Here is a 72,089-nt window from a genome sequence, read left to right on the forward strand (position 1 = left end):
AAGAATATTACTTTTTAATAGAACGAAGAGGCTAATCTAGCCTTTATACGACTAAAGAAGATATTTATAATAGTATCGATACTCGTATTATTCGACGCTAAAAGAGAAATAATAGTAGAAGTAGATATATTAAAGTAGTATATCGACGGTATACTATACTAAGTTAACGACGAAGGAGTCGTATAACTCTACGCCTTCTTCTTAAAGAAGAACTTATTCGCGGAATATAACTACGAGATCTATAATAAGGAAATACTAGTAATTATATAATATCTAGAAGAATAGAACGCTAAACTATAAAGCGTAAAGGAATTTAAAATTCGATCTAACTATAAGAATCTCGAATACTTTATAACTATATAGAAGCTAACGAAACGATAGATATAATAGTTACTTATTTTTTCTCGATATAACTTTAAGATTTCGTATATTAAAGATACGAATAATAAGCGAGTAGACGCCTTTTTTCGATATAAATAGAACTTACTAGAGGACGAGAACGACGGTCGACTCTAATATTATATAATTTAATTCTTAAAGCTAGAAATAGTAGAAGAAAGGAAGAAAGTACTATATATAGTATTAATATTTTCTAGTAAATATTTATTTAATAGAAAATTAATAATAGTAATAAATTAACTTTAGGTAGCGATAGAACTAGCGAACGATATCTACGAGAAAGTAGTAAAAGTTATACGAAAAAGAGCTTAAGTTTTTCCTTTAATATTAAAATTAAAAATTTCGATTTCTAAATATAACTTAAATAGTAATAGATAGTTCTTCTTTTAAGGAAGGTAATAGATATCGAATTCTAAGCTTCTTTATATAAGTATTATTTAATAAACTTATAACTTAATAATAAATAGATATTTAGAACGAAAAGAAATAATAGTAATTCTATCTCGAGACTTTTTCTAGTCGAATATATTATAAGATATTCGAAGATTTATATAGAATTATAAGATTTATAAACGAATAAAAGTATAGCGGAAGAAAAAGGTCGAGTTCTTTAAGCTACTTTTTATATTAAATTAAGTATAGCGTAGAATATTAATAAACTTTATTACTAGACTTCCTAAGAGCGAGGAGTATACGAACTTCCTAGTAATTACGGATTAACTAGGAAAGAAAGTAATTCTCGAAGGAATACGCTTAATCGAGGTAGAAAATATAGTAAGAGTATTCCTTCGTACGTTCTATCGATAATACGATCTACTAGCGATAATCGTTACGAATCGAGGCTCCTAGTTTATAGAAGTTCTTTAGATATAATTTTATAAACTATTAAGTATCGTACGACGATTATCGATAGCTTTTTACCTATAGATAGATAAATTAACGGAATATATAAACTAAATAGTCGAAATATATCTACGTATATATATTAGAAGAATATAGAATAATTAGGTAGAAGTATTCTTAATAGTCGAGTTAGTAATTAATAACCGCGACGCTTAGTTAACGAGAGTAAACCTCTTCTTCCTTAGTTACGAATATTATATTAAGACGATCTAGCTAACGAACGTTAGATAATTAATTACTACTTCTAGGAGTCCTATTAAGTAAGGAGAAGAAATCGTATAACGACTATAAAAGGCGAGAAAATAGGCCTAAATATTAATAGTAGTTACCTAGTAGGAGTAAGAAGAAACTATAAATCGTACGAAGTAATAAGCGCTATAGTTCTAAGTTAACGATAAAGTTTAGCTTAATTTCTAAAATATACGTATAACTCGATAGTTAAAGAAACTAAACTAGAAGAACGCTAAGTATATAGTATTAGAATCTATCGATACTTATAGCTATCGACTAGATACTCTATTAAGTATCTATAACGTCTTCTACGTCGACCTTCTATATACGACCGCGACGAATCCTCTAGAGTCGTAAATACGAGACGACGAATAATCGAAACTAATTCGCGTAAATAAAGAGGATAAGTTCGGCGTCGAAAGAATTCTAGACGAATATATAATACGTCGTAGTCGAGATATACGAGCTAAAGTACTAATTAAATAGTTAGGATATATATAGTTAATATAGGAACTATACTCGGCCCTTAAGGATATAACCGCTTTAGAATTATACGAAGTTTCTATACTAAACGAGAATAGCTTCGGACGTGTCCGAGGGACAAGTTTTAGGATCTATAGTGGAAGTAGCCGAAGACCGTAGAAAGAAGGAGTAGAATCTATAGTCGCTTTCTATCTTATTAAATAACTTAAGATCTATCTAAGTAAAGGAGTATAGGCCTATTTTATATAGGCGTAGACTCTATTATAATATCTCGTAAGTACGAGAGTAATTGCCGAGTATTCGTAAATACGAGTTAACTCCTAGGATGCTTAGAAATTAAGTTAAGTAATTTCTAATTCTATAGAATAGAATGGCGTTTTATAGAATCTTCCGTAAGGCTTAAGTATAGCCTTACTAAATAGATACCACGTGATCCTAGCTTATATAAGCCTAATTACGTGACTAGGCGTTAATAGGGTATCGCTTAGTCTTAATAGGACGAGGGGAGGAGAGTAATATTACGAATTAAACTCGTAGAATATCTTAGTAAGAATTAGCGACGTTTAGATTCGACCGTATAGTTATATAGTCGAACGATATTACGTAATATTAATAGATATCTTAGTAAGCGACGCTAAGACTAAACTAGAGATACCTAGATTCGACTATATAGTTATATAGCTAGACGATATTATATAATATTAATAGTTATCTAGAATACCGGGCGACCTACCCTAGGAGATTATATCTCCCTATAAATAGCGGTAGGACTTCTTTCTCTCTTTCCTTTAGCTTAACGTCCTTATTAAATAGGTTCTATAGTAGTTAAATAAGCTCCTATTAAAATCCTTATAAGTCTAGAGTCTATAATACTTAGTCTATAATCTATAATATCGAGTTCGTAGTCGATAATACTAGATTTATAGCTTATAATAATAGATCTAGAATCTAAAATACTAAATCTAGGGTCTATAATACTAGATCTAAAGTCTATAATACTAGATCTAGGGTTTATAATACTAGATCTAGAGTCTATAATACTAGATCTATATTCTATAAAGCTTAATTTACGCTTTCTAAAGCTTAAGATCTAGCCTAGGTATTATTCTATAACTAAAATAAGTAATAATTATTATAAGGATCTAGGAATATTTATATCTATAGTAGTAGATTTTAGTATTTCTAATAGGCTACTAAAGTTAAAACTTCCTTAGAAGATATAAGAATCTTTATAAAATAGAGTAGAATAACTAGAAGAAAGAGAGATTATAGAGTAAGGTAGTAAAATAAGAAATTAGTTAAAGACGAAAAGATTAAAATAGTAGTAAAAGGAGGAAGAATTAAGGTAGTAGTAAGAGAAGAAAAGGTTAAGATAAAGTAAGATAAGAATAAATCTAGGAGCTACTTAGTTACTCTTTACTAGTCTATTTTAAGACTAGTCTTTTTTCGTTTAATTCTTTACCTTTTAGTTTAACTTATATTAATCTTATCTTTAATACTATTTCTAATTCTTTACTAAACTTTCTTATAACTACTTAGCTTATAGTACTTATATTACTTTTAATACGAAATAATAAGTTTTTAACTCTATAATAGTAGTTAATATTCTATTAAGCTAAAATTTATTATATTAATTCTTATTCTATTAAGATATTTTAATACTACTATAGCTAAGTCTATTAGTCTAGATAAATAAGTAATCTATATCTATTTAAGGAAGATAAATACTAATATAAATAATAATAATCTAGCTAGGGAACTATAGTAAACTAAAAAGAAAAAACGACTTCGGAAGACGAGTTCTAAATAGAAGAGTAAGTATAGTTAATAAACTTATTATAGATTAAGTTAATATTTCTAGAAATAAATTAGCTAAACGCTAAAAGATAATTCTTAATACCGCTAGTCTAGAGGACTTCTAGTAAGAATACGATTAATCTTAAATATAAGAATTAATATAAGATTAGTAATACTTAATATAGGCGCTAATATAGACTAAAGCTAGAAATTAATCTTTACGTTCGGCGTAAGATAAATAAAATACTCTTATAATATCTAGTAGTAGTTAAGATAAGATTATATAAAGAGAATATATTTAAGCTCGAAAGAATCGGCGCTTCTAGAGTAAATAACGATAATATAGCGAAGTCTAGAGTTTATAAGAAACTTATAATCCTTTCGACTTTTATAAATATAGATACTAGTAGCTAAGTAAAGATAGAAGAAAATACTATTAACTAAGAAATAGAGAAAAGATAAACTAAGTTTTACTTTATAAGAATTAATATTAGAAACCGCTAATACTTTAATAAATTTAATTAAGAATAAAGTAAAGTATAGCTAGATATCTATATCTTCTTTACTAGAGTAGATAGATTTAATAACGTTATCTTCGTAAGCGAATTTCTTAAGAAGTAGAACTCTTAAGTTCTAAACGAAGCGATTAGACTTCTTATTAATACTATTAAGGTAAATTAGTAGGAGAATAGCTTTATATACGATAATATATAATTTAACTAACTTAAAAATATATAGAAGGAGATAAAGGTATAAACTAAAGTAAAGGATATTAATCTTAACGATTTTAATAATAATTTTACTAGTAAAGGCCTAGATCTTCCTAACGATATTATTTAAAGTAAGAATAATAAGATTAACGAGGAATAAAATAATTTTTCTACTATTTAAGATAAGAAAGAAATTAAGACTTATATAGCTAAAGATATAAAAGTATAAGTAAGGGAATAAGAATTTAATATTATTTCTTATATACTAATTTCTATTAGTATATAAACTTAATATATATTAACTAATTACTAAATATACTAAGATATCCTTATCTTAACTATTAATCGCTATAATAATATCGTTAAAGAACTAGAGGAAAGAAGCTTCCTTCTACTTACTAATCTATAAACTAGTAAAAAGAAACTTAATCTAACTTAGATAAGTACTATAGATAAAGTTACTAGTAGATTTCTTTTAAAGATTCTTTAAATTCTTATATTAATTCGTATATTAATATTTATATTAATTAGAAGACGCTCTAGATCTATACGTTATATTTCCCTATAACGTTCGTAAAGTAATAAGAATATAAATAGCGTTATATACTAATAATAATTAACTTAAGGAAGCTATACTTCTTAGTTTAGCCGAGTTCTAGTAAGATTATAATAAGGCGTAGTTCGAAGAATATAATTTCGGTTTAGTAAAGCTTAATTTCGTTATTATTACTACTTATAAACGTACTATCGAGGCGCTTAATATCCTTAACACTATTCCTAATAGAACTAATTAACTATTTTCACTATCTAGAGATATTACTATCTTTATCGTAGAAGAACTCTAGAAAGAATACGAAGAGTTTTAGAAAAATTTTTACCTTTCTACTAAGGCTAAGAAGTCTACTAAGACTATAATAGATATTAGAATATTAGTAAATTAGATTATATAGACTTCTAGAAAGAAGAATAGTTTAGTTTCTACTTATAGTACTATAACTATTTATAAGATTATAGAGTAGATATCTATAGACTAAGAGTTTAAGAAGGCTCTCTTAAATCGACTTTTTTAATTATCTTAAGTCTATAGAAATAAGAAACTTTACTTAAGATAGCTTAAAGTTATAAGATTTCCTAGCGCCTAGCTATTAGAACTTACTATAATTAGTAGTATATAGAAGATTATAATTTAATTTTATTCTTATTCCGAATTATTCTAGACTACTTTCTAGATTTTAGTTTAACTTTAAAGTAATTTCTATTAGTTTAGGGACTTAGAATAGTCTTATAGCCTAAGAATATAGAAAGTTACTATACTTAGATAGTTAGGTTACCTTATAATTTAATATATAAGAATCTTAGGCGTCTTATAATTATTCTTATAATTAAGTATTCTTATTAGCTTATTAATTCTAGAAGCTTAACTCTCTTCTATTAATACTTATAGATACTATACTACTCTTTCCTTATAAAGATACTTAGCTTCTTTCTAATATAGAAACTTCTAAAAGATAGAATAGAGCTATCTATCGAGAACTTATAAAGTATCCTACTAAGCTATAATAGAAGAACCTTCGAGATCTATTCTAAAGTAGTATAGATTACTTTATTCTATAGGAATAAGAGTATAGTAAAATATTTAAGAAGTAGTAGGAAACTACTACTTAGCTACGCGAATATTTAGACTAAGTAATATACTAGTCTTCTATAATAAGATAATTACGATTATAAGGTCGACGAGTATTAGGAAAACGCTTAGACTATTAGCTTTTCTATCGATAATACGCTCGCGAATTCGATAGTATACTATTCGTTAAGTATATTTACTATCGATATATTCTATAGTATTTTATATCGAATAATATTAAGATTAAGTACTTAACTTTTTATCTATAAAGTAAACGTTATAAGATATAGTAAAGTAAGAACGACTAGTTACTTAAGAAGATTTTCTCTAAGAAGAAGATATTTAAATATATTTTTCTTAAATATTTCTTACTAAGATACTTATATTTATATTTACTAGGGCGAGTTCTACTTTATATAGAAGATTACTATATTTAACTAGAAAGAGTTCTATAATTAGATACTCCGCGTTATTATAGCTTTATATTTATCCTTTCGCGCGCTAGATAATATAGAATTTTAACGATTAATTAAAATAGCTTCTCTATCGAATAGTTAACGCCTTAGGCTCCTTATATCGATAACTATAAGAAATAGGCTTAATAAAAGAATTATCTCTAGGTATAAGGATATACTAAGGTAACTACTTCTAAATATATAGATTTCTCTAACTTTAAATAGATAGATAAGTCTAAATAATATTTACTTTAAAGTAATTATAGAGTAAGAAAGCGCCTTCTAACTTTATTTTCTTATAATAGAAATACTAATTATTATTAGGTACTTTCTCGATACTCTCTAGAAATTATAGAAAATTCTTATCGACTTCGCTTCGATTAACGACGTTACTACTAGTATTACTCTCTATATCTACCTCCTCTAGTCTCTTAAATATATTAATATTTCTATCGACTAAGTTATAGTTATTACTATCGATAATATAAAGAATAATAGATAGATATTTATTCTTCTTAATAAGACTATAAAAGAACTCTATTAAAAGTAGTCTTATATTATTTATACTTCTTACTTTACCTACGTTATTTAGTTCGCTATCGAAGAACTACTCTCCTCCTTATATATAGCGATAAAAAATAAAAAGATTATTATAGTCTAGGATAAGTATAACGATATTAATTATCTTTATACTAATATTAAAGATATTTCTAGCTTAAGTAGATTAGTAACGATAATATTTTAGAAGGTCTATTATATAAGAACCTTTATATAGCTATACTAATAAGTCTTTAAATTTATAACCTTATAATCTATATTAATAGTAGTCTATAGCGACGTTAATAATTCTATAATTATTAAAAGTATCGTAAGCTACTCCTAAATATTATTTAAGATATTAAAACTCGCTAGAATTTAATCTATCGTATACTTATTCGCGTAAATAAGCTTATAAATAAGATTTATATCTTTATTAATATAGAGAAGTAACGAAAGGATCGTAGAAAGAATTTTAATAAGATAGTCCTTACGCCTTAGGATAATAAGCTTATTTAATATTTAATCGATATTCTCGCGCTATTTACGATTTTTACTAATACTATCGGCGCGATAGTTAGTAGTATAATAATATAGTATATATATTAAGTCTACAATAAGCTATTTAACTATATAGAAAAATTTATAGTAAAACTAGAGCGAAAGCGACTTTTCTAGAAGGTTACTCTACGAAAAGGTTTTATAAAAGCGTAGGAAAAGCTCTTAAAGTACTATAGTAGTACTTAGTACTAGATTAGTTATATATATACTATAGCTATATTATTATCGCCTAAATAGAAGATAACTATATTTAAAAAGGAGAGCTAACGAGAAGATAATAGAAGTTTTCGATAGATATTTCCCTTCTCTACTATTCCTTATATTAATTCTTACTAACTACTCTAGAAAAATTACTATATTAAGTATTTCTTAAAGCTACTTAGTAAAAGAAATTAAGATAGTTAACTTTAAGTATAGCTATAGTAATTAGCGCTTAACTTAAACTTAGCTTTTAGCTTAGACTCGATTTTTAGTTTATTACTAATATAACTAATTCTAACTTTATCTATAGAGTACTTCTTTAATTATAGCCTTTCGAGTCGGTATAGTAGAAATTAGCTAAATAAAAATATACTTTTCTATACTTTAAATAGTACTAAAAGCTAATATCTAGGTCCTAATTTAGGTACCTTTTTCTTAATAAAATATAGTCGTCCTAAGGGTCTAAAGAAGTCTAAGCTTATACGCTACTTAAAAGAACTAGTTAAGAAAGTTCTAGATACGCTCTCTTTAATCTTTATATAGATACTTACTTAACTTATACTTAGCTAGTAGTATATTTAATCTATTTTAATAGTAGAGATAGAATAAGGCGCGTTTTCCCTAGCTCGCTAGTATCGCTTACGATATTCTAGCTATTTCTACCGCGAGTATAGAAGTAGAGAGACTATTTAATTAAGTTCGAGACTTTATTTTATATCGACGTTATTATTTAAAGGAAGATATAATTCGTCTTCTCATAATACTCTTTATACTTAATCGCTATAACCTTCGTTAATCGTTATAGAAAAATAAGGTTTTAGAAAAATAGAAGGAAGTTAGAGCGTTATAAAACGATATTAATAAAACTAATTTAGCTATTAATACTAGCTATATTAGTAATATAAATAAGAATAATATATCTATTAATATAGATATCTTACCTCTATAAACTCGCTAGAAAATATATAAGGACGATAATACTTACGTTAATATTAATAATAATCTTAAGGAGGATATATTTCGAAGCGATAGTTAACTCCGAATCGATAGCTTTCTAAGCTATAATCCTTAGGCTAGTTCTATTATATATTACTAAATACTACTAGCTTCGTTAATTATACTATTACTAATATCGAGTTCGCTATAGAACTTAAGGACTTCTATACTTATTCCTAACGATAGTTAACTACTACTATTAGGGAATAAGAGTAGAAGTCCTCGAGAAATCTCTACTAGCTATATTACTAAGTATAGAGTTATAAAACGACGATAATTAGTAATATCGAAGCTATTAGTAAGTAGACCTAGTAGAACTTAGCCTTAATACCGTAAAATTCTAAGGCTAAGATCTTAAATACTAATACTATCTATACTATTACGAGGCCTAACTCTAGTTATTAAAATTTCTAGTAGTATAGTATAAGGGAAAAGAAGGACTTACTAGTCTTTTTAGTAAGGATATACTATTTAATAATTCTATATTTTTTTATTTAAACTTAATTTTAAGTACTTTTACTAATAAACTTATCTTATATTATTTCTTATATTTTAGAACTATATAGAACTCTAGGATAAAAATTAAGGACTCTAGTAGAGTCTAGATTATTATCTTAGCCTTAAGTAAAAAGATTAGTTTATAAATTATAAAATACTATATAGTATAGTATTTTAATATAGCTAGAGTAATATATAGATATTTTTAGTAATTTAGGCTACTAAGGCTAAATCTAATAGAAGTATAAATCCTATTAGGTTTTTAGTTAATCGAGTTTTAATAAGGACTAAAAACCCTATAGGGCGTTTTACTCGAGTTATAAAAGGTCTACGGGTTATCTAACCTAATTCGTTACGTAGCCTAGTATATATAAAGTATACGAAATAACTACTACTTAATAGCTATAGAGCTAAAGAATAATAAGAAGTTAGAATTTAACTTTAAAAATCTATAAAAGTAGAATATAAGATAAAAAGTATACTATTAGTATAGTAAAGTAGTAACTAAAGCTAGAAGTCTACTTAAAGGTTAAGATTAAAGCTAGAATAATAATTAGAATTCTTATTAAGACTATTAGTTCTAGAGCGCTTTAAAGATATAGTAGGAAATTTAGTTACGAATCGTTTACGAGTTACCTACTTTATAAGTTTATTTAGTAATAATTATTTTAAGTTAATAAAAGTATAGAAATTCTTATTAGTAGTATAAAGCCGCTTACTCTTATTACTATTAGTATCTATATAGAAGTATTATCGTACTCGTCTAGTAAACTAGTTATTAGTAGCCTTAATCTTAATATTCTTTATTATTATATTAGCTTTAAGTTTACTAATAGTTACATTATATAAATTTCTCTTAGGCTAAGGTAGTAGAGTAATTCGAGCCTAGAAAAAGAATTAATATAAGGAAAGTATAGGGATAGTAGAAGAACTTATAGCCTAAGCTTAAACTTTAGCTAAAGTTCTAATAGTATTAAGTATTAAAAGAAATATTATAAAGTTAAGATTCTTCTTATTTAGTTTAGTAATCGAGAAGATTACGAATATATTAAGAGATATAACGCTAGAAGTAATATAGCGGCCTATACGATTAATTACTTCTATAATAGAACGATCTAGTATAGAGTTAATAGGAGAATAGCTAGGGAGATAAAGAACTTACTAAAGTAGATAATTTAGCTAGTACTACTAGGCTTAATAGAATCTATAATAAACTTAACTAGAACTCTTATAGTATAGATTAAATATAAGGATACCTAGGAGGTTAGTATAGAAATAGTATAGAAAAGGAAAACTTACTACTTTATAAGTATAATCTTAGATTCTATACTAAGTATATTTTCTATTCTTAGTCTTATATTAAATCTCCCTATTTAAAATAGGATTAATATATACCTAGTATAGAAAGAGTAAGCTTACTCTTATTAAATAATACTTAGTTATTTCTTCCTAAGAATCTTATATATTTTATATAAATATACTTAGTAATTTTATTACTAATATTTCCTTAAATTAATAGAACGAAGGCTCTACTAAGTAGTATACTAGATAAGTATAATTAGTATACTAGGTTAACTTTAACTATCCTAGAAGAAAATAAAAACTTATATAGAAATTCTAGATAGAAATAAAAGAATAAGTAGCTAGTATAATATTAGTAGGGAAAAGGTAGAGGACTAACTATAGGACTTACTAGAGGAGGAGTCTTAAGGAATAAAAGACATTAAAAAAAAAGAAGAAAAAAAATAGAGTAGAAGGAGGTTAATATACTCCTTATCTAGAGACTAATCGTTAAGATCTTAACGAAGATTAAATAGCGAGGACTAAATAATTAAAAAGTTTAGCCTTATAAGTATAGCTTACTATATATACTAGAGCGCGAGAAGTACGCGAAGTTTCGCTAGAATTAGGTAAACTAAAGTAAATACGAGATAATCCCTAAGAGTAGGATAAGTTAGGATTAGGAGCGACTCTAAGATTAGGGAAACGTATTATATTTTCTTTAATATTAATATAGAACGTATTATTAAGTAATAGATTCTTAAGTCCTTAAGGATCGCTTAAAAAGACTAGAATCTCGTATAAAGTACGAAGTATTCTCGGACCTATTAGTTATATATTTACTAGGAAGCCGCCTAGAGTATTCCTAATACGTATATAGCGCTATACTAGAACGCTACTTTTTACCTACTACTCCTATACTCGAGGACGAGTATACTTCGGAAGAGGAGAGTAATTATTACGGAATAGGACTACTATAGACCCTAGAAGTACCTATTCTATACTAAGACTAGTACTAAAATACTAAGGAGTATAGTATAGAAGACCTTAGGAGCTATACGAATCGTATACGAAGTTCTTAGACTCCTTAAGTTCTTATAGTCGATGTTCTAAGGACTATATAGTAATTAATCGATTATCTTAGTATCTTCGTTAACTTACTTATACTCTTATACTTAAGATATTAATAAGTATAAATAATTTAGTCTTAGCGCTAAGTAATAAGGAAAAGTATATTAAGATAGTAAAGATATATTAAGAGGAATTATAGCTAAGTAGGAAGATATAGGGGAAGAAATATTTCTTAATACTAATAAGTATAAATAATCTAGTATTAGCGCTAAGTAATTAGGAAAAGTACGCCGAGGCGGCGGAGATATATAGAGAGATATTACGACTAAGGAAGAAGGTATAGGGGGAGGAATATCCTAAGACACTAATAAGTATAAATAACCTAGTATTAACGTACTAGAATTAAGGTCTATAGAAGGAGGTAGAAGAGCTAGAGGTATAAGTAATAGAGATAAGAAAGAGGGTGCTAGGGTAAAGTATCCTAATACGCTAGCTAGTATAGCTAACTTAGCTTAGACGCTAAGAGACTAAAATCATAACTACGAAGCTTCGTAGCTAATAATGTCCTACTTAGAGCTAAGGGTAGAGGTATTAGGTCCTTTACATCCTTAGACTTAGAGTACGCTTAAGATTTTAACGATATAGTTAAATATCTAGGATATTATAGGATATTAAGATAAATATAGTGCGATCTAGGTACCTAGAACCTAGGTAGATTAATGTGCCCTAAATAGGGGGAGAGTAGAATACGCTACTAAATAAAATAGCTTAATAGCGGAATTTATTATAAGGTTTATTATACGAACTTAGACTTAGACTTATATCCTTTACCCTAATCTTACGCTTAGTAGCTTAGTATCGGACTAATAGATAGAAGTATAATAATATTTAGACTACTATAATAGCTAATATTATATTAAGGTTAAATCGATATATATTCTCGCCTATCCTATAGGTTAGATAAAGGGATAGGGCTACGTTACTAGGAGTTCTCTCTCTTCTAGGACCGTAAGATAAGAACTAACCGATACTAAAACGAATACTATAGTAGCTACGACTAGAATAATACTCTTTACTTACCTATATTAGCGAGGGGACCGTAACGCTATAGATTTCTATAGTCTTAAGCCCGCTAAGAGACTATACTTTTAAGACTTCTCGTAATAGACGTATATAAAGCTATAGTAGCCTTATTCGTAAAGGTTACTACTACTAAAACTTAGGGTATATAGTTATATAGCCGAACTCGTAGAAGGAAAATATTCTTAATTCTATAAACTATACTCTTATAACTACTATTTTATACTTAACGTATACTCTTATACGTTGCCTTACTTGTCTCGCTTATCTCGCCTACTTATATTATTTTCTTTTTTTCCTTACTTACTTATTCTTCTATACTAAGGCCCCTTCTCTCTTCTTTTATAACTAAGCGCCTCGAGCCTTAATATAATATAATTATTATAATCCGAGCTATAAGTAGTTCTAACTAAGGTAGGGTTCCTTAATAGAATAGGTACTAGAGTATTAACTAGGATAATAAAGGGAATACTTTATTCGTCGGACTATATCTTAAAATATAGGTATAGAATTACTAACGAAGTTAACTACGAACTATACTATCTAGGTAAAGGAGCGTATATATATAATACTAGTAGCTCTCTTAAATCTCGTAGCTCCCCTAGATCTCTTAAGATCCTATAGGATCTAGGGAATCTAGGAGATTTAGCCTTCCCTAGTTATATAACTTAGCCTCGTTCTCTATCGGCTAACTTCCCCCCTAGGTAGGTACCTTAATTTCCTTAGCGACCTTTTAAGTAACCTAGTTCGTAATACTATTCTCTCCTCCTTTTAGTCGTTATTCTTAACGTACTTAAGGTAAGTCCTTTCTATATTTCTATTCGTCTCTTCCTCTATAGCTAACTATATCGCCTATAGGTATTATTAAACGTTCCGAGTCTTCTACTATTCGTCGTTAACGTACTACGCTTAAAATTAAAGCTCTTAGAAGAAAATACGAAGGTATAGGTCGTTATACTCCTTACTAGAACGCGAATATTATTTATTTTATATTAGATAGCTATACGCGTTATAATAATTATACGTATAATAACCGAAAAGATTATAATAGAGTATTTTCTAATACTAAGTTTAAGGCCCTTTTAGCTAAACGTAGTTACCTAGTCGAGGCCGCTCGTTAGAAGGGCGAAGAGATTCGTTAAAAGAGTAAGGAGATAAAGCGTCTACTCTCTTCTATTACTTAGGCTAACGCTAAGCGTAAGCGTTTCGAGAAGGAGGCCGAATAACTACTAGAGAAATAAAAGAAAATAGTTATCTAGAAGGCTTATACCTTAGACGCGCTAGATTATATTAACTCTCCGCCCTAGGCTTCCTCTACTATTTTAGTTAGTATAGATAACGCTTAGCTTAAAGATATCTTTAATCTATCGTCGGATTCCCTAGCCTACTTTCTAGGCCCTATCCCCTTAGATTATTCGGTAATTCGGTAGTAACGAGCTATAAGTTTCGAGTTAAGGTTTATCCTTAGTTCCTAGGTATTTTCTTCTTCCGGATATCCTAACTATTTAATTAGGTATTCTATTTAATAGCCTTTCTACCTATATTAGAGTATAGTTTCTATATTATAATAGGGTTCCTAGGTTTCTTTATCGATATATACTAGTCTTAGTCTAGCTCCGCCTAGTACTTTTTCTAATAGCGATTTATAAAATACTAAATATATATTTAATCCTCCTAGTAGTTATAACTTATACGAGACTAGTCCTAGTATTTTCTTAATTCGATATAGACTAATCTTCGTATAATCTAGTTTTTTACTTAGTCTTTATATTTTTATATTTTTTATATTAACGTAAACTATCTCCCCCTCCTAGAAGTCTAGTCCCTTAGATCTTTTCTTATTTACTATTTTTATAGTTATTCTTAATATTTTATCTAACTTTATCTTTAGTAGAAAGTATAACTTATATAAGTCTTCGACTTTTATTCTTATCCTTTCCGCTATAGGTCTATCGCTTAACGATTCTTTCTTAAAGTTTAGGTGTCTCCCGTAGTTCGTAAAGAACGGCGATATTTCGGTTATTAATATATTATTATTAAAAGCGAATTAAGCTATTAGTAATAGCTTAACTTAATTCTTTTATTAGTAGTCTATATAGTATCGTAGATATTATTCTATTATCTAATTCGTTCTTTCCGTTTATCCGTTCGTTTATAGATAGTATAATATAGATATCTTATATTTTATTCCTAGTAAGTCGGTTAACGATTACTAAAACTATAAATTAAATAGTTTATTCCTATTCGTAATAATAACTTCTAGTATTCTATATTATACGAATACTATTCTCGTAACTACGTATACTAGTTCCTCTACTATCGATACTTCTTTATATAGTAGTAGATAAATATATTTTATTAGTATATTATTTATTATAAGTATACTATCGTAAATCGTATTCGTTATAGATTCCTTCGATAGTAGTAGCTTAACTATAAAGTCTATTACTATTCTTAACTATACTTTATCTATATTTTCCGCTAATTATAATAAGCTATATAGTTTATATCTTAAGTATTTAGCTTTATAGTATATATCGTAATTCTTAACGTAATCCTTAACGTCTTTTCTTAGTCTCGTCTAGGTAAAATCTCGTATTATTAGTTCGATTATCTTATTAATACCTAGATATTCTACGCTTTTATCGTTATACCTTACTTATATAATTCTCTACTTTTATTCTAGTATTAATTCTATTTCTAATATCGTAAGTATTCTTATTTTTATTTTTCTATATATTAAGTAATTTTCCTTTTTCTCTAGAAGCGCTACCGACTCCGGCTCTAGTCCTTCTATATAGTTCGTTCTTCTACTAAGGGTATTAACTATAATATTTTCTATTTCTCGAATATATATAATTTTAAAATCGTAAGAAGCTAGAGTTTTAGCCTATTTAACTTATCTTCTATTAAGTTCTTTAGTTATCGTCTAGTATATTAGATTTTTATAGTTTAAGTATATTTATACTAGATATTTAGCTCCCTCTAGGTATACTCTCTATATTTTTAGATATTCTACTACTACGAGTAGTTCCTTATTATAGATATCGTAATTTACCTCGGATTCGCTTAGCTTTCTTAAATAATATACTACTAGATAAAGCTTTCCTTATTCGTTTTTTTTATTTAAGGTAGCCTCCTATTACTTTATCTAAGGCGTCTATTTCTATAGTCGCTTCCTTTTCTAGGTCGAAAATATATAAGATTAGTATAGACGTTATTTATCGCTTTAGCTCTTTAAAGGCGTTCTTATATTTTTCCCTAAAATCGAAGATTATTTCTTTCTTAGTTAAGTTAGTAATTAGTACTACGATTTTTAAGAAGTCCTTAATAAACTTTCGGTAATAGTTAATTAATTCGTAGAATATCTATACTTTCTTAACTATTATTAGTTCTAGCTATTCTTTAATAGCTTAAACTTTCTCTTAGTTCGGTACGAGTCCTTTCGAAGATATAATATAGCCTAGAAATTTAATACTATTCTTATAGAATTCGTATTTAGATAGCTTAAGTAGAATTTTATTTTCCTTTAGCTTTTCTATTACCTTCTTTATATACTCTACGTATTCCTCGTAAGTTTTTAAGAAGATTAGGATATCGTCGAGATAGATAAGGACGAATATATCTAAATATTCTCTTAGAGCGTTATTTATAAATTCTTAGAATATTAATAGTATATTAGTAAGTCTAAAAGGTATAACTAGAAATTCGTAGATCTTCTATCTTATTCGAAATATCGTTTTCTATTCTTTTCCGTTAACTATTCTAATTAGATAATAGGCGTTTCTAGTATTTAACGCTATAAACTATACGGCGCTTAAGAAGCGATTCTATAGCTTATTCTATCGGAAAATAGAATAATAGTCCTTAATAGTTTTATTATTAAGTAGTTTATAGTTAATATATAGTTATAGTAATCTATTCTTCTTTATTACGAAGAGTATACTATAGAATATAGATCTATACTTTCCTACCTTTAGTTAGCTTCTTCTTATTAAGCCCTTTACTTCTAGTTTCTCGATATAGTTCTTTAAGAAGTCTTCCTCTTTTTTCGAGAGTAACTTTAACTATTCCTTATAGTTAAGTACTTTTCCTTCTTTTATAGGTATTTAATAATCTTAAGGCTAGTATTCTAGAAGTACTACCTTACCTTCCTTTTCTATAAATAGTTCTTTATATTTTATATATTTTAAAGGTAGCTCTTTAATATTAGCTTAGGCTAATATTCTACTTCTCGATCGTATCTATATCGCCTTTACGAAGGAAACCTTTAAAGATAATTAATCTTCTATTTTTATTTCGTAACTATAATTCGAAAATTCGAGTTCTCTTATTTTCTAGTTTATCTAGGGATTATATTTTTCTAGCTACCTTATTTTTAATATAGCGTTATATTTTATCGCTATTATATCTAGGGTTATTCTTTCCTAATAAGTTTCTATTAGTAGTTCGACTTATCGTAGTTCTTTTCTTATCTATTCGTCCTTAAACTCTATTAGCGATTCGTTTACTATTATAAGTCGGTATAGTTCTATCTTTACTTTTATATAGTCTTTTAACCTTTACGCTACGTAGTATAAAATATAATTCTTATTTACTTCGAAGTCTATTATAAGTCGTATAGAGAGGTTCTATAGAACGATTATAAGGACTATATATTCCGCTTTTCCTCTATTTAGCTTATATAGAGTCTAAGGCTATTACCGTAAGTAACCTAGCCTTAATAGGTTATTTCCTTATCGTTTTTTAAATATACGTATAGTCTTAGCTCTACTATATAAGTACGTTCGTTATACTTATTTATTAATTAATATATTATCTTACTAATCGGAATCCGAAGTTAATTAAAACTTATATTCTATAGGTATTAATATAGCTTAAAGTACTATTAGTAGCTTCTTTCCGCGTAGCTAAAATAATCGAATAGATACGTCGAGTCTACTCGTCTATCGATATAAGATATATCTTCTTTCTTATCCTCCTATATTATATATAAGTTTCGTATCGTTAGTATTTCTATTCCCTAGATTTTCTTCGCGTCTTTCTAGTCGAGATTTACTATAATCTATTCGTAAGTTAGACCTTATATATATATATATACTATTAGCGCTTAATTATATTCGTAATCTTAGTAAAATAATATATTAATTTCGTTCTATTATTCTTATAGTTTTATTCTAGAATTATAATAAATATAAAGGTATCTTTCGGTCTCGCTAGTATATTCTATATATTTACTATATTTCTAGTACTTTATTATAATCTTAATCTAGTTTCTCGTAACCTTAGCTACGTAATATTTTTCTTCTTCTTCTAACGATACTTCGGAATCCTTATTTAATTCTTTAGCGTTTACTTCTTTCTATTCTTCTTCTTTATTATTTAGGTATATTAATTATACTTATACTCCTTCGATTATCTATACTAATAGGTTATATCGTACTACTTAGTCTTCTACTATATTATACGAATAGTAAGAAGCTACCGCTAGATATTCTAGATTATAGTATTCGTTTAGGCTAATCGGTCTTCGAGTTAATTACCTTAGTCCGCTAGAATAGAATATTAATTTCTTAATATCGTTTTTAATACTTACCTAGTAGTAGTTAGTAATAAATACTATAAGATAATATTTCGATACTATTATCTCGTTTTCTTTTTCTTTTAATACTACGTCGTTAGGGTAGATATACGTTATTCTCTATAGTCTTACTTTCTCGTATTTATTTAACTACTATTATAATTCTTCTAATTAGTTATTATTTTCTCCTTTTCTAAATAGGAAAGGGAATACGTAGTCTATATAATCGTATATATAGCTATTTTCTTTATCTTCGTATTTATTCTAGATATATTTATAGATTATTATATAGATTCTTTTTTTCTTCGATTATCCTAGAGAATTATACTATATTCCGGAGTTCTTCGCTAGTTCTACTACCTAGTAGTAGATTCGAATAATTATTAAGTCGAGCTTATTTAGTATAATCTTATTCGCGGGTCCTTTTTCTATTATAGATATATTATAGTAGGGCGGTAGTAGCGTTACCGTCCTATAACTAAATAGTTTCTACTTAAGCTAAACTAGCTATTCTTCTATATAGGTTACTTCTTTATCGAGTCCTTTAAAGGTTATAAAGTAAGCCTCTCCGTTATACGTATTATACGTATATTTAGCTTATAAGGAGTATTCCTAGTTATTATATTTCTAAATCTATATATATTTTTATTCTTTCCTAGGAGTAGCGCCTAGATTATATCGGTATAGAGTTTCTCCTTTCCTTCTATCCTAAAAATATATATAGAATTTCGTAGAGTTCTTATATTATCGTAATATCTTATCTATTAGTATTTATTCGTCTTCTTCTCGCTAGAGTCTTAGTTAGTATAGTTCTTCGTCTTCCGTATACGTATAGATATATCTATACTACTAATATCCTCGGGTTCGGTACTTATAGATTAACGTCGTTCTAAATATTTTCTACGTTATTCTTCTATCGGATACTATAACTTCGTTAACTATCTTCTAGAACCTTATTCTAATTATCGTATAGTTATCTATATTTATAAGTATCGTTTCTTTTTCGAAATTAGCTATTATTATAGCTAGGGTTTCCTAGACTCTCTATTTTTATTTCCGAGGTTTTATACTTCCTTCCTCTCTATATAGAAACTACTATTTTTCGATCTTTAAAGCTAAATAGAGCGAATAGTTATTCTCGTAATAGAAATACTATAATTCTTAAGCGTATCTTATAGTATTTCTTCTCGTATTATATATTACTTCGCTTAGCTACTCTTTCTTTAGAAGTTCGTCGAACTTTTCTTTCTTCTAAGTCTTATACTTAGATTCTTTAGGCTTTCTAGTCTAATACTTTAATTAGAATCCTTCTTTTAATAGCTTAGTATCTAACTTACTTAACCCTCGAGGATTATTCGATTCCTAGTAGTCCTTTTATACTAGTTTATTCTTACCTTCGATAGATCTTTAGGTTTCTTTAATAGTATCGGCCTTTTTCGCTATTAAGCCGTCTATACTACCGCTCTATATATTTATTATATATAGTTCTCGAGCGCCTTTCTTTTCTAGGTAATCGCGTATATAGTATTCGAGCTTACTATATTCGTAGTATAGGTTTTCCTTTCTTTATCTTTCTTTCTTCCGATCTCGTCCGTCTATAGCCTTTCGCCCTATATATCGGCCTCTATCTAGGCCTATTCGTCGGGTATTATAACGTTCTATAGCGTCTAGGTCTATAGAGTTTCTATAGTCTCGTAGGCGCCTCGTATTAGCTCGAGGAGAATATCGATACTCCCGATACTCTCGTCTTCCTAAGCTCCTCCTTTTATTATCTTCTATACGTAGTTCGTATAGTCGATTATTAAGTTTAATAGCTTTATCTACTATATCTTTATATATTTCCGGGCGCTCTATTATTTCCTTCCTAACTTCCTTCTTTAATCTATTATAGAATATATCCTTAAAGATATTATCGTTCGTATATTCTAGTTTCTTTACTAGCTTCTTAAACTCCAAATAATAATTAACTATAGATTCTATTTATTTAAGAGTATATATAGTACGAGAAGCTATCGTAGCTTTATTAACCATACTATAGATCTATTTAATTATTATTTCGAACTATATAAAGTTCCTAAAGTATACCTTAGTTTCGTCGTCGGGGTTAGAGGACTCGAGATAGTCGTCCTATACTAGTTTAAACTAATAGAACGCCGCCCCCTTAAGGTATATTACTATAAATATAACCTTATCTTCTACTTTAGTATACTTAGCTAGATTAAGCTTAAAGGTAGTCTTAAGTTATATAAGAAAATATTCTAGCTTCTCCCTATTCCTATAGAATAGTTCTACCTTAATACTATCCCGAGATATATTAGTAAATCTTAGTACGTTAACTATATCTACGTCGGAGTCTTCGTCGGAACTACTATCTTAAACGATATTAGTCTTTAAAGAATTATTTAAGGCTATAAGTAGACGTACGCTAGGTAGTAGGGATCTAAGTCGAGATAATCCTACATTAAATATCTAATACTAATTAAGTAGTAGTTAAAGTATTATAATCCGAGCTATAAGTAGTTCTAACTAAGGTAGGGTTCCTTAATAGAATAGGTACTAGAGTGTTAACTAGGATAATAAAGGGAATACTTTATTCGTCGGACTATATTCTAAAATATAGGTATAGGATTACTAACGAAGTTAACTACGAACTATACTATCTAGGTAAAGGAGCGTATATATATAATACTAGTAGCTCTCTTAGATCTCGTAGCTCCCCTAGATCTCTTGAGATCCTATGGGATCTAGGGGATCCAGGAGATCTAGCCTTCCCTAGTCACGTAACTTAGCCTCGTTCTCCATCGGCTAACTTCCCCCCTAGGTAGGTGCCTTAATTCCCTTAGCGACCTTTTAAGTGACCTAGTTCGTAATAATAATATTTATAGTTATAGTAGCTACCTCTATACTACTTCGTGCTAGTAGCTGCCTTAGTAATAGGTAATCTAGATCTAGCTAAAGGAAGGGCTAGGGTAGATGAACTAAGTTAAGTATATAAAGTAGGATAACCTACCCCGACTCTTCCGCTCGTGTATAGAGATCGCGAATTTAAGGAGTAAAATTAGGTAAAGCTAATATAATATGTTGCGGCCCTCGACGATATATATATAATTCCTCCTAGCCTGAAGATTAAGACTTTCAATCCTAAAATAGTAAAAACCTTTAGTAAGTGTCAGGCAATAGGTCCGTAAGCCCTTGAGGATCGCTCAAAAAGACTAGAATCTCGCACGAAGTGTGAAGTATTCTCGGACCTATTAGTTATATGCTTGCTAGGAAGCCGCCTAGGACATTCCTAACAGTAAGTAATATAGCCTTTCTAGAGGTAGAAGATCCTTTAGGTTTTTGTATAGTAGAGCCTCTAAGTTGGACTAACCACTACATCGAGGCAGGATTGATTGGTGAAGCAGGGTCGAGAGAGGTAGGCCGGAGTTGTGTCGACAACGTAGTGCTTAGAGAACATCGGGGCAGGATCAAGGATTTTAATACTAGATGCCCGTAGAATCTAGTTTTCATCGTACTTTTATATTCTATACTGGTTGAACAGCGTCGTAATCGAGAGTGTAGTAGCCCCTCAACCCACGAAGGCTACAGTCATAATATCTAAGGGACGCCTATCAGAACGGAATATTACTCGTAGAATAACGGTTGATGGTGCGAAGGACTCGCGTTTTCGACGACGTCGACCGCTGCTTTGCGAGTCTCCTGCACCTGTAGCTTAACTCGTCAGCCACAGGCCGACGGACCCCTCTGCCCGACCTCAGCACTCTCTAGCTCTTCTCCCCTCCCCTTCCCTGCATTCTAGTTTCTCGTCCTCGTCAGCAACCTCTACCTTCTCACTCTACCCTTCGGCCTCTACGTATCCTATACAGCAGAATCTTTACACTATAACCTAGAAGCCTAGAGTTAGTCACCTAGCATTCGCGAGCTATAATAGTTGTGCCCTCTATGAGGGTTCTTAAACCCTCCTCACCCCCTCGTAATTGCACCTGACACCCTCCCTTCTTCCTTCTCACCCCTCATACTATCGGAGTTGTATGTACCTCGACCAGTATCTCCCCAGGCTACCCTTGCCGCCACTAGACACCGCGACCGCCCTCTCTTCCTCTAGATAGCCCACGACGGAGTTTGGATCCGAGCACGTTGACGTATTGAGTGGTTCCGAGACATCTAGCTCCGTGAAGTCGGTTTGCGGCGATGCGGTCGCCACGGACTTAACTTCCGATCTCGACTCGCTCTCTTAGGGCGACGGTAAGTCTATAATCGAACAGGACGATCTACTCCAGCGGAGGGCGTTCCACAAATCTAAAGGGCGAGGGTAGGTCACGGTGGAAAGCCTAGTCCTAATCGCTAGTGGAGCGGGTAGTAGACTTCTAGCGGTAGTACGTCTCTCCTCCCTTAGCCCCTACTATATCACTACCGATCCTAACCTAATGGCCTCTTATAGCTTTTATGGTAGAATCCGCTAGGAGTACGTAGAGTTCCTCTAGGCCTGCGAGGTTCAGACGATGAAGACATACCTCGAATGGCGGGTGAAAAACTGGCGTGTTAAAAAGGAGAGCACAATCAAGAGTTATTGGAAGCGGCTAAGTTGTGCATGCATCGACTATGCAGGCCGCCGAATGGATAATGGCACGGAGTTGGACGTCCGCGATGTGTGGTGACCTGATCCGTGATCCGAGTTGGCAGTCCATCGGCTAACCAGCAGTCTCAAGCGGATTCCCACGTACTTGGCCCCGACGTCCCACTTGGAACATCCGGGAGTCAGTCATGTCGTCCCTTGCTTTTCCTCATTGCAACTTGACCATCATCGAGGGGGACTGACCCGATCTTGGTTGTCCCTGCACCCAAGTGCGTCTAACTGAGTAAAGCCTTGCCGCCATTCCTTCTCTAAGCTCGAAGACCCAACCACATCAATGACATGTTTTAAGGATCAGGCCAAGATCATGCTTTCCTATGGGCAGATTCCACATCTCGATTGTGGTTTCTATTCTATCCAACGACGAAGGTACACGTCGAAAACATGAAGTGCATACCATGTCCGTTGGTGGGCGAGAGCTTTAGCTAGCTAAAGATGGATCATCTTTAATCATGTCCATATGCAAGCAGCGACCACTCGGATCAGTTCGAACTCGGATTCATGATCACCGAGAGCCATATTCAACGGGCCAGAAGTACGACAGTTGGGTTAGTAACTCTGGTAGATCAAGCACCAAGTGCCCTCTTAGGGCTGACGCGTCGTTAAGCTTCAGCATTTCTCCAGATCCGGCGTACCCAGCCTAAGCCCTCAAGGCCAAGATCCGTTTCCATAGATCAAATCAGAAAGCCCATCAAGACGCCAATCTAAAATCCAACCTCTTGTTCCCCTTGTCAGTCGTAGTCGCCAGGTAATGAATCCTCTCCTTTCGAGACATGCTGCCCCAAACCCGATCGCGGTAATTATTCTTGCGAACATAGTAGACCGATGCAGATCTGAACTTGACTTGCAATGGAACATAAAGCCACAAGTGTGTCTGTTCGCACACTCATCGTGTAAGCATGACAAGCCTCCTTAGCCGTCCGATTGACACGCTCGAGAATTGAGCTTGATTCCTAACGGTCTGAAATCTAAGAAACTGCTTGATACAAGCCACGCTTTCTCTGATGAAGGGTGATTTGGTCTTGGGCTTCTTGCTGGAGAGACTGGCCGTATTTCTCACTGGAGAGGAAGAAGCACTGAAGATAAGTTAGTCAGCCATTACCTAAGCAAGGCTCGGAATACCTAGCTCGGAATGTCGCCATCTCCTATCACGGTACCGCGGGGAAGTGGTCTTTCGGTACCGAAGCAGCACTTCGGCTCGGGACTCTATTCTCTGTCAAAGCGTTATCTCTTCCCCATAGTCTGGGAGATCCAGATGGGCCTCTACACACTATCTTATCGGTGGTCAGCGATGCTTAACGTCTCAGGGTCGATATTCCTGTATCGCTCTACCCCGGACTGCTTGATAGAGAGAGCTGAAGGTGGGTCAGATTTTATATAACATTCAGATTGCACCCTCACCGTTCAATACAGCATCACCAACCGGACTCAGAGCTCTACACACTCACAAGTCACATTTCAAAATCTATGCTATCACATACAGAAGCGATGGCTGCTCCTGTCGTTGAAGAGAACGAATTATCAAGCAAGATCCCTGGGACCGTTCACCTCGTTGATCTGCATCACACTCTTCACACTCGACATGCTGAAGGAGGGGATATTGTTCTCGATCCCACACCTTCAAACGATCCAAACGATCCACTTAACTGGACGCCGAGAAGGAAGCTCCTCTCTAGTCTTTGTGCCAATCTGTGAGAATGGGCCAGTGCTCGACGAAAGGGACTCGACTGACACTTTGGTGCAGGTATACATGGTTCACGGGCGTTGCCGTTTCGACGGTATATTCGGTTCTCGTACCTATCTCGAAAGCTACTGGTGTCAACGTTACAACCTTGAATCAGGGTACAGGCTACATGTTTCTGTTTCTGGGGTTCGTCTACCTATATCACTCGGTTTTGTCTGAAACTAAGTACTGATGCACCCGACACAGCTGGAGTCTGCTTTTCTGGCAGCCGTTCGCGCTCAGGTACGGCAAGCGCCCAACTTTTCTCATCTCGGTCTTGGGAGCTATCGTAAGTTGGTTCAGTATCTCGTTCAGGGGTTTGGCTAATGGAACTGCAGGGGACTAGCTTGTGGAGGTAGGATCTTTATTCCTCGTTTAATGCATTACCTGGACATGTTTCCTAACATTTATCAAGCCCTTATGTCCGCAGTGACGGAGAGTGGATTGCACGATGCATCGTTATGGGCTTCTTTATTGCGCCCATCGAAGCACTACCAGAGATATCCGTCACGGATGTAGTAAGTACCGGCCTGTAAAACGTACCCGAGGGCCTTGGGAAACTAACTTGCCACCCTATAGTACTTCACTCATCAACGTGGTACCTGGATGGGCGTTTACGCCTTCAGCCTTGCTGGTAGTAATTACTTTACCCCTGTAATCTGTGGTTTCATCGCAGACAAGCAGGGTTGGGCGTGGGTATTCTACTGGGCAGCCACATTCAACGGCGCCACCTTCATCTTCCTGTTCCTCTTCCAAGAAGAGACGAATTACACACGCAAGACGGTCGGCATCGTTGAGGATGCCTCACCTTCGCCAGGCGACAGTGGCATCATCTCAACGGATCCAGAGAAGAGTCCGAACTTTGCACGCGCACAAGTAACTCGATCAAGGATCCAGGAAGGCGAAGTTCATAGCAACGAGAAGTCTTTTGTCCAAAAGCTTTCCGTGTGGACCCCGACTCCTGGTCCGAACATGTTTCAGCGCGCTTTGCAGAGTCTCAAATACCTCTCGTGGCCAGTCATTTTCTACGGCGGCTTCTCTTACGGGTCCGGCTTGATCTGGTTCAACATCACCAACGCTACCGCATCAGTCATTCTGTCCGGCCCGCCCTATAACTTCACGTCTTCAATGGTCGGCCTCAGCTACCTTTCATGCTGTATCGGCGTGATTGTCGGCAGCTTCATCTCAGGAAGACTGAGTGACTGGTTGACCATCAAGCTCGCAAGGCGAAACAATGGCTTCATGGAGGCCGAGCATCGCCTGTGGCCATTTGTTCTCTGCGTTATCCTGATCCCTTGTGCATCAATTCTCTGGGGCGTCGGGGCTTCCTATTCAATCCACTGGATTGGCCTTGTGGTTGCGATGGGTATATTGGCTTTAACCACGACCATGGGTGTGTCGTTGAGTGTCAATTATCTCATTGACAGCTATCACGACATCAGTACAGACGCTCTTGTGACGGTGATTCTGGTCCGCAACACGATGTCTTTTGCGGTTAGTTATGGGTGAGTCACTTTACCCCTACCCTCTCTTTACCTCCGATTGAGAGGAGACTCGGTTACTAATCTATCCTAGCATTACTCCGTGGGTGAATAATCTTGGGGTCCGGAACTGCTTCATCTCCACCGCCTTTATTAGAATGACTACCTCATCGATATTCTTCTTGATGATTTGGCGCGGAAAGAAACTCCGGGCTCGAAGCGCGACCGACTATTGGAAGCTCGTCGAGACTGCTCGTGAGAGCGCCTCAGCTTTGAAGTGAACATCATCACGTTCCTCCTCGGACAGGAAAGGATGGTTTGAACGGAGGGAGCAAGGGAGAATCTGGACATAGTTCGTCTTCAATGGTATTTCAGATAGTGCTTCAATTTCACAGGACCAAGTGTTGCTCGCCTCAGGCTTTCGCGACGTCGTGCACAAAACAATTACAATACAGAGTAACCCTTATCATTCCGTACCATCATAGGACGGGTCGGCGTTGGCCCACGAGAAGGCATGCAACCACTCTTCACCCTCAAGATCCGTCCCAAACCCAAGATTCGGTGTACGGTAGTTCGCCATGATTCCCTCCCAATCAATGTTGGTTTCAGGAGGTAGCTGAGAAACGGGCAACGTAGAATTCGGTTCCTGGGCTTCTTTGATGAGGACCTCGGCACGTGCACTCAGGCTTTTGCAGAGCCTGTGGACGGCCTTGACATGCGAAAAGTGTGGCGAAAGCGCTTCTGCGGGGCCCAGCAGTCTCTCCAGCTGCCCGTGCGCCGATATGGCCTTGAGGATCGACCCTGTCGCGGCTGCTGATCGGGCCTCGCGGGCGAACTCGATGGCAGCCGCTGTCAGGGCCGTGGTGGTGCTCAGATGACATTGGCGGATCGTGCTGTGCACCACCATGGCTTCGAAGGTGGTGAGAATGTTGGATGCTGCTTCGGAGCACAGCTTGGCCGCACTTTCATCGTGGCTGGTTCGGTGGAAGGCCAATACGACCCGATTGTAGATGAGACGGAGTTGGCAAGACCACGCGTCATGGGTGGGAAGTATGCGCATAGCCACAGCTGATAATTGACGTTCTGTGGCTGATGTGGTCAGGTGGGCGGGTCTGCCTCGCGGCGCCCGGAGACTGAGGATGTCCAAGGATACCATGGAGATGTCGCCCAGGATTGAACAGAAGTAACCATTTACCGTGTGATCGTCCGAGTCGTCCATGTTCTTGAAGTCGTCGTCCTCGAGAACGCCCACATCGAAATCATCGATGCGTATCAGACTGGGCCTACCGTACTCCAGCGCCAACATGACTTCACTGTACAACAAAGTCCACCATATCTTTTTGTATTTCCGGTCGAAACGACGCCGGTTGGGGGCACGTACCGGAGCGAGGCGGTGCGGTGCAGCCCCATTCCGAAGGCAATGCGCACAGCGCTGCCAACCCAGTAGTACGCGTTGGAGGCCACAGTATCCGAACTCTCCACGTACCATGACATCAAGAGCGCAGCCTGGATCAGATCGACGCGGTCGTGCTCATGTCTGAGATCGAACAAAGTCTTGGCCCTCTTGTAGAGGACGGCCGTCGTGGTCTCACGAGATGCAGCGACCTGAGGATGGTCCGTGATGCGAGCTGCTGCAAGAAGCATCGCCTGGAAGACTATGAGGGGAGGCGGATTGTCGGCGTCTTCGTATCTCCGTCGAAAATTGGCTTGGTCAATGATCGGGAAGCCTGGATGGATATCTGCAAAGTATGTCTCTACTAAGGCATCTAGGACATGGCGGACGGGAGAACTGCTGAGGTCGCTCAAGGCCTCGTCCGATAGGTAGTGATGGATCGAGGGCCCGGGAGCCGGTTTCCACGATAGTTCATCCCGAATCGCAGGACAGGGATAGAACAAACAACCGCTACCAGGAAGTTCATGATCTCGCACAAGATGATGAAGATTAGCAACCTCGGTACCAATGTATACATCTCGAAACGTCCCCTTCTCCTCGAACGCGTCCCATTTAGAGGAGAGAACCCCGGCCTCGAAGAAACGGGATAGATTTCCACTATCATAAGTCGGAGAGTCATCGAGAGAAGGAGCTGTGACGTCGGCTTTGACGTCTCGATCGTTATCGTTTCGCGGCACCAGATGCGCAGTAGCATTGGGAGTGCTGGCTGGCAGAACTTCTTGTCGTCGTCGAATCTTGGGAGACTTGACTTGGTTTGGATGCGGTCTGGAATGCTTTGCTCAGTCTTGACGCCCTCCATGTGAAAGAGATGAAGGCGATTTACCTGCATCTGATTCCCGCTCGCTTGCATGAAGTACAGCCTGTGCCCTCGGTGACGTCGCAGCGAACTTTACGCTTTCGACAATCCCAACAAGATGTGTTCAGTCGCCGCCGCAGAGTACCCCGTTCGCTATCTTGTCTACCGGGTCGCACGAGCGTGCCTTCTCCATGACTGCCCAGTAGCGAATTCATGGAGAGATATTCTTTGCGTTGGACGTACCAGTGGTGAGCAGGACTTCCCAGCACGTTTTTGACTCACTTCCTCGCCAAAGTGGTGGTCCGTAGCGAGGATCACTTGAGCGAAGCTTTGGGGCCTTGTGGTATGAATATACTCGACTTAAGTTTATCCCAAATAGCAAGTACACTTGGTTGTGTTCGCTCGGAGTGGAAAAAGGTGTAGGCACTTAGGTAAATAATGAAAGTAACTCTTGAAAGTCATGGTGGTAAAACCCGCCAAGGAATGCCCGGTCGACTGGCAAGCCCCCCTCCTGTTGCTAACGAGACCCTACACTCCGACGTATTTACACTATAGGATTACTAGTGCGCCGTACTAAGGAGATGCGTGGCTGGTAGTTCCACTCAAGTTACTACCTTGCAGAGATTTTCACAGGTTATTGATGTCAAGGACGCGTTATTTGTTTCATTTGATGCAGAATCGGGTGTTCTAGATCGACTTGCTAGCGATTATATATAGAGAAGAGAACAAGAGCCATAGAATAGAAAACAGAGACAACTTTGGCATCCATGAGCTGCGTCTTGTAGGGCATTTCCTCCCCCTACTACATAAACTGGCGCCAAGCCTTCAACACCTCCCAATACGACCCCCGGGCCTGTATCAGGAGGGTTGACTCCAACGACTACGACGGATACCATGGAATCCTCCTTACTCACCAAACAATGCATGAACAATACTGTCAAAATTGATAGATGGTGAATTGGCGATCTCGCTATTGCCAGTGTCCTATCAACTATCGATGTCCGAATTTGAGCTTAAAATCATCGAGGCGCCCTCTCTATGAGACTGCTAAACATCATCCGCGCAACGACTCACTTTGGAGAGTCGAAGACTGAGGTTGATTTCTCGTTTACTCTGGACGATATACTTTCCACTCTCGGAAGCGTTGATCAAAGCTCTGGCAAATGGCCTGGATTCAGCACTTGATCGATAACTTCAGAAACGCTGACTAGTTCTTCATCTCTACAATTCCTGCCGACGATCTGGATGGTCATCGGCTGAGTCTTCCAAAGCTCGGGATCATCTGGTCGAGTAACGTTAGCTTCAGAGACTTCCATCTAAAGTATGTCACTTACAGATCTCCCAGTTGGGTTTGTCGAACGGATTGTCACGCGGCTTGTAGCTCATATCTTTGGCATCTTTTGTCGGATCCACTCTGAACGACTTCAACGGTAAAATGATTGAGGGATAGTCTATGAGGTTCCAGATCGTCGTGTAACCCCACCATAGAGGAAAGTCATGGGGCGATCCAACCAATGGTGCCGAAGGAGCGATGATGCAGTCCATCGGCTGTCCTGTTTCGCTCTCTTCCAACGTGGCGTTCCAAGCATCGACAAAGGCCTGTTTGTGGGCGGCTTGGTTTCTGTGACATTCACTGATCTCCGAGATCGTGCGCTCGCGCACGTCGAAGACTTCAAGGTAGTGTCGGAATTGAGCAATCATGGGCTCGCCAGATGTCGCCAGAGCCGCCATGGTCTCATTAGCTCCATTTTGGAAATAGAGCTTCCATGTGATGAGCGCAGCCTCCCAAAGATCTATTGGGGGCTTGAACTCTATGACTTGATGTCCAGCTGCCCGCAAGTTGATCGCAACCTCTCTGAGAGCGCGGGCGACCGGTGGATGTGGGTCTACAATGCCGTCTGTTGAAAGTATACCAATCGTGAGTTTTGCTTTTGGAAGTGTCTCCTTCCAGAATCCTGAAATGCACGTTGGCTCGTACGGCAGGGTTGGGTGTGTCAAGATCAACTTGAGAAGAAGCTTCAGATCGCTCATGCTGTGACTGATTGGACCACACGATGCCTTGATCGAGACTTGACCCATTCTTTGTGATACCAGTCCCGTCCGAGGAACCCTTTCAGATGATGGCCGCATGCCATAGAGACCGTTGAAAGCCGCCGGGGCACGAATGCTACCTCCAATATCCGAGGCCAGCGGCGCACAAGGAGCTCCATGCATGGCGACTAGAGCGCCGTCGCCACCAGAAGAGCCACCGGGCCCGAATTTCGAGTTATATGGATTGAGTGTTCGGCCCCAGAGGGGACTAACCGTCTCCAGAGCCATGCCGGTTTGTGGCATTGTGGTTCTTGCAAAGATTATCGCTCCTGCATCCTTCATCACCTGGACAAGGGAGGCATCGTCCTCTGCGGGCTCGCTATCATACCATGCGGCACAGCCATTTGTCGTTCTTTTGCCTTTGACGGCATAAGTGTCTTTGATTGCGATTGGAAGCCCATGCAGAGGCCCCCGAGGTTTTTGGGTCTCGGAGTATTCAGCATCCAACAAGTTGGCCGACTCAATCGCCTCCTCTGGGAAAAAGTCTGTCAGGCAGTTGATGAGTTGCTGGGCAATAGCCGCCCGAGCACAGAATGCTTCCATCAACTCGGCTGCACTCAATGTCCCCGTGTGTAGCATGGGTAGCAACTCAGAAGCTGTCAAATGAGTCAAACTCACTTGCCTTGGGGTTAAGATGCCACAATCAAGGGCGGCACGCTGGTAGTCCGTGTCTGGTGGCTCAAACGTGGCGGGCAACTTCCATCTCGTGGGAATGCTGTCGGATAGAACTTGTCTCGCCCGTAGCGCTGTGTGTTTCCAAGATGGAACCTCACAGCCAGATTTTCTAGCGACATCGACAGAATAATCGACAGCTGACATGATGATAGATTTTGCTAAAAATCCTTCTTGATCTTAGATGAGCTCTAGTGGTGATGGATGGTTCCAATACTGGCTTTCTTCAATACCATGTGTTTCTTACGTCGGTCCAATGGAGGTACACCCAGGGCTACCATACGACACAGAGCTTCAACACTGATATAGTACTTTATCTTTATCATACCGTGACCTAAGTAGTCTCAGCGTCTGTGGTGGGGTGGTCTGGTATCTCAACTTTCAAGACGTGGGGCCTCGGTACCGAAGTTTTCGAGAGTGCCGAGATTACATTATTCATATTGACATCGGTACCGAAGGTCTCGCAGCTTGCAGTGCCGACGTTCTATGCTGACTTCCGAGACAAGTTTCGCACCAAAGATAGCATCGGTACTCAACCCCGTCTACCACGATCCATTGCTTGGTGGTGGTCGCCGTCATGAGGTTAGCTCCAGACTCCGTTATCGTATCATCGACCGCTGTAAGTGCTTACTCAATGCCGTCGGATCTGGACCGTTTGGCTGGAGCACGGTGCTGTCAGTAGAACCCTAGTATGGAGATCGCACAAGCCACACGTAGGCGAACGAGCTGTCAGGGGGTTTGCGCGTAAGTTATGCCTTGCAGTGTTCCTTTCTTCTACGCTTACCAATTGTCGGCATTTGATAATGTGAACTTCTTCACTTGCGAATGTATAAGTTGTCTTCAACGACGACTTGAGATTCTAGTCTTACTGCACACACTGATTTACAGAGGAGCTTATTTTTCCAAATCGAAGAACGATACTACTCACTCAGTAAGATGGGCTCCGAGCGCTATCCCGTCCAGCAGAGAGGAATTTACCGCAATTTGCCAGTCTTCGATCCAGCGGTCAAGGGGCTGACAGCCATTGTCACCGGTGCCAATGGGATATCCGGCTTTCATACGATGAGGGTACTCCTCCAGAGCCCCGAACGATGGTCAAAAGTCTACGCATTATCCCGCCGACCACCACCCAAAGCAATGATGGCTTTGCTTCCAGAGCCACAGCGGTCTCGAGTCGAGCATATAGCGGTAGACTTTCTGGACGAACCATCAAAAATCGCTCAGGCGTTGAAATCGGTCACGGCAGACTATATCTTCTTTTACTCGTACTTACAACCCACACCACCGCCGGGTGCTGCAGTGTGGTCGAATGCCGAGGAGCTGCTTAAAGTCAACACTGCCCTTCTTGACAATTTCCTCCAAGCTTTGTCACTGTCCAAGATCATTCCCAAGCGTTTTCTCCTACAAACAGGAGCGAAACATTACGGCGTTCATATTGGCCGTACTCGAAGTCCTGCTGTGGAATCCGACCCTGACTTGACCCATCTGGAGCCTAATTTCTACTATCCTCAGGAGAAATCGCTTTATGAATTCTGCAGGGCCAACAACACTTCGTGGAATGTTATAAGACCAGCTTGGGTCCTTGGCGCTGTCAACAACGCTCAAATGAATGCCCTACTACCGGTCGCATTTTATGCGGCCGTTCAGGCAGAGAAAAGAGAGCCTCTTCGTTTTCCTTCTGATTGGGATGTGTGGCAACACGAGGGCCATCATTCGTCCGCCATGCTCACAGGGTATCTCTCTGAGTGGGCGGCCCTTGAAGATAAATGTCGCAATCAAGCATTCAATTCTCAGGATACTGGTGCTCTCACATGGGATCGGCTCTATGAGGAGCTAGTTCGCTGGTTCGACGTCAAGAAAGGCGTTGCTCCACCGGAAGAGGACAACACAAGGTTGAGCGTTTTCGAAGGTAAAGCCGGCAAAGATACACCCATGGGGTACGTACATCTTCTCAATCTATCCATCTTGTTTACCATGGCTGATATATGACTAGATACGGTCCTCCACTGCTTTGGCGTAGTGGCTTCACACTGGTAGATTGGGCGTCTGAACCTGAGAATAAGGAGGCATGGCAACGGCTCATGGCCAAGTCGGGTGGTCAACTTACCAACAACCCACACGATGACCCGTTGGCAAACTTTGCTTTCGGAGACGCTGCATTCCGAAAAATCAGCAGCTTGTGCATGAACAAGGCAAGACTGTTTGGCTGGACGGGCTTCGCGGACACAAGAGAGGTCTTGTTTGAGATGTACTCTGAGATGGCTGAACTGGGTGTTCTCCCTCGGATGAAGGTCGACAAAGCCAGACCCTTGATCTGAAGATGATATAACAGCAAGCCAAGGGCTTTTCGGCGATGAAGCCGATGTGAATAGCATGAAGAATTAGATTGAAAAATGATGGCTCGAGCGGGTTTACATACGAATAGGGCTTAAGGGAATCCTGCTTATACTTTGAATCCATCATTCGGTATACCATATGTGCTGTCTCTGCCATAGAATTACGTGTTGTAAAGATATATTGCGTTCTATATTGCCGTACCAGAGTGTCTCAATTACTTCTGGCTTCGATAATGCCTCGCGAGAGAACAGTCCGAGACATGACTGATCTCTCACTTTTTCCCCTGAAAGCAATGAGACTAGGGCGGCATCACTATTTACCCCGACTAGACCGGATGAGTACAGGGCGGCATCTCCATTACCCTAGATAGAGTGTATCGCTTGGCGTTGCTGGCTGCGGCATGCGGACTTCAACTTCATTCGCCTTTGACAGTTGCGATTCTGTAATTCATCTCAGACTCACCGACCTCATCACCAGCACTCGACGGTGTAGAACATATCTCTACTACCCTTTTCGGACACAGGTACCGTTGTTCTGGCGGAAAGCATCCCTTCATGCCTCAAAGTGTTTGATTGTGCATGGCGACAGCGCAATGAATCGTTCTCGGGATCCTCCTCATGATCCTTCATCTCTGGTTGCCCGTGTTGGAGGTATTTGGGCTGGTGCAGATCTTCAGTTCAACTTCCAGAATGAAATCGCCTCTCTCCTTGGCCGCGGCAGTCGTTCCTTCCCTGGCGCCCAACCCGTCTCCTTTGCTAGAAAGCGTCTTCAAGAGTTGAAACACCAGGATTATTACGTTTGTGAAAAGACGGATGGCTTGCGCTATTTGATGTATCTCAATGAGGACCAGGGCAAAGGCATCCACTACCTCATCGACCGCAAAAACATTTTGAGTGATCGAATTTCCCCATATCCTCCCTTATGGCATTCTGGCTTTCCTTCACGCTATTAAGTTGCATGATGAAGGAATGATTTCAGGCGCCCTCAAGGAATGGAAGGAAGGAACAGCAGAACATCAGGTGGGATCACATTACTCCGAATTAACATCACCCGCACCAAACCCTGTTTGGACAGAATACGGATCCGGGATGGCACTCCTAGCTGTCCCTGGATTGTAGAAGGTCACGCTATCATTCGTGGATGGCCATGGCAGAATCCCCGTTTGCAGAAATACTTTCGTGAGCTGTGTTGAATATTGATCAGGCACTATATAAAGAAAAACGAGACTGGGTTAGAATCGAACTGGACGAACTTGAAGCAGGGTCTTGGTAAAAGAGTTTGGAGTGCTTACAAAGGAAAGAGACATGATCATCGCCGTGTCTGACAATCAGGTGCGAGTTGGGGAGATCCTCGAAAGCCTCAGTCGTCCATTCGGTCGCGGAGCTAGAATTTCAAGAGCACACTGTCAGAATCATCCGCTCATGCAATCACCACACAGTGCACTTACGCGGAATCAAAATCAGATGTGATGAGAAGCGTTGAGATCTCAGTATGGAGTCGTTTCAAAGGCGCGGTGGCGAAAGGCCACGCGGAACAACCAAGCTAGAAATTATAAGCGATTAGTCGAGCTGTAGGATTGAGGTGGAACCATATACCTCTAGTTGGAAACCCGCGGTTTGACCTATATTATGAGTGTCGTGCTATGTCGAAAAAGTCAGTTCGTCGACGCACGGCTATTATTATCTGCTGTGGGATACTAACAGCCAAAGCGTTGGTGAGTGATTGCTGGAATTCCGAGAAAGTTGCGGTATTTGCTGTGCACCATTAGATCAAGACTCATAAGGACCAACGATTTGTGCGTACGAGAGTCTGCACACTGCAAAATATAAGCAACAACAGCTTCGACTGTCAAATTAGACTGCGGTAATGTATCGAGGAAGTTGATATCCAGTGATAATTGGTAGATTAAGTTGGTGATCAAGGGAAAATCGGGTAACCCTGGGAGCAGTCTATATATCGTCGATTGAATAGTCCATAGAGCATCTACTGACGAAGTACTTGCGATTTCGAGAACCTCTTAGTAAGTCTAAGTACTATTAGAGTCTAAGTCTTTAAGGTATATACTTAGGGTTATAGACTCGCTTTGAGAACACTTCCTTTTCCTTGATCTCGCAATGGACACGTCAAATTATTCTGGTAGAATGCATTTGCTCTCTCCAGGACGTGATTTGCTGCGATTATCCCGTCTTTAGATTGCTGGCTTCGGCTCTATAGATTGATGTTAGCTGCGTACATCGACTACCTGATTGTAGCACTCACAATTCCGTGTGGTACCATTGCATTAAGTACAAAGCGACCCACAGTATCTGGGTAAGTAGCCGCGTATTGCAGTCCTCGGTAGGTTCCACCATAATATTAGATATATTTAGAGGCGTTTTGGATCTAGGTTATTAAAAGTTCTTACTAGGAGCCACCTAGTTAATGGATTTTGTCATAACCAAGAGCCTTACGAATCTGGTTGAAATCTTCAACGATCTCCTTCGTCCCAATATATTTAATGATTCCGGGAGGTGAGCTTGATTTAATCCACGACTGTATAGTAGTAGTAAACGCCGCTTTGGTAGCTTCGAGTTTATCCTGCGATGCTGGGCTGGAAAGTTGTTAGAGCGGGAATGCGGTAGAGAGGCACATACTAAGGATCGAACAACGGAAGGACCGTGTCTAATGAAACGTTGAGGGCTTTGAAACTATAAGTACCACGAACTTCCATTACTAAACTAAATCGTCAGACCATGCTTGGATAGAGGGATTGGGCATTTGATACTCATCAAATCGTACTCTCGCAGACCGGAGAAGTTGGGCGTAAATGGAGAGTTGATACCAAGTGCAAAGTTCCACGCATGCACCACGGCATTGTCCGAACCACCTGGAGAGCTAATAAAAGACTCTTAGCCTATAAACCAACCGGCCAGACGAGGAAGATGCAAACAAGAAGATAATCCCTTTTGGATTGGAAGGCCGATGCATTGCTAAACCCAGTGTGATATTGTTACTGCCATCCAGTGGCTGCGAATAGTCCATGGGCACAACAATTCGACCACACTTGAGTGTTGATGGTAGGTTCTCAATATCAATACCTGCAGGATCGAAGACATCACTAGGAGGAACATGGTCTTTGCAATCAACCCAGTGGATCTCTGGGGTGGCCGCTGCGATGAAAAAGATAGAAGAAAAGACTGCCACAGTCCGTAAAACAAAGGACAGGCCCATTCTGACGACGTACGGTATATTGAGCAAATGAAAAATGGATACTCTGTGATAAACTCAAGATATTTTGTGTAGGGAGTGCTCGTGAGATTATAATCCTCGCCATTTATAGCATGCTGTCGCCGAGAGGCAATGGCCCTCCCAGGAACAGGATTGACGCGCAATATTTTGTGATAACGAGTTATGGCAAGAGAAGCTTGCCCCGAAAGAACAAACGAAGAATATAACTCGCGAGCTATCCAATGGAAATAGCGAAAGGAAATTTGCTATGTTTGGTGCTCCATTCTCTCAGCCTACCTTAGCATGGGTTAGGCAGCGTCAACCTTTGTCAAATCTAAACTTGGGTAAGGATAAGAGTGGAATAAGTAAGGAGGCAGTTAAAGACGAAGATATGTAAATGTCTTTCGACTGTAGGCTGTATGGGCTGGCTCGGAGTTGATTGACCACAAAAGGCATAGTCTGATGGTGATGGAGAAGGGTGGTTTTGCGTCTGCCTGGCACCCATGTTCGAGGCGTAGATCCATGCACTCCCCCTATTCTCCAAACGAGGGCCAAGCCTTAGGGCCAAACGCCGGACGACGGCAAATCTGTAGGTACGCAGGCACAGACTAGTTGATCTAGAGAAAAGACCAGCTGGAATTTGTAGATTCGCTGCAACTTAAACCAGATTCCGACATCCTTTCACAATCGCACGGCGGATTCACACGCCAATATCTACATACGTAAGGACAGGATTATGCATAGCGCGCAATATTATCGACACTTGGCGGGGTTTCATGGACCCAAGGATGTCTCCCACCAAGCTAACCAACGGCAAATCTCGCCTCTATTCAAGAGCTGGTTGCCAAACTTGCAAGTACGTGAGCCTAACCTCTGACACCACCATTTTCCGAAAGTTTCTGATGTCGACTCTTTGTCACAATGTGGTGGCGGCACGAAAGTGTTTTTCCTTGGTGGTCACCTCTGCCAGAGCCTGATATCCCATAGCAATACAATACTGGACAATTAGTTAACAGTTGTAGGATTCGCAAAGTCAAGTGTGACGAAATCAAGCCTGACTGCACTCGCTGCATGAAGACTGGTCGGAGATGTGATGGATATAGTGAAGCTCCCACTAAAAAACGAGTCCCACATGCCTTCAAGTTTGTCAACTATGTCGTTATTGGACCTTCTTGTCCTGTGGCAGTTTTCAATCCTGTCGCACCCCAGCAGCAGCGACGTGCTTTCGAGTATTATCAACTGCAGGTGTCTCTTGAGCTTGCCGGACCATTTGACGAAGAGCTTGATGTCTGGAACAGATTAGTCCTCCAAGCCGCATATCACGAAGAAGCAATAAGACATGCTGTTTGCGCATTGGGCAGCTTTCACCAACATTACAGTATGTCAAGCGGCGATATCGTCTTGTTCTCCAAACAAGGTTTAGAGGAATATTCTCTAGCCCTATTCGCACTGGCCACTGCAAAACATAGTCAGAGATTGATGGAGGTGACATTGATAGGGTGTGTTCTCTTCACATTTTGCGAGCAACTGCAGGGACATTTTGGATCTGCTAAGGCCCATGTAGACAGTGGTTTCAAACTCTTGCATGCATATGTGGGATCTGAGAAAGAAAAGAATTCTAGGCCGAAGGAACCTAAGGACTACCAGAGTTATATTCCCGTTGAGGCTTTGGTAACGTTGTTCAGAAGGCTTCATCGCCAGTTGATTGAGATCGGACAACCCTCATCATACATGATCGACGAAAATTTACTCAGCGGAGTGCCACAGATTGACTATCACTTTCAGTCCTTAGGAGCTGCGAGCTACGCTCTCGAAAGACTAGCACAGCAACTCAATACCATCACACAACATGCTACTTCGAAAAACTTGAGCGCGCGCTCCCCCGAGATGACTGTGCTGCGTGAGACTAGCTACAGTGGAATTCTACGGGAGGTCAATGAATGGAAAATAGCTTTTGATGACTACTTATCTTGCGAAACCCGACTATCTCCACAATCTCTGGAGCAGAGGGAAAAAGCTGTGCAGATTTTACGGCTGTGGTATTTTTCAACAAACCTCTTTCTACAACTCGACTCCCCTAACGAAGTAATGGGTTATGATAATTGCAATTCAATTTTCCACGCAATGGTTGAGGTTGGCCACGAGTTGCTCTTGAATCGTACAGACATTCACCAACAGCCAGATCTTCGCTCAACGAGAACACTCAATAGATCGTCAGCTCCAGTGATCGAGAGCTTTAAGTTCACGAACGCTGAGTTGAATATGTTTAAGAACCATGTTGAGAGGGACAACGACTTCCACGCTTTACTACCATCCTACTTCTCACGACTTGAAGGACGAGGTAGACCAGTCTTCACACACGCAGCTCTTTCACCTCTGCCTCCCTTGTTTCTCGTTACCACAAGGTGCCGAGACCCGAATCTGAGGCGTCAAGCTTTGAAGGTTCTTTCCCAACTTAATCGACGTGATGGATTTTGGGACGCAAGGGTAGCAGCGACGTGCGCAGGACTTGTGATCTACTCCGAAGAGCTCGAGAGTAACCGCTTGAACGGAGAAGCTACTGGTGCCTTCACTTCTACGGACATCAAATCTGCGAAGGAAGTTCGGGCCGACTGTAGAATGGTGGGCATTCAATCACAATTCGGTGAAGGTAGATCAATGACCCTCAGTGTGCTGAAAGCACCTGCGGCACCATAATTTTCTGTTGCTCAATCATTGAGAAGCAGCATAATTAGCATGAATAGCTGGCTCGCCAGATTTAATTGAAAGGGTCTCCACCATTTGAGTTACAAAATGAACACCACCTCGATGGGACCCCTGGAGCTACACATTGTTGTGATCTGATCTGATAGTCCACACACTGGAAGCTTTGCCCATGTAATTCCTCAGCTATATACAAAAGATCACCGTGCCGTGTCACCTCCCACAAGCATTTAAGATTACTATTGATGTAATCAAACAGTCGAAGCTGTTCTTCAGCGATGTAGTACGCTACCGCGAAGATTCGTGGATAATGTAGCCTTTACTCATAACTCCAGAAGCATCTCTCGGATTTGAGTGTAGAAAGTACCTAGGGCGTACAGTCCCAGTGAAATAAAGTCTCCTTCTATCCTCACGCTCGTAGCATAAACCAGAGAATCATATAATTTCTCACAGGACTTCTCTCCGAGAACCAGTAACCAAGGCCGGAAACTGGGGCTCAAGCAGGCAAGGCGTGCATACGTACGAAAGCACACCTCGCCGGATAGTGGAGCAGCATTTGGAATTCTACTTCCGTGCTTATCTCGCATTAGAACAACCTGCCGCTAGGTTTGGCGGTTACCATCGGTAGATGTCCGATAGCATCTTGTACTGTTAGTATGTTGGTGAATTTTAGTCGACTGTGCGAGCAGGGTATGTGGCATTTATCATGCAGCTTCAAGTTTGACGAATGAAGAAGAGTCAACTACTAATGGACCAAGTGAAAGAGAATAGTATTTCTCACGAATGAGGTGCATGAAGTGACCAGTCGCTGCTGAAGCCTATTGTGAATGCCATTTAGCTTGACTGGATGTTATACTCTTTCTGACTAGAAGGGAGACATTGTAGTAGATGCTCTTTCCTGCTTTCAACTCGAGTCAGGCAATAACTAAGTGAGCAATATTATATAATACAAGCTTCAGCCATAGTCATTCACATCAAAGCTAAAGCTGATATCGATGCTCGTGACCAGATCTGAGACGGCAATGGCTCGTACGATCAAGATTGCGGCTGCACAATTAGGCCCGAATCACCTCACGTCGAGGCGAGAGGAGGTTGTTGATGGAATGCTGCGGCTTCTCGGTGAGGCGGCATCATATAGCGCACAAGTTGTCCTTTTTCCCCGAACTAGCCTTTGACATTCTTTCCACGATATGTCTTGACTCCAGTGGAGCTTGAAATGTACTTCGAGCATGGAAATCTTCTCGCGTCTCCTACTACGGCAGCATTTTTCAGCGAAGCGAAAAACCTCTCTATGGATGTGAGTATTGGCTTCGCAGAACGTACGCCTGAAGGCGAATGTTCAACACGTCAATCTACTATTCTGCTTCTACACACTCCATCCTCAGCAAGTACCGCAAAACCCACCTCCCAGGGTTCGTGGATCCTCTACCTGATCCGAACGCAATCAATCAACTCGAGAAGAGATATTTCCAGCCAGGAGACCTTGGCTTCACCGCATTCCGAGCTCCAGCCCTGGTTGCGATTACCACTGAACATTCTGACTCTAAAGATTCCAAGGTCATCTAGCGAAGGAGAATCCAGGCGAGGTGACCCAATCTTTGGAATGATTATCTGCAACGACCGTCGATGGCCTGAAGCCTGGCGTTGTCTTGCCTTGCAAGGCACCGAAGTTGTGTTTTGTGGTTACAACACTCAAGGTTACTGCCCGGAGCTCGCTGGGACATCGCCCCATAAGCCTCAATCTAAGGCTGAAGCAGAAGCTGCCGCACTCGTAGACCACTTGCTTGTCATGCAGTCTAACTGCTACCTGAAAAGTGTCTTCGGAGTGTGCGCAGCAAAGGCCGGGCTGGAGGATGGGAAATTTGATCTTATTGGTGGAAGTTGCATCATCGACCCCAAGGGTAGGATCCTAGCAATGGCTGAGAATAGAGGTGATGAGGTTATCGTCGCAGATTGTGACCTGAATGAAGTCAAGTATGGCCGCAGCGCTATTTTCGATTTTGATAGGCATCGAAGAGTCGAAGCATATGGGCTGATCACATGCCAAACTGGAGTCGTCGAGCCCCCATTCCTATGATAGTGTCTGCTTTAAGTGAGTGAGCGAGGGATGTTCAATCGCCCTCCGGAGAGTTTCTTTTAAGAGCATTTAAACTGAATGATGGGATTCAGACTTTGCGCATACAAAGAATTGATTAGCTCCTCTACGAGGCAGGATTTCAAATGATCGTCTGAATGTTTAGTCGGCATGATTATAGTGATATTCTTGCACCTTACTGCCTACTCAGGACCTCCCTTAACGCACTAGAGACAAGACTCTTTGCAGATCCACCCTTTTCGACTGTGAACACAAACTCGTCCAGTGCAAGCCGCCCATAAACGATCTCCTCCATGAATACCCAGCTTTGACACTTGTTTGTGAATAACCCTCCTGGATTTTCTACAGTTGGATCCTCAAATATGGCTCTAAATTCGCGCTTATAACCCCCATCTGAAGCTTGAGACTTGAGATTTGATGGGTATAGCGTGACATTGACTGGGGATCCAGGTGATCTGAGGACTAACTCTGCAGAAACGGCGAGCATGTCAGTCCCATTGCTGATCCAGGAAGAAATGGATAGTCCGAGTTGTGATGGTATGGTCGACAACCTTATGCTCGAGTTCAAGGCACGGTTTGAACTGATATAAGTTCCCGCATAGTTTGAATCTGCCTCAGCTCGTGCAGCATTGACTACGGCTGGAACAAATTGGTCGACAAGAAGTTGTCCAACTGCTTGTGCCGTATCCAAGTTGTTTAATCCAGCTGCCATAATGGTGAAGCCAAAATCGTAATCGGGCGAAAGAATCAGAAGAGAGCTGTAAATTCCTAAATTGTCGGACTTGGTGTATAAGTCGGTGATTTGTTTAGTGCTAGGATCAGTGAATGTGAGAATCTCGAAACCAGCCCCAGCCAACAGATTAGGGTCTGCAGTCCGCGCACCCACTGGCTTCATCCAACGCAATGTCAATTCTGGGGGAAGTAGAGTGGAGCGAAGGATCGCTCTACCAATGGACGATAACTCATTGCCCGCAGAGCACGCAGTTCCGGCACTGGTGGGTTCCTCTGTCAGGCCAACTGGGAGGACCAAAATGATCAGGGCAATACTCACGGATTTTCATCTCCTCCATCAAAAGCCCAGCGACTATTGGCAAGACCGAGTGGAATAACACCATTCGCGGTGAATGTGTCGTTAGTAGGAATGGAGAGTGCCGTCCTCATCAGACCTAGATCCTTTCGCATGGTCTGCTCAATAATCTCTGGAAAAGCCTGACCCACAATCTCCTCCAGAGCGTAGGCAAGAATCTGGAAAGCAACATTCGAGTAAACCGGCGTCGTTGACGGAAGATAGACCGGTGGTCTGCCAGTGAAGATTGCGAAAAATTCTGTGATTTGTATAGTGTTTGTTAGCTATATCAATCGCAAGTGAGATAGCCGAGGCAATTGAACCTTACCTGTTCTGTTGCATAGTGTAACAGCTGCACACGTTGGAATCGAGGAGCTTTCTAGTAGTGGGAAGCCGTATCCAGTCCAATTCAATGTTTCCTGTGTGATTTCCCCCTGGAGAGAGCCATCGCGTCCTATGCCGGCCATTTGCGCCGCCAATTGACCCAGAGTCACATCATCCCAGGCCACATACTCTACCGGGTATTTTGTACTGTTATTGGAGCTTGCTGCCGCTCGAAGCTCAGGCACCCATCGTGTGACAGGGTAATGAAAATTGGCATCTCCAGCAGCATTGAGAAATGAGTATACAGTAAGCAGCTTCGTAACGCTTCCTATTCGATATATGGAATCTGAATCGACCTCTCGAACGCCAGTACCGGAGTACTCAAGTCCTGGTGCTGTGTGGTGAAACTCGTAGAGAGGCGTATCGGTACTTGTCGAGAAAACCTGGAGAGAAAAGGTCGTTGTATTCGAGTCAAATTGGCCATATCTTGATTTTCTCGACGAAATGACGGACTTGATGAGAGAGGTGAAGTTATCAGAAGCTGATTTGAATATAGGAGAAACAGATAGGTTGTGAGGGGCAGGAAATCCTGGACCAAAAATCGAGCATGGTTGGAAAGCATTCACAGTTCTGGTAAGAAGAAGCACAACTGGTAGGAAGAACATGGCGACAGAGGTAAACCAATAGATGTAAGAAGAAACACTTGATCTTAACCACAGACTCTTGAGCGCACGTTTCTTTTAGAGTACACTCCTCTCTGCAATTTGATTCAGGCAACAGCTGTTTCCAGACCCCTTTGATGTCCGTAAGTTCGACAACATCCTCGGCAAGATATCAAGCTAGCCGTGCAGGGGCATCACGCTAGGTATGTTTGCTTGCCAAATTAGGTTCTCCTTCTTCATAAGAGATTGAATATTAAAATCACATCGGGTTTCTTCCCGCACTCAAGGAAATTTTGGTATCATCAGGCCGACAAAAGGTAGTTCAATGGGAAGCGCTATCTTCGAGATTGTGCGAGTCCTAGCCCATCTACTCATGACAGTGATCTCAGAATCACAAATATGTTGATAAGAATACTGCTATCCACTCGGCACATGGCAAGGGTGCCGTTCTGCGCACTATCATGCACCCCATTGTCTCGGCAAGGCTCGTAAGGCGATAGTAGTAGACCGGGGTCGCTCCAGAATTGGGCATTTTCTACACTAGTCAGCCGACTCTTTCTTTTGGGAATAGTTTTAAGCTCCCTCTTCTCATCCACAGGCCATGATGAAGCTATTTAATCTTTGTGTAGATGTTCTTCCCGCATTTCCGAAGTGGCTGACTGCTTCGTCGTCCGATTTTCTGAATAGATAAGGACAACTTTTAGAATGACCGCTCTAGCGGTATTCTTTATTGGTCTGCTCGTCTACAAAGCAAGGGTCCCACAGAGCCCGCAACCTGGCAGCCCGATTGCCAGAAACGACATCAACTACCGTCTGTGACAGTCGCATTGGCCCGGGAAGCGCAACTGTCAGGAGAAACTTCTGCCGCGGATAGCCTTCTTATCATTCACACAGGCGAGCTTCAGTCTGGAAGGTAGCACGTCGAATAAGGCAAGCGCAGATAACGACCACACAGCCAACCACGCGATCTATATAGCAATGGTTCCACAGGAGGCTAGGGTTTACATCTCTCGGTCCAATACTCAATCATTCTCTGCGCCTCTCAAAAGTGCAAATCCTCCCGCAAAGGAATTTCCATCAGTGTGTCTAAGATGACTGATACTAAGAGTGCTACCAATGTTACTGAGATGTCGGATTCAATTGTTGCCAAACAGAACGAGCTTATGATGACGATGGAAATCTATTGCCGACCGAAGACGAATTAAAGACCCTCAAAAGAGTGGCCATTCCTCTTCCATACACAGCTTATCTGCTTTGTATTGTTGAATTTGCGGAGCGAGGATCCTATTTTGGCTGTAGACAAGTGTTCGCAAACTTCGTCAACAAGCCGTTGCCAGTGGGTGGAGGTGGGTAAGTTATGACAGAGGCCATTTTAAATTCAAGTCTTCTGACATGATACCTTTCAATCTAGATCAGGTGTACCGCCCAAAGTACTCAACAGAATGTAGGCGCCTTGGGCAAAGGCTCTGTCGTTGCATCCGCTGTTATATCGTCGTTTGCGTTCCTTGGTTACGGTCTGCCACTCTTCGCTGGATGGGCTGCAGATGCGAAATTTGATCGCTTCAAGACGATTTGTTTTGGAGTTGTCATAATGCTGATCGCCCATATTGTCATGATTATCGCCGGTATTCCATCGGTACTCAGAGCAGGCCATGCAGAAGGACCATTTTATCTCAGTGTTTATCTTCTTGCAATTGGATCAGGTATTCCCGTTTCCTCGCTAGTTGACAAGTAGCGAGAAGATTAACAAATGACAGCGACTTTCAAGCCTAACATCAATCCAACAATCCTCGACCAAAACCCACTCCGGCATGCCATTATTAAGACGGATAAAAAGTGGCGAGAGAGTCATTGCAGATCCCGAGGCGACAAATGACTCAATCATGTTGTGGTTCTATCTTCTCCTCAACATCGGAGGCTTCACGGGAGTTCCCACTGCTTATCTGGCGAAACTTGTTGGATTTTGGGCGGCCTTCACGCTTCCTGGAGTCCTCTACCTGTTCTTGCCCCTGGTATTGTGGATCGCGAACAAAAATCTCAAGAAGCAGCCCCCGGGGGGAAGTGATTTAGGCAACATCTTCAGGGTTCTCTTCATTGCGTTGAAAAAGAATGGACCCATTGGCATATTCCGACGCAATGGTCTTAATGCAGCCACACCAACCAGTCTTGCGCTTGCTGGGGACACCCGCAAGGTCGATTGGAACGACAGATTTGTCGAGGATGTTCGCCGTACATTTCAGGCATGTGGAATCTTTCTCTTCTTTTCGATAAACGTGATCAACTCTGCAGGCCTCGGCGCTGCTGTGAATGCTCAAAGCAATTCGATGACGACCAACGGAGTTCCTAATGACGTGGTCAACAATATCAACTCATTGTCCATCATATGTGCTTTGCCCATCATGAACCACATCATCTATCCTACATTGAGACGATTTCGTATAAGATGGGGGCTAATATCACGTATCACATGTGGATTCATGTTCGCTGCAATCGGTTCCTCGGGATGGGCTATCATTCAATATTACATCTATCGGACATCACCCTGTGGAAATCGTGCATCCACGTGTGTCAACGAGAATGGTGAGGCCCTGGTATCTCCTCTCACGATTTGGTGGACAGCTATTCCGACTGCTGTCTCGGCGATGTCAGAAATCTTTTGCAATGTCACCGCTTATAGCGTTGCGTACTCACGATCACCTCCAAATATGGAAGGTTTGGTTTTAGCTATCAATCTTTTGATGACGGCTATTGCTGCAGCGATTTCTCTGGCAACTGCAGGAATCATTCGTGACCCATATCTGACTTGGGCATTTGCGGGGCCCTCGATTGTGGGATTTGTTCTCGCTGTCGTCTTCTATTGCCTCTATCGAGATATTGACAAGGAGGAATATGTTGCGCACCTCTGGGATGATACCGTGGAAGGTGTGGAACCTTCACCAGGCCAGACGGACATGGCAGCTCCACAGGAGGCTTTGCGTGCAAAGACTGCGCTCAATGCATAAGAGCCAACTCCAAACCTAGGAATGAATTGTGACTAGCGACAGGATTTTTAATACTTAGGCTTTGATAGGGGAACGTACTTTGGCTCATGGTCTGGTGTTTACAACCATGAACTGGCTTACGCTCTTCTGGGTTCCTTCATGTTGCTGAGAACTTGTGTCTTCATGCATCCTCAATTCATTATGATAAAGCTTTTTGATTTGAGTCTCATCGGCAAAAACTACAATACTTGAAATCAGTGGTGCCATTGTCAAGCGGTGTGCTGAACTACCTAGGTAGCTACCCATTAACTTTAGTAGTCTGCTTCGTAAGCCACCAAGTACGATGAACAGTAAAGATGCGAATAGCGGCCCCTCGGCCCCATTGAAGCCTCTCAAGCTACTTAATCAATTTATGACGGAATTTATCGGGAGCCAGCTGGAGCCATCAGCTTCCCTCTTTGTTGAAGTTATCCAGCCCGAGGCCGCCTCAGCCTAAATTGGAGGGGCTGCGGGGGATGAGGGGGAGCAGCCTTCTTTCTTGCTTCGAACGCCGAAACGAGAATGTTGGCTCTTTTTCTTTCTTAAATATCAACGGCTAGTTATATCAGTAAGGTTCGCCTTGCGATATGCGTGTTCGTGCCAAGCGCTCGAACTCCATGCATACATCCGCAGTATGCGAGGGGATGCTACCTCCCACAAAAAACTTCCAATTAAACCCTGTAAGACACACTCTCAGGCTTGGGCAATTGATTCGTCACTTCGTCTGACACCCTTCCCTCACCTTTGCATGTGTATACTTAGTAAAGCGGCCGAGAAACAAAGCACCGACACCCATTGCGAAACAGTATAGGCCTCAGGCGAGTGCACCTAGGGTTCGAACAGGATGCTCGGTGTGCAAGTAAGGCCACAATCTCCTGATTATTGGAAACGCGCTTAATGATTACAGGATTCGCAGGGTTAAATGCGATGAGCAAAAACCTCAATGCAAAAATTGTACCTCTACTGGAAGAAAATGCGAGGGCTATAGTCGCTCAAATCTAGCGACATCGGAGCATTCACAGGTCCAGGGGACGTGCAGGCGACACAAAAGCGAAGCTTGCTCCGGTATCTTGAGCGACACACTTTTGGCCACCAGTTCCCTACTTGGGCCATGGGAACGTCGAAGCTTCGACTATCTCCGAAGCGAAGCTGTGCCAGAAATATTTGGCGTCTTTGATTCCGATTTCTGGACTCCAATGCTTCAACGGCGTGTGACCGAGCCCGTTCTACAGCACGCTCTCTCAAGTCTAAGCGCTGTCTATGGACATTACCGCAGAGACAGCCAACTGAAGTCTAGACCCAACGCTCTCATTCCAAAGGGAATTCTTGATTCTGGCGCCTCGACTGCTTCATTGAGTCACTTCGCCATCCAGCAGTACAATAAAGCGATCCAGCTATTGAGGAGGAATGCTCCGATGACTCAGATTGCCTTCACGTTACGTTGATGGCCTGCCTGATCTTTGTTTGTCTCGAGTTTCTCCGGAACAATTTTGCAACTAGACTCAATCATCTGAAAAAGTGGACTGAAAATTCTTAGCCATTTCAACAATAACGTAATCCACAAGCTAGTGGAACACATAAGTAAGTGGAACACTAATCCACCACCACCCATTAACCCATCCATTACCATTAATATCTCCACCACCATAAGCTCTATTCATTTAAAACAAGAAGGGAGGCTTACTATAGCCATTAAAGCTATATAAGAGGGTAAAATCGCTAGTATTAGGGCCGTAGCGCGCGCGTACGATATCCTATACGTAATATTAACGCGTCGACTTAGGGGCGGCGCTCCCTAGCGTAGTACGCCTACTAGGACTCGAAAGCTTACTTAGTAGGAAGAAGAGGTCCTAGTACGATAGATATTAGATATAAATTTACGTAGATATATATCTAGAATAGGCGACGTTAGTAGAAAAGCGAATATACTACTTACTAAGCGCGTTCGTAGTATACTAATAACGCCGTTTACTATCGGTATTAATTAGGCTACGAACTTCGTCCGTCGACGCTCCGAATTACGTTTAGATTACCTTAGGAAGAAGGACTCGTAGCGAGCTCTCTATAAAGACCCTAGCGTTATCTAGATATAGTTTAATTTAGTACGAAACGTTATCGCTAAATATAGAGTAGTAGACGATAATATTTAGAACTTTAATAAGACGAGCTTCTAGATAAGAGTAATCTCTATAGCTCGAGTTATAACTAGCTCTAAGCGATATAGTCGGCCTATTATTACTTAGCCTAATAATTATACGTAGACGACGATAATCGAAACGATTATAGTAGATAAGAGAATATTAGATTTATTAATTATCTTCGCTAGTAAGGTCTACTAGGAGTAGTAGTTCTAAGAGCTTTAAAATAACGAGTATACTAACTAGAAGCTCGTCGTTAGCGAGACGAAGTAGACGAACGATAAGATAGGCTTATAGTAACTTTAAGAGGTTTTCGAGCCGTCTACTAGGCGCTCGAGGCGAGGTAAATACCGATTACTTATTCTAGATAGCTACTATAGCTATAATACGCCCGAATTTAATAACTATTATACGAAGTACGATATTATCGCGCTTTTTATACCGCTATATACTTTCTACTTATTCTAGCCGCTTAATATAGCGTACTTCTCGTCGTTTAAGCGAGCGTATAGAAGGCGAATTAAGGAGCTAATACGCCTAAATTAATACTACGTCGATAAGAACGACTTCCTACGCCTATATATAGCGGCTCGCTCCGAGGCGTTTACGGAGTATAACGCGAGAGTAGGCTTTCGAGTAGCCGACTTAGGATCGTACGATCTAAGCGTTATACTCGATTAATTAAGGCTAGTATTTCGTACGCCTACGCCGCCTCTCTTACTTCCGTCGAGTTAGGAGCTCGAGTAGGGTAAAGATTCGGAGACGCCGCGGATAGTTAAGTAGATTTAGAAGTACGCTCGTACTCTTAGGAAATCGCTTAAGCGAAAGACTATTCTAACTCCTAGTCTAACTAAACTAGCCGTCGTATAGATAGCTAAGGCTACTAAGTACGCTATTTACGCGTTCTAGCTAGTATAGGAGCGAATTACGGAGCTAGAGGAGCTTATATAAGGAAGAAGAGGAAGACGACTAGTAGAAAGTATATTAAGAATAGTAAGCTACTTAGTACGAGCGATATACGTTAAGAGTACGTAGACGAGTCCGACGAGGAGGACGAGGATACTATTATTATTCGCGTTACGGGCGCTTAGCGGCGTTATAGACGGTGTAGTACGATAGGGCACATCTTTAGGACGTATTAAGCATTAAATATAATAGCTTAATAGCGAATTAGGTGCGATTTAGCGTCGTTGTAGTTAATAGAGTAAGTAGGAAGAGTAGTAGTAGTGGATTAGTGTTCCACTAGCTTATATGTTCTACTAGCTTATGGATTACGTTAATGCTTAAAGTGCTGCTTTAGTGCATTATTACATTATTCCAATATAATAATATAGTAATATATTCCCTAGTCACGTAATGCAGCCTCGTTCTCCATCGGCTAACTTTCCTTAAACTATTCCCTAGAACGTAGGGCGCCTATCCCGGCGACCTTATCTATAATCTAGTCCGTAACAATAGGCTCCTACTATAGAACTAGATAGGAGCGAGATAGAATAGGTCGATAATAAGTACGATTAGCTTATTAATAGTATATATTAAGACTACGTAGAAGGCGCGATCTAGCGCTATTATATCGATACTTAGCCTAGATATCGTAGGGATATTCGATAATATACTGTCACGGGATGCCAAGGAGTACGTATATATAGTGGATTGCCAGAGATATCGACACGAAGTGTCGATACTCCACGTCTTTTTAGCTTAATCGCTAGGGGCTATGGCATCCGCTCTAACAATTATATCGATACTTCGTACGAGAGTACTCTAGGACTAGGCTACGATTTATATACGATATCCGTGCGCGGAGTTAGTGTACGTAACTAGCGAGGGTTCGAGTCTCGTTTAAAGCACTTAAGTTTTTTATAGGGCTTAAGGCGGTACTATATATATACGACTCCTAAGTTAGAGACTAACTATAAACGAGTCTTAAGGTAGGGGCTACCTAAAAGAAGCCTATCGTTACGTAAAAAGTCCTTAGTACTTAGGGACGAGTATAGCCTAAGGGGGGGGATAGTTGTCACGGAATACTAAGGAGTACGTATATATAGTGGATTACTAGAGATATCGACACGAAGTATCGATACTCTACGTCTTTTTAGCTTAATCGCTAGGGGCTATAGCATCCGCTCTAATATATACTCTACGAGAAGTTACTAGGAATACTATATATAAAGGGACTTCCGGACTAGCTAGTTAATATCGTAGTAGACTTCTTCTAGGGGAGGCGTACGCGAATCGCGTACACGAAGTATATAAGTAACTAGATCTAGATAAATATAGGTATTCTATAAGGCTCCTCCTTATCGTCGCTCTTCTTTCTATTCTATATCTTAGAACTACTAGAAATACTATAAATATAGAATAATAATATTCTAGGATTCGGCTTCGTCGACGATATAAATATTATTACCTAGGGCGTAAGCGAGGAGAATAACTATTATAGACTAAGCGCCGCTTATACGTAGTTATTACGGACTAGGTTATAGATAAGGTCGCCGGGATAGGCGCCCTACGTTCCGAGGAACAGCTTAAGGAAGGTTAGTCGATAGAGAACGAGGCTATATTACGTAACCGGGAGTACATTAATATATTAGTATATTAGAATAATATAGTAATACACTAGAGCGGTACTTTAAGTATTATATATATACGCTCCTTTACCTAGATAGTATAGTTCGTAGTTAACTTCGTTAGTAATCCTATACCTATATTTAGAATATAGTCCGACGAGAAGTAAATTTCCTTTATTATTTTAGTCGATACTCTAGTACCTACTCTATTAAGGAACCCTACCTTAGTTAGAACTACTTATAGCTCGAATTATAATACTTTAACTACTACTTAATTAATATTAGATATCTAACGTAGGATTATCTCGAATTAAATTCCTACTATCTAGCGTACGTCTACTTATAGCCTTAAATAATTCCTTAAAGACTAATATCGTTTAAGATAGTAGTTCTAACGAAGACTTAGATATAGATATAGTTAACGTACTAGGACTTACTAATATATCTCGGAATAGTATTAAGGTAGAACTATTCTATAGAAATAGAGAGAAGCTAGAATACTTTATTATATAACTTAAGACTACCTTTAAGCTTAATCTAACTAAGTATACTAGAGTAGAAGATAAGGTTATATTTATAGTAATATACCTTAAAGAAGTAGCGTTCTATTAGTTTAAACTAGTATAGAACGACTACCTCGAGTCTTCTAGCTCCGACGATAAAACTAGAATATACTTTAAGAACTTTATATAGTTCGAAATAATAATTAAATAGATTTATAGTACGATTAATAAGACTATAGTAGCCTCTCGTACTATCTATATCCTTAAATAAATAGAATCTATAGCTAATTATTATTCGGAATTTAAGAAACTAGTAAAGAAACTAGAGTATATAGATAATAATATCTTTAAGGATATATTCTATAATAGATTAAAGAAGGAAGTTAGAAAGGAAATAATAGAACGCCTAGAAATATATAAAGATATAGTAGATAAGGCTATTAAACTTAATAATTAACTATACGAACTACGTATATAAAATAATTAAGGAAGAAGCTTAGAAAGACGAGGGTATCGAGGATATCGATATTCTCTTTAAGTTAATACGAAACGCCTACGAGACTACGAGAACTCTATAGACCTCGACGCTATAGAACGTTATAATACTCGACGAATAAGCCTAGATAGAAGCCGAAATATAGAGCGAAAGACTATAGAAGGACGAAATCGAGAAAAAGAAAAATAAAGAAAGGAAAACTTATACTACGAATATAGTAAGTTTAAATACTATATACGCGATTATCTAGAGAAAAAGAGCGCTCGAGGACTATCTATAATAAATATATAGAGCGATAGTATAGACGGCTTAATAGCGAAAAAGGTTAATACTATTAAAGAAACCTAAAGACCTATCGAGAGTAAGAGTAAAATAGTATAGAAGAACTACTAAGAATCGAATAATCCTCGAGGATTAAATAAATTAAATATTAAGTAATTAGAAGAAGAATTCTAGTTAAGATATTAGACTAAGAAGCCTAAAAAATCTAAGTATAAGACTTAGAAGAAAGAAAAGTTCGACGAACTTCTAAAGAAAGAATAGTAGAGCGAAGTAATATATAATACGAAGAGAAATACTATAAGATACGCTTAAGAATTATAGTACTTCTATTACGAAGACGACTATTAATTCTATTTAACTTTAAAGACTAAAAAATAGTAGTTTCTATATAAAGATAGAAGAAGTATAAAACCTTAGAAATAGAAATAGAAGATTTAGGAAATTTTAGCTATAATAATAGTCGATTTCGGAAAGAAAATAATACTTATAAATATAGATAACTATACGATAATTAGAATAAGATTCTAGAAGATAGTTAACGAAGTTATAGTATTAGATAGAAGAATAACGTAAAAAATATTTAGAACGACGTTAATCTATAAATATTAAGTTCGAGAATATTAATAATATAGATATATCTATATATATACTAAAGATAGAAAACTATATTAACTAAGAATCTAGCGAGAAGAAGACGAATAAATATCGATAGATAAGATATTACGATAATATAAGAACTCTACGAAATTCTATATATACTTCTAGAATAGAAGGAAAGGAGAAATTCTATATCGATATAACCTAGGCGCTACTCCTAGAAGAAAATAAAAATATATATAGATCTAGAAATATAACGACTAGAAATACTCTCTATAAGCTAAATATACGTATAATACGTATAACGAAGAAGCTTACTTTATAACCTTTAAAGGACTCGATAAAGAAGTAATCTATACGAAAGAATAGCTAGTTTAGCTTAGGTAAGAACTATTTAGTTTTAGAACGATAACGCTACTACCGCCTTATTATAATATATCTATAATAGAAAAAGGACTCGCGAATAAGATTTTACTAAATAAATTCGACTTAATAATTATTTAAATCTACTACTAGGTAGTAGAACTAGCGGAAAACTCCGGGATATAATATAATCTCCTAGGATAACCGAAGAAAGAAAAAATCTACGTAATAATCTATAAATATACCTAGAATAAATACGAAGATAAAGAAAATAGCTATATATATAACTACGTAGGCTACGTATTTCCTTTTCTATTTATAAAAGAAGAGAACGATAACTAATTAGAAGAATTACGATAGTAATTAAATAAATACGAGAAGATAAGGCTATAAAGAATAATATATACCTACCTCGATAACGTTATATTAAGAAGAGAAGAAAGTAAGGTAGTAGTATCGAAATATTATCTTATAGTATTTATTACTAACTACTACTAGGTAAGTATTAAAGACGATATTAAAAAATTAATATTCTATTCTAGTAGACTAAGATAATTAACTCGAAGGCTAGTTAGTCTAAACGAATACTACGACTTAGAATATCTAGTAGTAGCTTCTTACTATTTATACGATATAGTAGGAAGTAAAGTAGTACGATATAACTCGCTAGTATAAATAATCGAAAGAATATAAGTACGATTAGTATTCCTTAACGAAAGAAAAGAAGAATAGGAGGAGATAAACGCTAAAGAATCGGACGAAGATTTCGGCGTATCGTTAGAAGAAGAAGAAAAATATTATATAGCTAGGATTACGAGAAATTAGATTAAGATTATAATAAAATACTAGAAATATAGCGAATATACGAAATATACTAGCGAGACCGAAAGATATCTCTATATCTATTACGATCCTAGAATAAAACTATAAGAATAATAGAACGAAATTAATATATTATTCTACTAGAACTATAGATATAATTAAGCGCTAGCTATATATATATATATATAGAAGCTAACTTATAAATAGATTATAGTAAATCTCGACTAAGAAGACGTAAAGAAGATCTAGAAAATAGAAGTTCTAACTATACGAGACTTATATATAATATAAGAAGATAAAAAAGAAAATATACTTTATATCGATAGACGAATAAACTCGACGTATCTATTCGATTACTTTAGCTACGTAGTAAGGAGCTATTAATAGTACTTTAAGATATACTAATACCTATAGAATATAAGTCCTAATTAACTTCGGATTCTAATTAGTAAGATAACGTATCGATCGATAGATAAATACGACGAATATATTTATATAGTAGAATTAGAACTATATATATACTTAAAAAACGATAAGCGAATAACTTATTAAGGCTAGGTTATCTACGGTAAAAGTCTTAAACGCTATATAAGTTAAATAGAAGTAAAGCGAAATATATAGTCCTTACGGCCGTTCTATAGTACTTTTTAATACGACTTATAATAGACTTCGAAGTAAACGAAAATTATATTTTATACTACGTAGTATAAAGATTAAAGAAATATATAAAGATAAAGATAGAACTATATCGACTTACGATAGTAGATAGATTACTAATAGAGTTTAAGAACGAGTAAATAAGAAAAGAACTATAATAAGTCGAACTACTAATAGAAATCTATTAAGAAAGAATAATCCTAGATATAATAGCGATAAAATATAACGCTATATTAAAAATAGAATAGCTAGAAAAATATAACTCCTAAATAAACTAAAAAATAAGAAAGCTCGAATTTTCGAATTATAGTTACGAAACGAAAATAAAAGACTAATTATTTTTAAAGGTTTCCTTTATAAAAGCGATATAGGTATAATTAAAAGGTAGAATATTAGCTTAGACTAATATTAAAGAACTACTCCCGAAATATATAAAATATAAAGAACTATTTATAGAAAAAGAAGATAAAGTAGTACTTCTAGAATACTAGCCTTAAAATTATAGAATATTTATAAAAGAAAGAGAAGTACTTAACTATAAGGAATAGTTAAAATTATTTTCTAAGAAAGAAGAAGACTTCCTAAAAAATTATATCGAAAAACTAGAAGTAAAGAGCTTAGTTAGAAGAAGTTAATCGAAGGTAGAAAAGTATAGATCTATATTCTATAGTATATTCTTCGTAATAAAGAAGAATAGATTTCTACGACTATATATCGACTATAGACTACTTAATAATAAAACTATTAAGAACTATTATTCTATTCTCCGATAGAATAAGCTATAGAATCGCCTTTTAGGTATCGTATAGTTTATCGCGTTAAATACTAGAAACGTCTATTACCTAATTAGAATAGCTAACGAAGAAGAATAGAAAACGATATTCTAAACTAAATAGAAAGTCTATAAATTTCTAGTTATACCTTTCGAACTTACTAATATACTATTAACGTTCTAAGAATTTATAAATAATACTTTAGAAAAATATTTAAATATATTTATTATTATCTACCTTAACGATATCTTAATCTTTTTAAAAATCTATAAGAAATATATAGAGTATATAAAGAAAGTAATAGAAAAGTTAAAGAAAAATAAGATTCTACTTAAACTATCTAAATACGAATTCTATAAGAATAGTATTAAATTCCTAGACTATATTATATCTTCGAAAGGACTCGTACTAAACTAAGAAAAGGTTCGAGCTATTAATAAATAGCTAGAACTAACGATAGTTAAGGAAGTATAAGCGTTCTATAGATTAATTAACTATTATTAAAAGTTTATTAAGAACTTTTCGAAAATCGTAGTACTAGTTACTAACTTAATTAAGAAGAAAATAATCTTTAATTTTAGGAAAAAATATAAGAACGCCTTTAAAGAGCTAAAGCGACGAATAACGTCTATACTAATCTTATATATTTTCGACCTAGAAAAGGAAGTAATTATAGAAATAGACGCTTTAGATAAAGTAATAGAAGGCTATCTTAAGTAAAGAAATAAATAAGAAAAGCTTTATCTAATAGTATATTATTTAAGGAAGTTAAGTAGACTCGAAGTAAATTACGATATCTATAATAAGGAACTACTCGTAGTAATAGAATATCTAAAGATATAGAGAGTATACTTAGAAGGAGCTAAATACCTAGTATAAATATACTTAGACTATAAGAATCTAATATATTAAACGATAACTAAAGAACTTAATAAAAGATAAGTTAAATAGATCGAAACTCTAGTCTCTTACGATTTTAAAATTATATATATTCGAGGAATAGAAAATATTATAGTCGACGCCTTTAGTCGAAGAATAAACTATATAAAAGGACTAGAATCGAAGCTAGCGACGCTCCTAGAGAAAAGAGAAAATTACCTAATATATAGAAGAATAAAAATAAGAATACTTATAATATTAGAAATAGAATTAATAATAGAATAAAAGTAGAAAATTATACGAGTAAAGTATAATAATAAAAGCGTAGAATACTTAGGTATTAATAAAATAATCGAATTAGTAATACGAGATTTTACTTAGGTAGAGCTAAGAAAAGACGTTAAGGAATACGTTAGAAATTACGATATATACTATAAAGCTAAATACTTAAGATATAAACTATATAGCTTATTATAATTAGCGGAAAATATAGATAAAGTATAGTTAAGAATAGCGATAGACTTTATAGTTAAGCTACTATCGTTAAGGGAACTTATAACGAATACGATATATAATAGTATACTTATAATAAACGATATACTAATAAAATATAATTACCTACTACTATATAAAGAAGTATTAATAGTAGAAGAACTAGTATACGTAGTTATAAGAACGGTATTCGTATAATACGAAATACTAGAGGTTATTATTACGAATAGAAATAAACTATTTAGTTTATAGTTTTAGTAATTATTAACCGACCTATTAGGAATTAAATATAAAATATTAATATTATATTATCTATAGATAGATAGATAAACGAAAAGAACGAATTAAACGATAGAATAGTACCTACGATACTATATAAATTACTAATAAAAGAATTAAGTCGAATTACTACTAATAGCTTAATTCGCTTTTAATAATAACGTATTAGTAACTAGAATATCGCCGTTCTTCGTAAATTACGAAAGATACCTAAATTTTAAGAAAGAACTACTAGATAATAGATCTATAGTAGAAAAGGTAAGGATAAAAGTCGAAGACTTATATAAGTTATACTTTCTACTAAAGATAAAATTAGATAAAATATTAAAAATAACTACGAAAATAGTAAATAAGAAAAGATCTAAGAGACTAGACTTCTAGGAAGAGGAAATAGTTTATATTAATATAAAAAATATAAAAACGTAGAGACTAAATAAAAAACTAAATTATATAAAAATTAGGCTATACCGAATTAAGAGAATACTAGGACTAGTCTCTTATAAGCTATACTTACTAGAAGGACTAAATATATATCTAGTATTCTATAAGTTACTACTAGAAAAGGTACTAGACGAAGCTAGACTAGAATCGATATATATCGATAAAGAAACTTAAGAACTCTATTATAATATAGAAACTATACTCTAGTATAAGTAAAAAGATAACTAAATAAAATACCTAATTAAATAGTTAGGATACCTAGAAAAGGAAAATACTTAGGAACTAGGAATAAACCTTAATCTAAAACTAGTTATCTAGTATTATTAGAAGAACCTAGAACTTATTTCTAATCTACTAAATCGATTATAAATTAACTATTAAAAATAAACCCGAGCTCGACTAGAACTAACTTATAATTAATACTAGCGGACGCTTCTACGAACTCGAAAATATTTAATACCTCTATCTCTCGACGAAGTATATAGTTAAACTAGTCTTCTAGCTTAGCTAGAGAGTCCTAGATATCGATATCGCGCTCTTCTAACTCCGCTAGAACCTTACGAAGCCGAGCGATCTCGCGTCGCTTAGCGCGGAACTTTAAGACTAACTATTTCTTTTACTCTCTAACTTTTCGGAATTCCTCTACGAAGAAGGTACTATTATAGTTTCTTAAGTACCGAAAATACTTAAAGTATTTTACTAATTACTCTTAATTATAGTAATAGGTAACGTTATAGTTAATATACTCGATATAGGTAACTATAGCGGCGTTTTTAGGATCGGAAGATATAGCGTTCGTAATTTTAAGGCGACGCGCGTTCTAGTTATATATAGATTTAGAGGATTAATAGCTCTTCTTAACGCTTAGGGGCGATATAGTTAGCTATAGGAAAGAAGGAGTAAGGATTATAACGGAAGAGGAGTAACTACCTTAAGTACGTTAAGGATAATATAGACGGAAGGAGGGGATAGGATTACGAACTAGATTATAGATAAGGTCGCCGATATCGATATTTTAGCCCGTAGCCTAGCGTAACTTAATTTACTATAGGAGCCTAGGGAGCCTAGGGCTATCGTATAGTAAGGATAGTTTTCTCTACGCTTATATATTATAACTAAGCTCTTATAGTAACTATTTTCTACTCTATAAGTATACTATAATCGATATTTTTCCTATACTCCTATATATAATCGATATTTTCCCTATACTCCTATAGTCTATATAGTAAATCCTCTATTACCCTTCTATTCTATCGTTTTAAGTTTAATAGCTAGTATACCTATACGTACTATATCTCTCTAAGTTTTATTATCTCTAGCTATACCTAGATACGTCGTACTCTCTCTAGATTTAATTATCTCTAGTCGTACCTAGACTTTATTATCTTTAGTCGTACCTAGACTTTATTATCTCTAGCTATATCTAGATACGCCGTACTTTCTCTATCTCTAGTCGTACCTAGATACGTCGTACTTTATTATCTCTAGCTATACCTAGATACGTCGTACTCTCTCGAGGATTTATTATCTCTAGTCGTACCTAAACTTTATTATCTCTAGCTATACCTAGACTTTATTATTTCTAGCTATACCTAGATACGTCGTACTCTTTCTAGATTTTATTATCTCTAGCTATACCTAGATACGCCGTACTCTTTTTAGGTTTTATTATTTCTAGTCGTACCTAGATACGTCGTACTCTCTCTAGATTTTATTATCTTTAGTCGTACCTAGATATATCGTACTTTCTCTAGGATTTATTATTTCTAGTCGTACCTATATAGATCGTACTTTATTATTTCTAGCTATACCTAGATACGTCGTACTCTTTAGGTTTTATTATCTCTAGTCGTACCTAATACTAGCTTCTATTATAGTAAAGACGGAAATTAAAGGGAGGAAGAATCTTACTTACTATATTAGCTTTTATAAATACTTAACTAGTATTATCTATCTATTAAGACTATCTATCGTTAGGTATATCTTCGTTAATAGAAGAGCTTCGAATATAATAGCGCTTCGATATAATAATAACTATACTTTTACTATTCTACTTATTCTCGGTCGTTTTACTAGGCGAATAATTACCTTATCGTCTCTACTATTTACTTATATATAGCTTTATCTCTATTCTTCGCTTTTATACGCTCTTCTTTCTTATAGCGCTAAAATTCCGTATTAAATAAATACTTTCCTTTATAGTAACGATAGTATTCTTCTAATTCGAACGTAGGTAGACTAGTTTCTAGACGAAACTATTTCTACTATAGCTTAAAATTTTCTAAATCCTAAATTAGGCTATCGTCTCTAGACGAATAATATAGATAACTAGCTAGTTCTATAAAGAGCTTTCTAGCCTTATATTTAATTAAAAAGTCGTTATATAGCTCTATCTATATATTATATATCTTCTTAAATAATATCTTTTAAATTTAAGCTCTTCTATAATTATCGATCGAATATATAGGTAGTAGTATTAGATTTATAGCGACGACGGTAAGTAAGAGCTTTTCTTTTAATTCTACTATAAGTATCTTAGCTATAATATTAATTTTCGTATATCTTATATTTCTTATAACTTTAAGCTAAGTATTTAGATTACGCTTATATATTTCGAGATTATACTAAAATATTAAGTAATAACGATTTTCTATTTATAATAGATAGGTAGCTAGCGTTATTCTCGGTCGCTTTTTATTCTACTATTTTCTAAACCTCTTAAAACCTTTACTCTATTTAATTCTACCGACTATCTATTTAATACTATAGGCTATAGTAAAGAGTTTATCTTTTATCGTTCCTATTAGGCCTTCTCCTTTAATCCGCTCCTCGTAAGCCTTAATATATTCCTTATAGGTATATTCTAATATTACTCGCTCGACTTTAGCTTTTCTAAGTTTATAAGTCGTATATATTTTACGGTTTAAAGGTAGTTCTATAACGACTATAGGGTATAGAATAGTAAAGAGTCGAATATAGGATTAGGGTAGCCGAGAGAGTAGATATAAAGCTTAAGAGGGTAGTAGATAATTATAAACTAGCGTAATCTTAACTATAGATAAGCTTAACGCGTTTTTAAAAGAAAGAATAGAATAATTAATTTTAACTACGTAGGTAATTATAGTTATTAACTATAATTAAGGAAAGAAGATAAAATAAGGAACGATAGAATTTAATTAAAGTTAATACTTTACTTCCTTTATCTATTACCTTAGTATTACGTATTTATTTAGTTTAGTTTAGTTATATCTAGTCGTACCTAAAGTTAGCTATTCTCGCCGTAAAGCTAGTAATACTTTCGAAGTAATTATAATAGATTAGTATTAAAGAGAAGTATTAATAGCTTTACTTCTAAGTCGCTAGGCTCCGAAGATCGACTTCTAGCCTAACTCTACTTAAAACCGAGACCTATTTAAGGGCCTTAAGATAATATAATATCTTTATATACTTTAGTACGATTAAAAGTAATATATATATAGTATATAGTAGAATAAAGAGAAACGAAAGTAGTAGATCGTATATATTAATAATAGTACTTATAGATTATATTCTAAATTATTTTAGAACGATAATTAATATTATTATAAAGAATAGTATAATAGATAGGTCGAGAAGTATTCTAAAGAATAATATACGAATAGAAATAAAAGTCGAACTTATTAAGTATTATAATATCTCGCTTAATAAGATAGCTAGGAAGAGAATTACCTTTTTAATTAGAGGTATTCTTACTAATAGGAAAAGCTCGAATATAATAGTACTTTAATACGATAATAACTATAATCTTACTATTCTACTTATCTTTAGTAATTCTACTTAGGACCGTTTTAATCTTAGGAACCTCTTAATAGAAAATATAAGTAAACTAGCCCTTAGAAATACTATTACGAAGATAGTAGACCTACTAAGGAAGCTTTCTATCGCTAACCTAACTTATTTATTAAGTTATAAGTAGTTTAAGTATATTATACTAGTTAGCTAAAGAAATTATCTCGACTCGATAACTATTAGTTTAATATACTATATTATAACGACTATTAAAGTAATTAAAAGATATAATAAGTATAGCTATAGACGCTTATTAACTACTAGGCGATACGTAAGAAATATCGATACTAATTAATATTATTAGAATACTAAAGGCCTTAAAGCTACTTATATTATAAGGTAGAACTTAAGAAGTAGTACCGTCGAGTTTAGTATTAACCTTTATAAGTATATTCAAGTAGTATTAAGGATTACCTTTTAATACTTATTAAATCTATATAACTTATAAAACGATACTAAATCGATAATTATAAGATTTTTTAATTCGAAGATAGTAAAAGGACTACTTATCCTAAACTAGAAAGATAAGTAATTAAGAACGATATTAGAACTTATTATCTATCTCTTAATAAAGGATCTTAACGCCTTAACTAGTATCGACTAATAATATACGAATATAGAGAGGTAAGTTAACTACTCTACTAGAATAATTACGATAAGCTCGTATAAAGTTTAAGGTAAACTTATCGATTTATATCTTATTAAGCTTAGTTCGACTAGAAAAATCTTTAATACCCTATACTATAAGTTTAGTAGAATTACTAGCGAGAAAAGTTTTACTCTTAAGATCTCGACGGCCTTTAGTTCTAGGTTACTCGATTCTATTACCGAATTTAATACTTAGTAGAGGAAGAATACGAGTATTAATTTAAGTATACTAAGAACTAATCTTAAGACTATAGTTCTTAAGGTATTAGTTATTCTTCTAGTTAAGTTAAGATTTACCCTCGTTAATAGCCTTAAGTCGAGTAGTAGAAGGAAAAATAGTAAGCTTAATTATATTAGTAGTCTAGATCTTATTTAACTTAGTATTATAGCGCTAGTCGTTCTAAATATAAAGGAACTCTATAGAATACTTAATATTTCTCTTCGTTATTTTAACTAATAGAAGATTAGGAAATTATAGAGTAGTAGTATATTTACGCTTAAAGTACTAAGCGATAGAAAGTATTTCTCTAGTAGGCTATTTTATATTAGAATCCTTCTATTTAAGCTTTTCCTAATAGAAGTTATTAATAGAGAATTTATAGATCTTTTATATCTTCTTAAGTAGTAGATTAGCTTAGTAACTTACTTTAATAATTATACCTTTAAACTTAAACTAGAGTACTCTATAAGTAGTATTAGCGACTATACTACTATTCGTCTAAGTAGGTATAAGTCGAGTCGTAATATTAGCGAGATTACGCTAGCTACTATTAATAATAACTATAGTAATAAGCGTAGAGGACTTCCTAAAGTACGAGTTAATAATATTAAGGTTAATAACTATCTTCTTTCCTTTAGTAAGACGTATTAATTAGTAAATACTACGCTAAACTTCGATACCGCTATCGAGATCGATATCCTCTCTATTATATTTAAAAAGAAAATATTTTACTAAGAGAAATTCTAGAGACTAAGAAGGGCCCTTACGTAGAAGATAATCTATAAAATTAATAGCTTTAATAACGAAAATACTTATCTAAATTCGACTATTAAGGAACTATTAAATAATATTAATATCTACTTCTCTAGTCTTCTTAATATAAAGGCGAAAGCTATTATTATCGCCGCGACTAGGACGATCCTCCTCTTAGTTAAGATCGATTATAAAACGAAGTTTACTATAATTCTTTAAGAACTAGGTAAGACGATTACTATTATAGATTATTATAGCTTTAGTCTTATCCTTACGAGTACTAGAATTCTAGACCTTACGTTAAACTATTCGCTTTTCGATACCGAATTTAATAACTATATTATACTAATAGATCTTAAAAGAAGAAAAGTTATTAGTATTATATACGTTAATATTAACTTAAATAGCCTTTTCTATCGTACTAAATCTAGGACGCTTAGTAAATTCGGTAAGAAGAGAGTACCTTCTTCGGTATTAGATTAGTATAAGTTAAGTCGAGGCTAAGAAGTATTATACTAGTTACTACTAAACTCGTCTTATTCGTATCTCGATAGTACCTATTACGTTAGAGTAATCTCTATTAACTTTAATTAACTTAGTCCTTACTTATTTATAGGAGTACTATATTAAGTTCTCGATATAGTTACTAGTATCTATTAATATACGCCTAGATTTATATATACCTCGTTAGCTTTAACTAATTTAGTTCTTTATTTAAGTCTATATCGGTCTACTTACCTATATACTATTCCTTTATTATATAAAGTATATCGCTTTTAATATTCGATATAGTTAATTCTTAAGACGCTATCTTTCTATTAAAGTTTAGTCCTCTAGAATAGTAAGCTTATTATCGTTTTCGATATTATCGTTTCTACTAGCCTTATTCTTTAAGGCTTTATTAATATTCTACTATTCTAGAAAATTAGCGATTTTTTTTCTACCGTTTCTTCGAAGCTTTAAGGTTATATCGCCTATAAAGTTTTTAATATATAGCTTAAACGTTAAGAGGCCGTTCTAGTTCTAGTTAGTTTTACGTAGTATACGCCCTATTATTTATTAGTACTTACCGAAATTACTCTACTATTCTACTAAGACTAAGAACTAAGTACACATTAAGGTAAACTCTATACCTAAGCCCTTAGAAACCTCGATAATAATATTATACTCGTTCGATTTAAGGTATTCGCGTACTAGAGTCTATCGCTTATTACTATCTATTACGCTATATACGATATATAGTTTTATATAGAATTTAATACTTAGCGTATAGACTTTAATAACCTACTATTACTAATTAGTATTATTTTACTTAGTATATACTATAGTTAATTTAACTTATATAGTATAGTAAGTAGGTAGTTTCGTTATACTCTACGAATAGAATTCCTTTTATAAGCCTATCTATAAAGTTTATTCGCTTAAGTTACTCGTTAAATATACTCTTAATCGTTATAAGCTTCGAACTACTTTTCTATATTACCTCTCGATACTTCTAGAGAAGGTTATCTTTATTACGCGCGCTAATAGTCTAAACTTTATTTTTATCGAGCTATTCCTTACCGAACTAGTACTATACTATATTTTTCGTTCCTTCCGCCTTTTATATTTTATATAGTAGAAGAAAAGTCGTATATTTCTATATTATTAGGGCGATTAATAAACCGTTAGCGTTATTTTCTTCTACTAGAACTCGAGTAAGCTAGCTAATTTCGTATATATAACTCTTTTTTATTTTATAGTTACCTTAATAGTAGTTTATTTAAGAAATACTTATTAGGAATTTATCGTCGAACTACCTAGAGTCGAGAAACTACTAGATTATAATAGTAGATATAAGGACCTTTAACTTCTATTATACTATATCTATATATACTAGCTTATTAATATAAGCTCGTAGCTATAGTAGTCCTAAGGATATATATAGTAACTAAAATAGATTATTAATCTAATTACTAGTTAAATTTTTCTACTTCTTAACGTTTTTAGTCTTCTTTTAGTATCGATAACTCGTAAGTTTAGAATTCTTTAAGATTATAAGTTTATATAACTATAGTAACGATACGTCTTCGAGATCCTAAAGTCCTATTCGAATAGGAATACTAGATATTAATATAATATTAGGAGTACTAAACGGCTTAAATCGCGCTCGAAGGTAAATAAATTCTCTACTCTAGGTTATTAAGTTATTAGTTATTTTATAGGTCTAGTAGAATTCGTCTCGAATCTAGCGCCCGTAAGGAATAAGGCTATAAATATTTATTCTAACTATTAAATTACCGTAGGCCTCTTATATAGTAAAGAAAATCTTTCGCGTTAATCCTTAAAGACCGTTTTAGTCTATATTTATACGAAGAATTTAAGTAGCGCTTATAGATATATATATTTCTTTAATATCTTTCTTAACGATCTCGTTTCTAATTACTAGTTTTATATATATTATCTTTTTCTCCTTTTATTAGGTTATTTATACGTAGACCTCGAACTTAAGCTTATTCTATTTCTAATCTATATTAATTTAATTATAGAATTCCTTAATCGAGTTAACGATAAAGAAATATAGTACGTAAAAGATAATTATACCTTTTATAGGTCGTAGTTAAGTAGATAGACTATATTCGATATAGAGATAATAGATTTCGAACGATTTAGTTAAATACTTTATATTAATTAGTTATTAATATTTATTATTTAATATAAATAAGTATTATTTTTATTATTTTAAATTATTCGATTAACGATAATTTTAAACTTTATTATAGACTTCTTTAAGTAGTCGAGTTAAGAATATTAAGGTAGCGATAGAAGTAGATTTCTTTATACTAGGATTATCTTCGAAGATCGAGATACCTAGGGAGCGGACTTTTATATCGTCGACTAAAGTCGTATCGAGAATTTCTCGCTCGAGTATTTAATACGCGCTATACGCTTAGTATACTATTAGAGATCTTTATATACCTTAAAAGTTAAAGAAGGTCTTAGAGTCTCTACTATTAATATCGATTTTAAAAAAAATATATATTCGTCGAAGAATATCCTTATCGAGCTATATCTTCTTTTATTTTAATTATTTTAATATTTTTATAGTCTCTATATCGGCCTCCTCTTTATCGAGCGCCTTCTATAAAAATCTATCTTTAGTAGCTAGAGTAAGTCGACTACTTAATTTAGTAAAGTTTTCTTACTCGTTATACTTATTAAACTCCTTTTAATTCTTATTATAGAATTAACTTTATATTAACTTAAATTAACTAAGTATTATATTAGCTCTACTTTCTTTCTAAGATAGTAGAGCTAAAGGTAACGAAAGTATTTTATAGTACTCTAGTATTATAAAGTTAGCTATAGTATTAACTAGAAAATTTTTATTATTCTCGTTTAACGCTAACGTTATACTATTATTAATATCTACCGCTTTAGTATTATTATTCGAGTCGAATAAGTTATCTACGTAGATTACTTAAGTAGACTACGATATAGTAGATAATACTATATTTAGTTAGAAATCCTTTAGGCCTAGGGTAGCTTCGAAAACGTTCGTCGCTATCTTCTTTAGTAGAAGAAATCTAAACTCGTTAAGCGACGATATATTAAAAAGAGCTAAAGCCTAGACCTTTTAACGAATCTACTTTATCTCGCCTAGATTTAGATCTAAAGCGATAAACTATTAAATAGACTTTATTGCCGATAAAGGGTTTACTAATTTTAGGCGCTTCGAAAGTAATAGTTAGGTAGTAGAGTTTACTTCTTCTTATATACGCTTTTAGCTAGTATTTAAAGATAGTAGTACTAGAGCTTTAAATACTTAGATCGAGTTTATCGATATATCTATATTTATTATCGAATTCTATTCGTACCGAAAGTACTTAGGATTAATTTAGTATATAGTGTACCTAGGTAAGGGTAGTATAGAAGGATTAGTTCCTAATAGTTTTCCGGTATTCTACTTTAAATAAACTAAGTTTCTAGTACGATCGACTATATCTTTCTAGATAATAGTCTATAGCCGAATATTAAGTTCTAGATTATATAAGTTATAATCTAGTATAGAGCTATAACGACGTTAAATACCTCTATTAGAATAGTATATATTAAGGAGGCCTATATATAGAGATAGTTAGTAAGACTTAGTTAGAAATAGTAATAATTATTTAAAATATATTATATTAATACTTATTTTCCTCTAGTCGATTATATAATACTTACTATACTATAAAGTCTATACGATCGTTATTTAAGTCTAATTATACTAGTTTTTTTTAATATATAACTATATTATATACGTTATCTCGAGTTTAATTAGCTAGAAACTTCTAGTTAAACTATTTACCGAAGCTAGATCTATTCTTAAACCTAACGGCTAGCCTAGATTTTAGCGGCTAGAATATAAAATAATCGATAACGAGTAAAGGGTCGCTATATTCTTCTATTCTTTACTTAGCTATATTATTAATTTCGTCGAATATACGGTCGTAATTCTATTACGACTCTAATTCTACGAAATTTAACGTAGACTTAGTACTAGGAAGGCTAATATAGACGATAATCTTTTAGCCTTATTAATTAGAATACTATAGTTTCGCGGACTAGCCTTCTAATCTAACGTTAGCTAGAGTTCGTACTATAGAGAATACTAGTTATATAGATAGAGTATCTATCGCCTTATTTATTTATAAGAATACTAGAGAATCTTCTAGTTTAAGACTTTACGAGGAAAACGAAGAATCTAGTATAGACGGTAATTAGCTTCGCTCTTTTTAGATCTACTTCTTAAGATTTCTAGCGACCTTCTTTAACTCGTTATAGTAAATCGTTTAGATTTAATAATAAATAGCCTAGTCTATCTATTTTTTAGATTTTCTACTAGTTTCTACCTAAGTTAATAAATAATTAGGAATATTAATCTTTAATTTATCGATTATATTTTAGATCGAACCTTTACTTATATCGAATCCGAACGACGCCTAAGTAAGTCTATACTTACGTAAGAGCTCTAAAATAGTAATTATATAGAGACGACGCTCTAATAGTATAAGCTAAAGGATAGCGTTAATATTTCCTTAAGAGTAGTTTTTACTAGTATTAATACGGTCGTAGATATTTTATTTTATAGCGATCTATAACTAGGCTTAAAGCTACTACGTAGTAGTTATTACGATATACGTCTATAGAAAGTATTTACTCGCTCGACGCTTTTATATAAAGATTAAAGAAGGTAGAGGAATAGTTAATAACTTAGGATAGTAAGGAGAATTTTAGAATTTAATCGGCGACCTAATAGTAAGGATAAGGTATAAGGAAGAAGTAAAGTAAAAGTAAAGTTAAACTTATTTATAGATCTATAAATTAACGAGTTTTCTTAGATTTAAGTATAGTTAGTTTATCTTTAGGTATTCCTTCGAGGCTTAGTAAAGTTTTCTAGTTTTAGCTATAATTTACGACGTAGAGCTTAATAGCTCGCGATACTTCTAACTTCTAAGCGTTAGAAGCTTAGTAGAGCGACTTATTTTATATATATAATTCGTCTATATCGAGAACTAGCTTAACGTAGAGTTTATAGACTCTTAATATCGTTAAGTTCTACGCGTCGAAGAATAAGTAAAGCTTTTAATTAGAAGTCTATAGATTTATTCTAAGGTTTAACTAAGTATAGTCTTCGATTATTTAATATATAATATAGAGCTTAATAGCTCGCGATACCTTTAACTTCTAAGCGTTAGAGGCCTAATAGAGCGACTTATCTTATATATAAGGCTCGTCTATATCGAGGACTAGTTTAACGTAGTACTCTATCGATTAACTAGTAATAGAGAGAGCTTATAGGCTCTTAATATTATAAAGTTATACGCGTCGGAGGAGTAAGTAAGGCTTTTAGTTAGAGTATATAGATTTATTCTAAGATTTTAATTAAGTATAGTCTTCGATTCGCTAGAGTTATCCTATCGAGTTAAACGATAAATTATAATATATTAACGTAGTTTTCGATAGTATAGAAAGAAAGAAACGTAGTTTTAGTAAGCGTAGCTACTTTCGTATAAAGGTTAGCTCTTTATTAGGGTCTTTTAGGATACGCCTACTTAAAATAACTATAGGCGAAAAGTCGTTATACTTCTAGGTCGATAGTAAGGATAACGCGTAACCTTACTCGAAACTAATATCTATCGTCGATAACACGAAGATATTAAAATAAGTAACTAAGGCGCGCTATTATATAATATTATACCTCTATCTATATACTAAGCTCTATAAAGTTACGTAATATAATAGTTAAAATAGACTAAAGCTACCTAGCTAAGTATAGTCGAGATTAAGCTACTATAAATAACTATACTAAATACTATTTCGCTATAGCTACCGAGTAGCGTCGATTATATTAATATTATAAGTACTTTCTACGCTCGTATATATTCCTACTACTATCGATAACTATAGAATACCCGAGGGCTAATACGATATATCTCCTTATATTTCGGCTCTATTAGTATTCTATTCTAGCGATATACCTACTCCTACGACCTAGACTACGACGAGCTAGTCCCGATCGTACTAAGTAATAATAACTACTAAACGAGTATAAGGCTTACTCTACGAGTAGTCTAGCGTATTAATAGCGCTCTACTCGAGTACGAACTAGAAAACGAGGATAATAAGGATATATTTAATAGGGTTAATAATACGCCTATAAGCTTAAAGAATCTATATAACTTTAAAGCCGACTACGTTTAATACTAGCCTTTATCTTAAAGGACTATTTCGTTCTATATATCTACTATTATTAAAACCTACGTCGAGGTCGAAGGAAGTATAGTTCTACCTAGCTAGTATTAATCTTAAGAAGATAGTACGAGATTTAGTCTATCGTTACTAGAAGCCTTACTAAATCTACCTTTCTATTTAATATACTTAAGCGTTTTCCTTTTATTCTAGAGTCTAGTAGAATATAAACTATATATCTAGCTATTCTAGACTAAGATTAGTAGTAATTCTATAAATAAGTTCTTTCGTTTCTATATAGGCTCGTAAAAAATACTCTCGTCTATTAATTCGATAGCTAAATAGAAGTAAATACTAGAAAAAATCTTCTATAGTATTTCGAACGACGAGATTATAGAGCGCTAAATTATAGTATCGCTACTCGGAACGAATTTATAAATTATTTATACTATAAGATATCGCTTAATTATAAGTATTATTTACTTTCTTATTAGTTATTCGTCCTTCTAGTCTAACTTCTTTTATATTCTAGTACGTTTATATAAGGACGAAGATAAGAAATATCGTATCTAGAATAAAATATATACGAATTTCTAGTAGTAGAATATATAGAAAGTACTACTACCTAGCGTAATAATTATTTCTATAATAATCGCGTTTAATAAAATATAACTAACCTAGTACTATAACGATAAGTCCTCCTACTTAGTCTATATTACTATCGAAAATCTAGATAAAAATACTCGGCGCTCCTAGAAATATTCGTTTAAGATTCTTCTAGAATTCCTACTTATCCTAAAGAAGAGAAATTATCGATTACTCGAACTTAAGTTCTATATATTTAGGAGGCTAGTCTATAATTAAGCTATAAAGATTATAACTAGAGGTAAATATAGCGTCGACTTATTATTCTAGTCTACTATTCTTCGAGTAGACGTCGAACTAATAATATATATATCGTACTAGAATTATCTCGTTCTAAATTAGAAGGAGTATCGCTATACTACGCCGACGGCCTAATATAAAAATATTATTCTATTATTAGTAGCTTCGTAGCCGACTATAAGAAATAGGCCCTAATTACGAGAGTTAAAAGCGGCTAGTACTATATAATCTATTAGATTCCGCCGATTAAGCGAGAGTAGTTAACTTCGATAGAGCGGTATTCCTTATATATATATTAATATATCTACGATATTATCGTATAAGTATATAAACTTAATCGTAAGCGAAAGCGTAACTACGCTAGCGCTACTAATATACGATATATATAGAATACGGCGGTACCGAATAATAGGAACGCCTCTATAAACGTCGATAATATTACGAGCTTTATATAGAAGTTCTAGCGCGTTAATATATACGAGATTATATATATCGATTTACTCTATTAGTATTTTAAGGGCGTAGTCTATCGTATAATTACGAACTAGGTATTAGAAGCTCTAAAAGCTACCCTAGGAGACTTCTTCGCTACGACGTCGCTTAACTAGTAGTTTAATATTATACCTACTTTCCCTATACTTAAAAGATTTACTATCTTTAGTAACGTCGTATAATAAACTAGAGTTAAGTAAAAGGCTATACTTCGCTAGTTAGTATCGATATTAGCGCCGCTACTCTCTTAGCCGATAATTTAATTCGTCCGCGCTATAGTTAATTTTACGCTATACGTATAGTACTATAGTTATAATATCGATACTTTCTCGTAGCTAAATACGACTCTTCGACGAATAGATTTCCTAAAGAAGGTCTTTCGTTCCTTTATCGCGCTATCGATCGGCTTTAATATTTCTAAGCTATACGCCCTCTCCTATTATTTAATAATAATTCGTCGATTCGGTAGCGTAGATAGATTTAATACCGCGATATTCGAGGCCGCGTATAAATTTATCGTTAAGAAATAGTATAGGCTAACTAATAGATATAATACTTTCGAGTAATAGATCTTTAAGTATAATTA

At 36.1% G+C, this 72,089-nt stretch overlaps 10 protein-coding genes across 10 annotated transcripts; 7 read left to right on the forward strand and 3 right to left on the reverse strand.

The window, feature by feature from the left end:
- Positions 1–24,529: 24,529 nt before the first annotated feature.
- On the forward strand, positions 24,530–26,526 carry A1O9_12734 (serine/threonine kinase 16; the record flags this gene model as incomplete). Its single annotated transcript, XM_013398367.1, has 7 exons — positions 24,530–24,732; positions 24,786–24,911; positions 24,972–25,053; positions 25,103–25,119; positions 25,180–25,282; positions 25,344–26,269; positions 26,340–26,526. 7 exons carry the CDS (start codon positions 24,530–24,532, stop codon positions 26,524–26,526), a joined length of 1,644 nt encoding a protein of 547 aa, XP_013253821.1.
- Positions 26,527–26,711: 185 nt separating this feature from the next.
- On the reverse strand, positions 26,712–28,548 carry A1O9_12735 (uncharacterized protein; the record flags this gene model as incomplete). Its single annotated transcript, XM_013398368.1, has 3 exons — positions 26,712–27,558; positions 27,627–28,441; positions 28,522–28,548. 3 exons carry the CDS (start codon positions 28,546–28,548, stop codon positions 26,712–26,714), a joined length of 1,689 nt encoding a protein of 562 aa, XP_013253822.1.
- A 1,272-nt stretch (positions 28,549–29,820) lies between these two features.
- A1O9_12736 (uncharacterized protein) lies at positions 29,821–31,404 on the reverse strand (the record flags this gene model as incomplete). Its single annotated transcript, XM_013398369.1, has 1 exon — positions 29,821–31,404. The coding sequence occupies one exon, from the start codon at positions 31,402–31,404 to the stop codon at positions 29,821–29,823; it is 1,584 nt and encodes a 527-aa protein (XP_013253823.1).
- A 789-nt stretch (positions 31,405–32,193) lies between these two features.
- On the forward strand, positions 32,194–33,575 carry A1O9_12737 (uncharacterized protein; the record flags this gene model as incomplete). Its single annotated transcript, XM_013398370.1, has 2 exons — positions 32,194–33,194; positions 33,251–33,575. The coding sequence occupies 2 exons, from the start codon at positions 32,194–32,196 to the stop codon at positions 33,573–33,575; spliced, it is 1,326 nt and encodes a 441-aa protein (XP_013253824.1).
- Positions 33,576–34,186: 611 nt separating this feature from the next.
- A1O9_12738 (mRNA guanylyltransferase) lies at positions 34,187–34,546 on the forward strand (the record flags this gene model as incomplete). Its single annotated transcript, XM_013398371.1, has 1 exon — positions 34,187–34,546. One exon carries the CDS (start codon positions 34,187–34,189, stop codon positions 34,544–34,546), a length of 360 nt encoding a protein of 119 aa, XP_013253825.1.
- A 3,326-nt stretch (positions 34,547–37,872) lies between these two features.
- Positions 37,873–39,498, forward strand: A1O9_12739 (uncharacterized protein; the record flags this gene model as incomplete). Its single annotated transcript, XM_013398372.1, has 1 exon — positions 37,873–39,498. One exon carries the CDS (start codon positions 37,873–37,875, stop codon positions 39,496–39,498), a length of 1,626 nt encoding a protein of 541 aa, XP_013253826.1.
- Positions 39,499–40,526: 1,028 nt separating this feature from the next.
- A1O9_12740 (uncharacterized protein) lies at positions 40,527–41,581 on the forward strand (the record flags this gene model as incomplete). Its single annotated transcript, XM_013398373.1, has 2 exons — positions 40,527–40,623; positions 40,710–41,581. The coding sequence occupies 2 exons, from the start codon at positions 40,527–40,529 to the stop codon at positions 41,579–41,581; spliced, it is 969 nt and encodes a 322-aa protein (XP_013253827.1).
- Positions 41,582–41,774: 193 nt separating this feature from the next.
- Positions 41,775–43,654, reverse strand: A1O9_12741 (uncharacterized protein; the record flags this gene model as incomplete). Its single annotated transcript, XM_013398374.1, has 3 exons — positions 41,775–42,543; positions 42,651–42,924; positions 42,994–43,654. The coding sequence occupies 3 exons, from the start codon at positions 43,652–43,654 to the stop codon at positions 41,775–41,777; spliced, it is 1,704 nt and encodes a 567-aa protein (XP_013253828.1).
- Positions 43,655–45,462: 1,808 nt separating this feature from the next.
- On the forward strand, positions 45,463–46,653 carry A1O9_12742 (uncharacterized protein; the record flags this gene model as incomplete). The annotated part of the gene is made up of 1 exon (XM_013398375.1): positions 45,463–46,653. One exon carries the CDS (start codon positions 45,463–45,465, stop codon positions 46,651–46,653), a length of 1,191 nt encoding a protein of 396 aa, XP_013253829.1.
- An 896-nt stretch (positions 46,654–47,549) lies between these two features.
- On the forward strand, positions 47,550–48,184 carry A1O9_12743 (uncharacterized protein; the record flags this gene model as incomplete). Its single annotated transcript, XM_013398376.1, has 2 exons — positions 47,550–47,962; positions 48,029–48,184. Coding segments are annotated over 2 exons (501 nt in total), but the record flags the coding sequence as incomplete, so codon positions are not given.
- Between the last annotated feature and the right edge of the window lie 23,905 nt (positions 48,185–72,089).

This window comes from Exophiala aquamarina (genome assembly GCF_000709125.1).
Source record: "Exophiala aquamarina CBS 119918 chromosome Unknown aczIA-supercont1.26, whole genome shotgun sequence".
Lineage (NCBI taxonomy): Eukaryota > Fungi > Ascomycota > Eurotiomycetes > Chaetothyriales > Herpotrichiellaceae > Exophiala > Exophiala aquamarina.